This window comes from Helianthus annuus, chromosome 10, assembly GCF_002127325.2.
Source record: "Helianthus annuus cultivar XRQ/B chromosome 10, HanXRQr2.0-SUNRISE, whole genome shotgun sequence".
Classification (NCBI taxonomy): Eukaryota; Viridiplantae; Streptophyta; class Magnoliopsida; order Asterales; family Asteraceae; genus Helianthus; species Helianthus annuus.
In genome coordinates, this window is record NC_035442.2 from 170,665,639 (window position 1) to 170,737,727 (window position 72,089).

The 72,089-nt window shown below is 37.0% G+C and overlaps 3 protein-coding genes and 1 pseudogene across 10 annotated transcripts; 1 reads left to right on the plus strand and 3 right to left on the minus strand.

The window, feature by feature from the left end:
* Positions 1-7,834: 7,834 nt before the first annotated feature.
* LOC110883574 (homeobox-leucine zipper protein HDG1) lies at positions 7,835-10,508 on the minus strand. Its single transcript, XM_022131292.1, has 7 exons — positions 10,333-10,508; positions 10,117-10,234; positions 9,380-9,943; positions 9,195-9,296; positions 8,900-9,019; positions 8,271-8,804; positions 7,835-8,179 (listed from the first exon to the last, which is right to left on the minus strand). Exons 1-7 carry the CDS (start codon positions 10,506-10,508, stop codon positions 7,835-7,837), a joined length of 1,959 nt encoding a protein of 652 aa, XP_021986984.1.
* Positions 10,509-23,121: 12,613 nt separating this feature from the next.
* LOC110883573 lies at positions 23,122-25,006 on the minus strand (annotated as a pseudogene).
* A 4-nt stretch (positions 25,007-25,010) lies between these two features.
* On the minus strand, positions 25,011-29,904 carry LOC118482759 (homeobox protein DLX-3-like). The gene is made up of 4 exons (XM_035978413.1): positions 29,516-29,904; positions 25,541-25,729; positions 25,324-25,441; positions 25,011-25,151 (listed from the first exon to the last, which is right to left on the minus strand). The coding sequence occupies exons 1-4, from the start codon at positions 29,902-29,904 to the stop codon at positions 25,011-25,013; spliced, it is 837 nt and encodes a 278-aa protein (XP_035834306.1).
* Positions 29,905-38,883: 8,979 nt separating this feature from the next.
* On the plus strand, positions 38,884-43,039 carry LOC110886887 (LETM1 domain-containing protein mdm28, mitochondrial-like). 8 transcript variants are annotated; one of them, XM_035978792.1, is made up of 7 exons: positions 39,009-39,261; positions 39,353-39,439; positions 40,332-40,494; positions 41,173-41,261; positions 41,349-41,441; positions 41,508-41,558; positions 41,756-43,039. In XM_035978792.1, exons 3-7 carry the CDS (start codon positions 40,486-40,488, stop codon positions 41,814-41,816), a joined length of 303 nt encoding a protein of 100 aa, XP_035834685.1. In that variant the 5' UTR covers positions 39,009-39,261; positions 39,353-39,439; positions 40,332-40,485; the 3' UTR covers positions 41,817-43,039. The 8 variants fall into 8 exon arrangements, 1 of the variants encoding a protein (XP_035834685.1); XR_002563054.2 differs by adding an exon at positions 38,911-38,998 and having other exon boundaries at positions 39,151-39,261; positions 40,332-41,261; positions 41,349-42,536; positions 42,637-43,034; XR_002563056.2 differs by adding an exon at positions 38,911-38,998 and having other exon boundaries at positions 39,151-39,261; positions 40,332-41,261; positions 41,508-43,034.
* Positions 43,040-72,089: the final 29,050 nt, after the last annotated feature.

Sequence of the window (72,089 nt, forward strand, 5' to 3'; positions counted from 1 at the left end):
ATAAGACAATAATCAAATACTCGAATAATGCACTCCTTGACCCGATCGTAACACTAGACCCTAATACATGGTCCAACCACTTGTCTTGTCACACCCCCAAATTACCACCTAGGGCGTGTCCCTAATGGAGGTGTAACGATCCAACAAAGAGCCACCAATCATATCAAACACAAGTTATGATGTACTGAAATACTCAATTAAAAGAAATGTATTGTTTGAAAGTTAAACCAAAAACCAAAGTACTGAGCGGAAGCATAAAAGTATCAATGTGTAATATATCAAAAGCAAATTAAGATAACTGTTTATTATGACCACAACCACTCCAGCAGCATCAGACAGCAAGCTCCCAAGTTCCTTCAGTAATCACCTACAAGCATGTGAACAAGTGTGTCAGACTACGCTGGTGAGTTCAAGGTTTCGTTAACGTGTTGTGTTACCAGATATATGTTAATGCGATTCAATGTTGTGTTACGATGTTGCTCAAGTTAGTTACCCTAGGGACTACGCCCTTACGTAACCGAGGAGTGTGCCTCTTAGCAACCCACTATGTTGTCCAGTTAGTTACCCTAGGGGAACCGCCCTTACGTAACCGAGGAGTGTGCCTCTAAACAACCATAGTGAAACCCAGATAATTAGTACCTAATAGCGCTATCAACTAATCACCCCCATTGCCCTCCAGGCAATAACCAAAACCGATTAAGTTATTTACCCAATGTTTCCCTTCCAAATGTTTACCAGTTGTCCCAAACCACCGGGACGCATGCTTGAGAAAAGTGCAGTGAACTCACCTTTGGTTTGCTCGGTAAGATTAATTACTTTGTTTATCAGTTGAACAATCCAATCCTAGCATGATTTCAGTTCCAGTCAGTTACTTACTCACATAGATCACATATCTTTATTATGCAAGTATGGACAAGCTTGGCACATTTCATCACACGAGTTATAGCGAGTATTCCAGTTATATATACACCTTCACATCCCAAACCCATATACCATAATATCACATATTAACGGCTCATTTACCATTCATATACACATAGTTGGTTCACGTATACGTTCATATCACAAATTCATACTACACCCGACACATAGCAATTAACATCACGTTATCACTAACCAAGAATTATCATGCATATACAGCCCACCAAGGCTTCGACCCATATTCAGTTTATAAATCTATACATGTACACCTAAAACCAATTACCTAATTGAATTACATATGAAATATATATACCAAGCAATATAAAAAAAACATTCACATTGTCGGGGTAACTACCAAACCGTACACTATACCCAAACTAGTGTGCGGCCGAATCCCGAGTGTGCGACTAAGCAACGGATGGTGTGTAATCAGTTACAACCGGCCACAAAACAAGGAAATCAAATACACATGTTGGTTTGTTCGATTAATTGAATCAGTTGGCATCCAAGCATATCAATCATTCTATTTATTTGATTCATATGACCCTACAAATAATTAAATCATTTATAACAGTTTCTCATATGATTCTCATGTGAATTTAGGTCAGAGACTCAAGGATATCATTGCACACCAATTTCCTACATCATCAGATATATACATACATTACATAAACAACCTTTTCTACTACTATAACCCAACTCGATTCTGTGAAAAAGTTCTTATCATACAACCCTAAATAAATCATCATCACACATATCATACGGTTCATTTAACATTACGCATCATACACGGCATAAACCGTTATGACCACGCATCCTCGACAACCAATCACAGGTGACGGAACACCTGTTTTTCATCGGGATTATAGGTGGCGAAACACCTAGCTTTCGCCGGAATTACGGGTGGCGAAACATCTATGTTTCGTCGTGGATAACTCAGAACAGTTATGGTGACCTGCAACCCTAATCACTGTCACAATTATAACCACCTGTTGGATCAGGCAACACATATTGTTCACAAATTTGTAAGTTAAGTTCACTCACAAACAAGAACAAACAATTCAATAATAACATAAGTACGATCCACTAACCAAGATACAAGATCACTATCACCAAGTTATGCCTAACAAATAAACTAATCATGTCAAAGATCGGTTACATGAAACACGAGACCATAATAACACTTACATCACAATCAATATTCTGATTTGTCAATATTCATATAACAATTAAAGAAGGTGATAAACTAACCGACAGTTGATGTCTCGAAGATGATGGGGAGGGGAAATCTTCTGCTGCCGTGTGAGGATTTGAGAGAGAGAGATATATGGAGGAGTTTGTTATGGTTTTTAGACTAAACTGAATTTGAATCCTATTATAATACGAATGGGGGTTTGGGCCGGTTAGCTTGATTAACAAAGGTGTGGGCCGGTCACTTAATTAACCATGATGTGGTGTTGGGCCGGTTATGTGGCATTTAATCGGACATGGGTTTAAGCCCACATAAACCTTATAATTATGCATGTATATATATATATGTTATAATACGGGATTTAAGTGGGCCGGTTATGGTTTAGTTATTAGTGTATTGTTTTAACGTATTAACGGAAAACAACGAAGAGTAAGGATTAAAAGATGGGGCGTTACTTGCCTCGAAAGTTCGGGTTGTCACATCATCCCCAACTTGAAGGAAATTTCGTCCCGAAATTTAGCAAACAGTCACTGAGGAAGCTAGTTTTGTTAAGCGTTTTCGCGGGGTGTCACATCATCCCCAACTTGAAAGAATTTTCGTCCCGAAAATTGATCTAAAACAATGGTTTAAAGTAAGTTCCGACGAACTCGATCAATAGATACTTTACAACGCCCGGGGGCTAATCTTGTGATCAATGGAAATCACGGTATGGTGGTTAGCGTTTTGTTATATCAGTTGCCGATCAAAGAAACAGGGGATTAATGAGGTTCGTACAAAGATTCGAGCGAAATAGGGGTTCATTAAACATCCGAAGGATTTGGTCAGCAGATTTGTTGTCAAGAAGTAATTTCCAGTAGTGATGCATGGCGGCATGACACAACAGGGAGGTCCGTTACATTACAGTCGCGCGAGGGTATCATTTGTTCAAAACAGAGGTTGGGTGGGTGGTTTCAAAGCACACATACAACAAAATCACGCAAGGGTTATCGGAACATGATATGCATATAAAGCAAGATCAAGAAATCAGATTATTATCCACGACAACTAACCCTATTCACTCAATGCACAAAGATTCACATCTTATCACATGATTAATCCATCATATATGAAAATCACACCTTCAATATCACACATGAACAATACCATACAACGATGAATATTGCAGGCAAGAATCAAGAATTACTAACCAAAACCAGTCACACAATAACATTTAATAATTACTGGGCTCTATGCCCTAAAACGTTATGGTTCTCATTCATCAAGCGACATATTCACATGATATCAGAACACAAACCACGCATACACCATGTATAACACAATTAAGTATACATATCATGCGTCAATCAATAATAGTTAACTATGATGGAACACTAACCCGACAAACGACACACGGCGACCCGTTATCTCGCAAGAAAGGGTTACGACTAGGCTGGCTTATCTTGATGTTGTCGTCGACCTCAGGGGGGGGGGGGTTTTGAGAGAGATGAGGCTACCGTCCAAGATCGAGAAAACTGACAAGAGTATTGCATCAACCAATAGACACCGGATAGTTCAAAGGCCAGCGAGAGATTTACCAGAATTAAGGTAACTGTTTTAGAGTTAAAGGTGTGACTATTGTGGTGCGAGGGTAAAAAGAGGTAAGGTGACGACTTAGCACAAGAAATATCCCTTAAACGATAAAATAAGAAATCCATTCAAACCAAACCATATAAGTCACTACATTGAACATTTGTAAAAGTTTTTAATCACCACGATTGTTTTTACGAAAACAACTGAAAGAAAAGAAAGAAAAAAAAATAACTAGATAAACGATTGAAAGACGAGTCAGTCATCCACGTCACCATCCCCGAGGTCACTACCATCATCATCGTCTCCGTCATTATCCGAGACCTCCTCTGGCTCTTCTTCCTCCTCTTCCGGATCTTCTTCCTCCTCTTCGGGTTCTTCATCAGACCCTTCCGCCTCTGGTTCGGGAGGTGCCGGGACTGGGGCTGGTTCGGGTTCAGGTACGAAGCGGGCTTCCTCCAAGTGATGGACCCTCCAATCTATCGTACCTATCTGTTGGGCCTGCGAGTTAAGCCTTTCATGATCCAATCGAGCGTCTCTCAGTATCAGACCCTGCACCTCACGCCCTTTTAGGGCTTCTGCCTTCAAGTCATTAGTCCTCCTAATAAGTTCCTGTATCTGCTTCTCCTGAGCCTCCAGTCGCCCTCCTTGGGCATCAACCTTTCTTAGTAATTTCTGATTCTGCTCCATTAAGACTTGGTTTTGTTCTATTAGAATCTGGTTATAATCTCGGAGGGCCTTACTCACAGCCGCCTCAGCCTGAGTGCTGAGGGAGTTAACTGGTAGGGCATGCGTAGGTCGGGAGGACGACTCCCCGCCCTGCGCGAGTCTCTTCCTATAAGCAGCACGCGTCTCCATCTGACGCGGGGGTGAGTGAGGATCAGCGGGTGCCTTCCCTGGCGCCCGGGATTGGTCGAAAGATGCGGACGATGTAGACATGCCTGTCGAGTTGACGACGTAACGCAAGTTAAACGAGAGAATGCACACTCGCAACGTTTCAAAAAGAGGGTATTAAGGCAGAAAGGAAAAAAAAAAAGACAGAAAGAGTAAGCACACAAGGTTTCAATCAATAGTTGCTACGTCCGTTTCCTCGTTCACTCATGTTTCTATATATGGGAAGTGAACTAATTTAGGGGTCGAAAACGAGGAAAGTGTTCAGGTTTATCATGTTAAGAACAATTAGCTACCATGTTCATACACAAACAGGGAAGAACCCCTCTCACACTCGTTAAGCCTCATTGGGATTTGCATGCACCACGCGTTATTATTATGTGTGCACCCATGATAATAAGGCGGTTTGCATGCTCCTCTCGATGCTTCTTAACTTATGTTTGAAGTTTCTCCCACTCCAATCAATGCAATATAAGTACTACCAACAAGATTAAAATTTACTAGATACAAGGGTTATGTTGCACTAACAATGTATCATGATACCTACCATGTCGTTTCGTGCATGCTATATATGTAGTTACGTTTACTAGGCATATAAAGCATAAGCTAAGGAGGAACGAACCTTGCAGTCTGAAGCTGAGTGTCATGGTCATCGTTTGAATCAATTCGGTTATAGTCTGGTTTTATGAAAACATTGTTTTAAAACCGAGTTCTCTATAACCAGTGGCTCTGATACCAAACTGTCACACCCCCAAATTACCACCTAGGGCGTGTCCCTAATGGAGGTGTAACGATCCAACAAAGAGCCACCAATCATATCAAACACAAGTTATGATGTACTGAAATACTCAATTAAAAGAAATGTATTGTTTGAAAGTTAAACCAAAAACCAAAGTACTGAGCGGAAGCATAAAAGTATCAATGTGTAATATATCAAAAGCAAATTAAGATAACTGTTTATTATGACCACAACCACTCCAGCAGCATCAGACAGCAAGCTCCCAAGTTCCTTCAGTAATCACCTACAAGCATGTGAACAAGTGTGTCAGACTACGCTGGTGAGTTCAAGGTTTCGTTAACGTGTTGTGTTACCAGATATATGTTAATGCGATTCAATGTTGTGTTACGATGTTGCTCAAGTTAGTTACCCTAGGGACTACGCCCTTACGTAACCGAGGAGTGTGCCTCTTAGCAACCCACTATGTTGTCCAGTTAGTTACCCTAGGGGAACCGCCCTTACGTAACCGAGGAGTGTGCCTCTAAACAACCATAGTGAAACCCAGATAATTAGTACCTAATAGCGCTATCAACTAATCACCCCCATTGCCCTCCAGGCAATAACCAAAACCGATTAAGTTATTTACCCAATGTTTCCCTTCCAAATGTTTACCAGTTGTCCCAAACCACCGGGACGCATGCTTGAGAAAAGTGCAGTGAACTCACCTTTGGTTTGCTCGGTAAGATTAATTACTTTGTTTATCAGTTGAACAATCCAATCCTAGCATGATTTCAGTTCCAGTCAGTTACTTACTCACATAGATCACATATCTTTATTATGCAAGTATGGACAAGCTTGGCACATTTCATCACACGAGTTATAGCGAGTATTCCAGTTATATATACACCTTCACATCCCAAACCCATATACCATAATATCACATATTAACGGCTCATTTACCATTCATATACACATAGTTGGTTCACGTATACGTTCATATCACAAATTCATACTACACCCGACACATAGCAATTAACATCACGTTATCACTAACCAAGAATTATCATGCATATACAGCCCACCAAGGCTTCGACCCATATTCAGTTTATAAATCTATACATGTACACCTAAAACCAATTACCTAATTGAATTACATATGAAATATATATACCAAGCAATATAAAAAAAACATTCACATTGTCGGGGTAACTACCAAACCGTACACTATACCCAAACTAGTGTGCGGCCGAATCCCGAGTGTGCGACTAAGCAACGGATGGTGTGTAATCAGTTACAACCGGCCACAAAACAAGGAAATCAAATACACATGTTGGTTTGTTCGATTAATTGAATCAGTTGGCATCCAAGCATATCAATCATTCTATTTATTTGATTCATATGACCCTACAAATAATTAAATCATTTATAACAGTTTCTCATATGATTCTCATGTGAATTTAGGTCAGAGACTCAAGGATATCATTGCACACCAATTTCCTACATCATCAGATATATACATACAACCTTTTCTACTACTATAACCCAACTCGATTCTGTGAAAAAGTTCTTATCATACAACCCTAAATAAATCATCATCACACATATCATACGGTTCATTTAACATTACGCATCATACACGGCATAAACCGTTATGACCACGCATCCTCGACAACCAATCACAGGTGACGGAACACCTGTTTTTCATCGGGATTATAGGTGGCGAAACACCTAGCTTTCGCCGGAATTACGGGTGGCGAAACATCTATGTTTCGTCGTGGATAACTCAGAACAGTTATGGTGACCTGCAACCCTAATCACTGTCACAATTATAACCACCTGTTGGATCAGGCAACACATATTGTTCACAAATTTGTAAGTTAAGTTCACTCACAAACAAGAACAAACAATTCAATAATAACATAAGTACGATCCACTAACCAAGATACAAGATCACTATCACCAAGTTATGCCTAACAAATAAACTAATCATGTCAAAGATCGGTTACATGAAACACGAGACCATAATAACACTTACATCACAATCAATATTCTGATTTGTCAATATTCATATAACAATTAAAGAAGGTGATAAACTAACCGACAGTTGATGTCTCGAAGATGATGGGGAGGGGAAATCTTCTGCTGCCGTGTGAGGATTTGAGAGAGAGAGATATATGGAGGAGTTTGTTATGGTTTTTAGACTAAACTGAATTTGAATCCTATTATAATACGAATGGGGGTTTGGGCCGGTTAGCTTGATTAACAAAGGTGTGGGCCGGTCACTTAATTAACCATGATGTGGTGTTGGGCCGGTTATGTGGCATTTAATCGGACATGGGTTTAAGCCCACATAAACCTTATAATTATGCATGTATATATATATGTTATAATACGGGATTTAAGTGGGCCGGTTATGGTTTAGTTATTAGTGTATTGTTTTAACGTATTAACGGAAAACAACGAAGAGTAAGGATTAAAAGATGGGGCGTTACTTGCCTCGAAAGTTCGGGTTGTCACATGTCTACCCCTAATTATTGTTTAGTCGATCAAACAATTTCTATGATTCCCTGAACTGTTCGTGCCACCAGATCGTTTATCATGATGATGGTTTCCATTGTGATCATGTTTGAGGTAGTTATATCTGGGTGCAATAGTTGGAGCCCCACAGTCACCATTGATCCACGTTCACCACCTGCACCGTCTTCACCATATCCATATCCTGGGACTATACATAACCCTGATGGCAAGAGAGCCACCGAAGCAATGTCCTCGCCATTCATCACCACGGATATTGTTGGGAAATCTATAGTTGCATAGACAATGAGTGATCCCGTCATATCACAGATTGTCTCCTGCAGCACCATAACCTGGTCGTCTTCGGTTGTCCTTTCCTTTACACGTGTAAAAACAATAAATTTAGAAAATAAACATTTAATTATTAAGATTAGTACAAATAAATAAAAAGTGACTTTATAAACCTACCATATTGGAATATAAAATGGAGATGCAGTTAGGACTTGTTTCATCTTGGCCCAACGGTAAATGGATCATGTTTCTAGCGGCAATCCTATGGCATATCACATCCCATATACACCTGTCTTTTGTTTTCAACATATCAAACAGGTGTTGGTGATTTGTGGGTATCCAGACTAAATAGGTTGCACTAGTGACTATTCCCATTGGTTCACCAAAACCACTTATGTAATTGTGTGCCATGATCCTTGGTCTTTTCGGTGTGTGATCCGCAACCAAATCCCATTGTTGACCATCGGTTAAACAAACCCCACCACAAAAGATACGCATCATGCGTTGTGCTAGGCCTCTTAAGCTTCTTTTTGTATCTTGAAGCAGGTGGTGGTTGAGGGTGGGAGACATGATGGCTGTTATGCTTTCACAATGCCTCAAAAGTGCACTAATCCATCTTTGTGCACCGAAGCCCACACCCGAGTTGATTAACTGACGATACTGGTGGGAGACCGATTGCTCATCGTATTCAGTATGTTCGATCCACGTAACCTACACATATTCATTATCAAAATATATCATAGTTTATACATAACTATACAATACAAAAACATATACACAAATTATTTTATATACATATGCTATACCATGGTGAAACCATTTGGCATATCATGTAGGATACAACCAGAAGGACACCTTCTTGTCATGTGTCCTTCAATTCTTGAATCGATTGACAAATCAACCACAGTCCATTGCCCCTGTGCTTGCTGTTTGGCAAATCGAATAACTTAAGCCCTCGAACTGGCACTAAAGGCGAAATGAGTTGAATTTCGGCCTTCATCTACATCAAATATGATCTTTTAGCAAAAAAAAATTTTTTTCTTAAACATGAACAAAAATAGAGGAGAATAAAAAATAATAAAAAAGTCTAAGAAGACTTACAAGTTGGAGAGCACCATTTCTTGAGCCTCCTGTACCATTGGAAATCACTTCCATTGTAGTACAACTGCCTGTCATGCCTATAAACATTTCTCTCCATTGATCCTACAAATTCATGTTTAGTTATGTATAAGTTAATGTAATCATGGGTTCTCTATGAAAGTAACAAGAACAAAAAGATAAGTTACCGCGTTGAGTAATGCTTCTACAAGGGTTGAGCTAGTCATCGGTACCACGCTCCTAGCCCGTGTAGCCTCAGATACGAATCCAGGTGGTTTTGTGCCAAGGGAAGGAGGAAAAGCCCTTTCATATTCAACAAAACTAAGGGTTTCTCCTCCACCTTCTATGTTTCTATTCCATAGTGGAGCATTGACATTCCCAAGCTTTAAGAGCACTTCCATGGCTCTTGATGCTTGCACAAGATATTCATTCCTTTGAATGGGTATGTCGTAGTCCATAAGTGATCGACTCATGATTGGGTTTAAAGGGTCACCAGGAATTGTCACTTTGTTTGACAATGGTATACCAAACATTTGACTGACTTGATTGGCAAAATGGCTAAATTCCTCTTTCAACCGTGCGTTCTCTATCACGACTTTGTGTGCGTGAATGGACCCGTCTGGTATTGTTGCTTGTGCACCACATTTGTTGCAAAGCGGGTTCTTTAGGACTTCTGCCATTGCTAAATTCTCAAGCCTCAGTTGCTCGTTCTCTTGCTTCAAAATCACATTCTCACTGCGCTCCTTTTGACTCTGCACAAAAATGTAGTTACCCTTATGATTTTTAGCACCAATAATTATAATAATTAGGGGGGGGGGATTCAACTTATACATTTATTAAAGGTCTGGATTTTTATATATTTGTTAAACATATATGTTTTACCATGGAATTTTACTATGAAAATGAAAATATAATCAAACATTACCTTCAATTGAGTTCTTCTATTCTGGAACCAAAATTTGACCTTATTGATAGTGATATTGAGTTTATTTGCAATTTCAGTCCTTTCTTTCTCGGTAGGGTGAGGGTTCTTTTTGAAGAATCTATTACCACAAAACGAAACAAAACAAAATAAACTAAAAGAAGTATGCATGCATGCACTTAGAATTTGATCACTAGTTGAAAGGAAAGTGAGTATTACTTTTCAAGTTCTTCAACTTGCTCTCGTGTGTAACGGCTATATTGTCGTGAACTCGAAGATGAACCGCCATGATTGATTTCCTCTTCGTCACTAGACCTGACTTCACAATTCTCATTTTCATCGGATGTGGTTGCAGGTACTTCTTCCATGGCCCTTTGATTACCATTTCCTTCCATTTTTGGCTTATGTCTGCAAAATCGTATATGAAATCCAATAAAAATATGTATTTAAAATCCACATATAACAAGAATAAAGCTTCACAAAAGAATACGATAACAAACATCAACCCGTATTAATATTTATTCACAACACTACCCACCATTAATAAAGATTATTGAATTACTCAGAGAATCTCCATAAGAGCAAAATTAAAAAAAATATCATATTTTAAGTTTTTTCTAAATAACTATAACTAAATCTTATAATCTTTTAAAAGAATTTGTATTTTTGAAGATTTTAAATAACTCAGACTTGATAGTATTTCCTTTTCAGACTTTATATATATATATATATATATATATATATATATATATATATATATGTATATATATATATAAGTACTTTCAAGAGAATTTGTGTTTTTGAATATTTTATAATAAATAACTCAGATATGATAGTATTTCATTTTCATTTATGAAAGGAGAAAATTATATATATATATATATGGATTGTTCAAATGAAAACCACTTTCAATGCGAAAACTCAAAAACTAACTAAAAAAGCCTAAAAAAACACAATTTGTTTTTCAATTTTTTTATTAAAAATCGCTAGTTTTTTGTATATAAAAATAACTTCTTTTCAAAAAAAAAAAAAAAATTGTAGTGCATATGTGTAATAATTCACATGTGTAGTACACATACACATGTGTACTATATTATTTTACACATGTGCACTACAATTTTTTTTTTGAAAAAAAACTTTTTTTATATACCTAAAATAGCGAAAATTGGTATGCAAAAAAAATTGATATGTTTTTTAGGCTTTTTTTAGTTAGTTTTCGAGTTTTCGCGTTAACTAGTGGTTTTCATTTAAACCTTCCTCTCTCTATATATATATATAGGGAGAGGGTCATGAGAAAACTAGAAAACTAACTAAAAAAACCTAAAAAGAAGCTAAAAACATACCAATTTTTTTTTACAATTTTTTATAAAAAAATTGCTATTTTTTATATATAAAAAAAGTTTCAATTTTTTTTTGTTGTACTGCACATGTGCATTATATGTGTACTACACATCTGCACTATATCCGTAATAGTGCACATGTGCAATACAACAAATTTTTATTTATTTTTTATTTTTTTTGAAAATTTTTTCCATACATAAAATATAGTTATTTTTTATAAAAAATGTAAAAAAAAATTGGTATGTTTTTTAGGCTTTTTTAATTAGTTTTTTTATTTTCTCATTTAAATTAGTTTTCTCATGATCCATCCCCTATTCATATATATATATATATATATATATATATATTATATATATATATATATATATATATATAACTTCATTTCTATCTACAACCAACTCTAAACATACTCTAATTAAACCTCATTGTTAGAGCATTCACATCTTGCCCGTATCATATTATTCTCTAAAATTTAAAGAATAGTTTATAAAAACTATCTAAAATACCACTCCATCCCATCCTCTATAATAGAGAACACTTTTTGAGAAAACAAAAGCAAACATCTATATTCAGAGTTTCAAATCCAAGCCTCTATAATTTATTGTGAGTGTATAATAAAGAGAAAATTTTTTATAAAATATGTGCATGAGAGTAAGATAAAGATAGAGATGGAGAATGGAATGTGTGAAGTTGTTTAAAAATAGACCAATTTTATAGAAAAATATATTTTTAGTTAAATTATATAGATAGAGAAGGAGAATGGGATGTGAATGCTCTTATCATGGGGTATTGAATTTAACAACAAAAGGTAAAAAAAAAACCTAATAAGTCGGGTGTTTATCGAATAGGATATTAGGTTCCTTAGGTTAACCGAATATGTTTTTCCGATTCAAGATTTTGGAATGAATACAATTCAGATTTTACAAAACAAATTCGAATTCGTATTAATTTGAATGAACTAGATTAAGAGAAGAAAATGTAAAATGTTGACAACTAGACCAGAGAGGGTTAGAGCTTTCTATTGGGTATTTCGGATTGGGATTTTAGAACTCAACAATCCGTAACTTGATTCGGAAAACGAGTCTATTTTCCGAGATTCAATGCAAAAAAGCTTAACACCCCTAGTGACATAATAAATTATGTCATGAGTTTTATAACAAAAAAATGTAGTTAACTTATGCAATTTCAATACAGCAAAAAAAAAAAAAATGATTGAATGTAAATAATCATTGCATCAAATTTGAAATTAAAACATGAATAATGTTATACTCAAAACTCAAACTCAAAAATTTTAATTAACAAACAAATCTAAAAACAAGTATGGTAACAAATACAAAATAAAATACATACATAGAGGGTACTTTATCACTTGTTGGAATTAGTCGATCTAGGAAGGAGCTTTCTCCTAAAATCCTTTTAACCAACAAGTGAAACTCTAGGATGAATTGTGTGTTAGTGATGTTAATGGAAGACATATATATAAGCAAAGGAAGAGGAAAGAAAGGGACATTGTTGTATCTTTAGGGGTGTTTATAAAAATATGTAGAAAATCATATTTCAATCCCTTTTTCAACTTTAAATTTGAGACTTTAATGAATTTCCTGCTACAAAAATAAACTTCAAACAACTTCCTCACTATGTAAAAAGATCTTGTTTCATAAAATCAAAGGATGTGACCTAACCCAAGTAGTCAAACATGTAAGTGTAAAACAAATCTCATGTGATATGTGATAGTTACCATGAATCTACTAACAGAAACAAAATAAAGTCTATATTTCTAATTTATTTATAACTAGTATTAAGCACCCCTTGCGTTGCGGCGGGGTCATCAACGCTGAACTTACGACGGGTTAATGTGAATAACTTAGATTGAAACGTAAAACATAGATAAGAATAACTAAGTTGATCTAGTACCCGCGCATTGCGATGAACCTGTCCAACGAGAAAAAAATAGGCGACAGAAAAACGTTGAACCACACACGTTTCGCTGTGTTAACTCGTAAAATTTAGAATGAAACGTAAATCGAAAAATTTGCGGAAAAGTATATGTGACAAAAGTTGAAAGTACAAAAGTTGTGAGGTTAAATTTCAATGAAAGGTTATAATTAAAAAAACAAACAGTTTTCGGTTAAAAGTGAAAAATCAGATTTTTTTTTTTTGAAAACCTCCCAAAGCATTATGTACACAAGTGTTGTAAATTTAGAGTATAGAAATGTTAATGATACTATCTAATACCAATGTTATAAATACCGGTATGAACCGATCGGTTAAATTGTATATCGGACACGAGCCTGGTACGATAAAGGCTGTTAAAAGCCGAATACGGTATGTCTTACGTACCGGCGTTAATTCTGCTTCTACCGGTTTAAACCGTTGAACCGGTTTGCATTATCTTAAAATTTGATTTTTTATTTTTAATAAAATACGATGTAAATGCAATATTGACATTCCATATTTCTGCTAATTAACTAAATGCCTTCCCTTTTAATATTCCATCACTGTTGAAATTGTTACTTACCTCGTCTAATATAATGTTGTTTATAACTAATAAAAATCTACTAAAAATGCTTAATATTTTACAAAAAAAATAGTTTTTTTTTCAAATAAAATTATGACCAGTTACATAAATCCTAATGGAGATTAGATTATTTTTTTAGAAGAATTTGTATTTTTATGAAATTATATGGTTCAGGGATGAGCATATGCCACCGAATACCAATCCCACACCGATCCCGTACCGATCCCGTACCGATCCCGATCCCGATCGGTATCCCGATCGGTATCCACTTTTTGGCGTTTTGGGTATCGGTACGGTACGGTATCGGTATTATACCGATACCGACCCTCAAAATACGGTATAATACCGATACCGTACCGTACCGATACCTAACCGACATGTTTCGGTATCGGTATCGGTACCTAGTTTGGGTGAAATTCGGGATCGGTATTAGGCGGTATCGGTATCGGATACTGATATGCTCATCCCTAATATGGTTAACTAGTAACCCGGTTGAACCAACCGGTACAACCCGATTCAGCTGGTTAAACCATTTTAGAGTAAAACCCGGTATGATTTAAAAACCGGTCTTTAAAACATTGTTTAATACTATTAAATGAATTTAGAGTTAATTGGAGAGTTCAAATGAGAAGATTTTTTTTGTAAGAAGAAAAAAGAAGAACTTTCAATCAATAAGAATGTTTCATTTTACTATATTTGCATTTAATTTTAATATAATGGTATATTTGTAAACTTACATAGATCATTAATTTCTAGTATTCCTCTTTAATAGCTAACTACATTATATTTGTAACTTATTTTCAAAATATATATTTTTTCAAAAAATAAAATAAAAATTATTTAGAGTGTAGGACAACTTACTAGATGTGTAGGATAAATTATGAGTTGTGTAGGATGAATTTAAATATTTGTAGGATAAATTTCTAAAGGTGTAGGGTAACTTTTTATGTGTGTAGGCAAAAAAAAATTAATGCAAAGAATGATAGTTTTTATGAGTAATTAATTACTTAAAGATAGTAATAAATGAGAATAAAGAAAAACTACTTAACATTTTACAATTGTACCCTTTGTTCTTTTTCTTCTCAATTAAATTTTCTTCTCAAATGAACCTCTCCCTTAGAGTAATTGTGTACAAATTTACTTTTACATTTATATATATAATTAACCAAGTCAAATGTAGTAATTCTTAGGAGATTATATTTATATGAATACTATATGTGGTTGATACAAATAATAAAAACAAATCTCAAAAAGCATAATGTGATAAATTCAAAGTATATCTTGTTGCTTGTATTTTAATTGTATAATTTGTTTTGTTACTCACAATTGAATTCATGTATCCGGTCAAATCTTCTTTACTTTGGGGATTTTATTAATTTTTACTTTAGTGTATACAGAACTCAATCTTTTGTGTTCCTACATATAAATGAAAATCTGCAATAAAAATGGTAATATAATAAAGTGATTTGGAAAATCTATTATCACAAAGTTAATAGAAAAAAAAATACAAGGCATTAACTTTAATTGTTCTAATTTAGACTATTAATCATTGGTTTATTTCATGAAAATCGCATTATTACATTATCATTACAAATTTTTTTACAATTTATTGCATGCTGATTTTAATTTTTTGCCTTTATCATCTTATCAAAATTATTTATTTTCTTTAAAGTTATCATAAATAATCTTTTCATCAACTACTTTTATATGCAGTCAGATAATGATATTATCATAGCATAAACCAATGACAGTTGTTAAAAAAATCAATTATTATAATACAATTTTGAAACAATTATAATTAATAATTAACTGCATTATATTTAGTTAAATTATATTGTTATATTGTTAGTTAAATTATGTAAAGTATTGGCTTTTAATTACTTGTAAAGAAAAAAAACATAAAATTGATTTGTATTTGTATCATCTTACCAAAATGATTCATTTGCGTAAAAGTTGTTGCAACCAAATTTCTTCATTAATTACTTTTATTTACATAAAAATTGGCCTGTATCATTGGTTTTACATTTGTCATCTTAACATTAAATGTAAGATAAATATATATTAAATGTAATAATGACAACTAAATACTATGAATTACGTTAGCCTAAAGAATTTTCAATATTACAATGAACTTAAACTTAATTTTAAATATTTGGTAAAAGAATAAAATAATTTGAGATGTTATCACTTATCATAGAAATTGTCAATTTAGTTTTTTATTTAACGGCTAATTTCTTTAATCCTCTGTCTTCTGTATGACTTGAACTCAAGACCTCCCCCTTCTCAACCTAGGTGTTTTTAAAGGTTTTGCCTTTGCCAATGGACCACCACCCCATTGGTATTTATTGATTTCGTTTATTTTACAAATAATCAAGGCTTTGGATTCCTAAATTTTTATATGTGATTCAAGTTCTATATAGTTAAAAAATTCAGGAATCAACTTTATATTTATATGAAGATGGATATTTATTGGCTACCAACATAACAATACACTTTTGTGATATATAGCTGGTAAAACGTGTGTTCTAAAGATCTGCTATTATATAACTTTGATATATATGTTATCAACATGTAACCCAGGAAAGTAGTTATAACTTTTATTTGTTATTAACAATAAATGGGAGCAAAATGTAAATCTAGATTATGATAGCCGTCTAAATTTGTTTTGCATCAACATGCATATGTACAGTGGCGAAGCTTGACAATAAAGACGGGGTCGAAAACGTATATACCCAAAAGTTTCTATAAAAAAACTACATATGTAACACTACTGAGCGAAAAGGGTTCGGGGGGTCGGGCGCCCCCCTCCCCCTGCCCCCCCCCCTTAAGCTTCACCCCTACACATGTAAATGCTAAAGATAAAAGTACCGTAACGAATTTTTCTATCTAAGTAAACATAATGATACGTGAAGAAGAGATCAATAACCTGAAGAGATGAATCCAAGTATTCCATAGTGAAATACCATATCGATATAGAAAAGCCTTTGTTGAATTCTTCATTAGGATGTTAAAGGGCTTTGATCATGTTTGCGAGAAGAATGATAAAACCTAACGTGTTTGTGAGAAGAAAAGAGATTAATTTGATTGCATTACAAGCGATAGAGTATTATAAAATGAATAACTATGAAAGAAACTTTGTTCTTAGGGTAACGGAGACTCGCAATCAGATATGTTCTTCATTTGCCGACAGACATTAATATATAGAACGTTTTCATAGAGGTTATAATCTGCTGTGAGCGCAATATACCATAGCGTATTGAATCGTTAGAGGAAAAAATCGTAGTTTGATTTTAATGTGTTTTAATTGAAATATTCAGTAAACATTACACTATATAAATGTTTTGTTGTATTTTAGGTGTACATGTAATGCTCCATAAATCTAACGTAAATTGTATTAGTATTATATAATAAAAAATGTAACATCCCATATTTTGCTCATTTATATATTGTCATACGTTAACCCATGGCAGAAATATACCACTAAATTTGTGATAATAAATTAAAAATCAAAATTTCATTTCATTTCACTAAATCAAGTATTACATTGTTCATGAAAATGAAAAGTACGACAATTGGAATTTCAAAATTAACAATATTAAAATGCATAGATTAGAACTAAGTGAGTATTTAAATCCACCCTAAATCTTTTCTTGTGAAATCAACGTCAAATATTTCCTGTAACATGTATCAAATATCCATCAACACAAATTATATCGGTGAGCATACTAGTTTGTATACATAGCATAAGTATGAATAAAATCTCAAATCCACGTGTTAATTGTATACTAAGTTATATAATCATACTAGCATTCAAGACTAAATATCAACCCAAAGTTTCCACTAGCGTAACCTTATCGTTGAAGTGAATAAGACCGTAAAGATTGAATACTTAATAATGACCCAACAAACGGGGTGGTGTGCTAATCCTATAGCGCTATACATGTTAAGGGAGGCTTTTTAAAGTTGATGATAGATAGCATGCATAAGATTGTCCTAGTATGTATAAACAAGTAGCATAACAAGTAAGTATGTTTAAGGATTGAGTGTTTGCGTAAGATTAATTGTATTATGATTGTGATCATAATACGGATACATGTTGCAACCCAAATAGTGTTTAAAGCATAAAATGGGTCAAGTATGAACTCATGGTTTGCGAAGATATTCCACAAAAAGCGAGTAAGCAGTTTGAAGGATGGAATAACCAAAGTTACCCTATAAGCTAAACAAAGGTGTATGAGTTTATGGAGTTTTATGATGGAATGTTAGGAATTTATAAGTATGAAAATACATAAAACATATCTTCCCTGGATACTTTTTTACGGTTTTAAAACATTTTTTTATAGTTTTAAAACGTTTTTTACGACCCGGTTTGAAAACATTTTTTTACTGTTTTAAAACATTTTTTACGACCCGGTTTGAAAACATTTTTTTACTGTTTTAAAACATTTTTTACGACCCGGTTTGAAAACATTTTTTTACCGGTTTAAACTTTTTCATGACCCGGTTTTAAAACATTTTTTACGGGTTTAATTTTTTTTTTGCGCTAAATTTTTTTACGGTTTTAAACTTTTTTACAAAAAAAAAATTCTTTTAGATTTTTTTACAAAAAACAATTTTTTACGGGTTCAAACAAAAAAGTTTTTTACGCTAAGCAAATAAAATTTTTTTTACAAATTTTCTTTTTTACAAAAAATTTTTAACTGTTGTATTACTTTTATGTTGTATGTTAGTTAAGTTATTTGTGTAACTGTTGTTTAATACTATCGCATCGCTTACTCGCAACGCTCAACGCACGAAACGAAAAGTTGGAAACCAACTCACTCGAACCATTCGATCGACTGACCCTTCAATCGAATGGTCATCCATCCGATCGAAAGGCCCTCCGATCCGTCACACTTTGCACCACCTTTCTTCCTCTCCACCTATAAATAGCCCACCTGTCACATCACTGTTCATGATGTGACAGCTCCCCTCCGACCAGCACGTTCCCAGCCACTTTTCTCTCGATTCCTCGCGATTCTTGTAAGTTTTCATCTCAAATCTACACACACTTTCTCATCAATTTCACCCACAAATCTCAACTCTTCACCATGAAATCTATGGATTTGGGCTGTTCTAGGATGATGTCATCATGGGTTCTCATGAACACCAAAGTGTGACCTCATTCCACCAATAACAACTCAGATCTAAAGGATTTCTACAATGTTTATACACTGATTTCACCTAATCTAAGCTTAAACTAAGTGTTTCAAACTTTTCTTCAATATTCTTAACTTTTCATTCAAAAACCGATAGAATCTGAGCTCGTTCAGGCCTTCTACTCACCTTCTAGTAAAGTGCCGGTCTGAGAACGGATTACTATCGAGGAGATGACCGACTTAACGGGTTGAATATGAAGTTCCGTCAAGAACAGTTAACTGATCGGACGGGGTGATTCCCATCCGATCGGATGACTTGGACTGGATGGAGTTTCCGTTGCTTAAACACGTTGTACTGTCGTCTCGGTTCAACAGTAAATTTTAAACTTAACTAATTTTTACAAGTTCTCAAACGAACAGGCCACCGAACGAATTGCCGTCCGATCGGATCGCTATCCGATCGAACGACAATTCGGCCGGATGACTTGTGATTTCCTTTCAACACTTAAACAATTTATAAAAACTTCTAAAATTATCATCTTCCAACAAATAGTCGTCCGATCGGATGACCATCCGATCGAATGACTATTCTACCAAGGGGCTTGGATTTTTGAAACGTCTCACTTGACCGGATCGCCATCCGAGCGAACGACCATCTGTCCGGATGACCGTTCGACCGGAGGACCTGATAGGTAGAGATACTTTTCTCTTTGTAAAATGCTACAATGAAAACTTCAAAGTCACATCATACACAAACACATCCATCCCAAACGGACAACCCTCCGACCGAATGGTCATCCATCCGGATGACCATCCGGATGGTCATCCGATCGGATCACCCTTCGTCACTTAGCTCACTCGACACCGTTTAATGCACTGTTCGTCGCTTATACTATCGTTATCTGATCAGGCTAACTCTCCAGCGCTCCCTTCAATCCAAGACTGTGTTTTTTCATTAAACACGATCTGTGAGTATACTCGATCCCTTTTTTCTTTACACACTTTTGGGTGTTATATACGTTACCTATATCAAATCCCACCGATCACACAACGCAAACACTTTTTATACGCTAACCGCTATTGAATGTTATACGTGTTATTCGATGAATGCTTGTATGTTATGTTTACACAGTGATTGTTGCCTGACACCTTAGCAACGATAGTACTATAGTTTGGACTCAGCACCTGTCGTGGACAGGGGTTGTTAAGGGTATTTCTTCACGTGTCACAGTGATGATATGTGTTGCACATTCTACAACTCGCAGTCATGTCTGTGCATATTTCATTGTCGTTAACCTACTTGCTTCGCATTTCTACGTGTTACATGTTGGTTATGTGTAAACTCGCTTTCGCTAATATTACATGTTGGTTATCTGTAAACTCGCATTTCTACCTTTACACTATGTGTATTGACTTTTATTTTAATGTATGTGACAGGTGTTTAGGATGCTTGTGCTATGCTTTGCTTTTGTGGGAACAAGACTAGGGGAATCTAGAAACCAAATAAACAATTTATGAGTTGTCGGAACAATTTGTGTCTTTGAGAACACTATGTCTATAATACTTGTTTTTATTTGATATGTTATGGTGTGGGACGTAACACTAAATTCCTGGTAATTATAGTTGTTATGGATTCTCTTGGACAATCTGTTTCGCTCACTGACGCGCCCCGATGTTTCCGCCATCGGTTGGGGTGTGACACAAATGAATTTAAACGACGACCCAGTTGACGAACCCGACCAACCTGTTGACGACCCCATTGAAGAAGATACCCCTACAAGGCCGCGCCGCAAGAAAAGTGGTGATTCGTTCGATCTTCAGAATCGAAGAGGCGAAATTGGTGGAAATAAGCGACTCCAAACAAAGAAGAGAAAAACTTGTGTCCGCAAAACTTGAACGCGAGAACGCGTATATGGGACACTTGAAAACGATAGAAAGACAAAATGATTTAAAAATCTTGTGTGAGCCTCACGCCCATCTCGACGAACCGTTTAAGTCGGTCGTAATTCAACAAAAGCGCGAGATTTGTGAAAGATGGGGTTGGGAGATGCCATCCGTTTAATTTAAGTTTTTTTCCCAATGTTTAGTTGTTTTTTTTATTTTGCTATGTAATTTATGTTTTATTTAAATGAAATTTATAATTTATAATTTATAATTTTAGTGTTTTATTGTTAACTTCTAAAAAATGAAATTAAAAAAAAGCAGTAAGTGATTGAATTCCATCACTAGTGATGACCACCGCCACTAAAAGAAGGTTGTGAATGATGGAATAATGGTTGATGGCATGGCGGAACTTGATTGGATGTTATGAGTGATGGGTGATGACCACCCCCACTCTCCTTATAGGAAGTGAATTTTAAAAATCTAAACTTATCTTGTGTGTATAATATATTTGTGAAGAAAATTAGATTAAGAAGAAAAAGAACAAAGGGTACAAATGTAAAACATTAAATAGTTTTTCTCCCAACCCATTTATTATTATCTTTGACTAATTAATTAGTCATAAACACTATCATCCTCCACACTTAAATTTTTGCTTACACAGATCAAAATTTATCCTACACATTTTGAAATTTATCCTACACATATTAAAATTTATCCTACACAGCTCGTAATTCATCCTACACACCTCGTAATTTATGCTACACTTTAAATTATATATTTCTTCTTGTTTTTGAAAAAAATATGTTATTTTTGAAAATAAGTTACAAATTTAATGTAGTTAGCTATTAAAAAGGAAGTCTACCAATTAATGATCCATCTAAGTTTACCAATATACCCTTACATTAATATTAAATACAAAAATTAAATGAAGTAAAATAAAGCATTCTTATTAGTTGAAGTTTCTTTTTTTTTTTTTATTCTTATAAAAAATTATTCTCATTTGAACTCTCTACTATATATATATATATATATTAACGGTTTACAGTTTGATATAGTTTTAAATATATTACATTTTAAAATCTTGTTATATATATATATATATATATATATACACACGGTTTAGAGTTTAATATATTATTAAATATATTAAATTTTAAAAGGTTATTTACATCAAAATATAAGTTATAAAAGTCAACAATTTTTAAAATATAAACGTTAATAATTTTAAAAGGCAATTCTTAAAAATTTGTTTAGTAACAATATAAAGTATAAATTGCAATAAATATAACAATAATATATGTAATGTTTGATATAATTTCTCTCTTTTACACAAAACCAAGACAATTAATAAATGGGTATGTGATATTAGTGGAGAGTTCAAATGAGAAGAATTAAAAATTAAGAATAAAAAGAATAAAGGATATAAAGGTAATTTGAACAAATCACTTAATGAGTCTATTATTTATTTTTTCTATTCAAATTAATGAACTCTAATAATTTAATGAGTCTATCTTATAAAATAGTTGTTCACCTTACACAACAAAAACATTCCTGCATATGATCTTACATTTTCAACGTTGGTACACCATTAAAACAATATTTTGGTGTAGGATACAGAATGTGTAGAACTCAAACACTTTTAAATAATTTTGCGACACATAATATAATATGTGTAAGACACAAAATTTTTAAATAATTTTGTCACTTTTAATAAAATTTGTGTAGGAGCCAATACATTAACGATGGTGAAGGAGAAATTGATGGTTGCATTAATAAGATTTGAGTAACTCTTTAAAATATTTATTAATATTCTACATCAAAATGTCTATACTACCCTTAGTAATTAAAGCATTAATTAAAAGTGGACAAAAATGATATCTTGATTCACAATATAGGGTCTAGATTAATTCATTTTTCATTCTTTTAAGAAGATTCTTCTCAAATGAACCTCTCCCTGTGATATTATATCAAATTCAATCTATAGAATAACATAACAAAACCACCTGCAAAATAGCAAGCTAAGACAATAATCAAATACTCGAATAATGCACTCCTTGACCCGATCGTAACACTAGGCCCTAATACATGGTCCAACCACTTGTCTACCCCTAATTATTGTTGAGTCGATCAAACAATTTCTTTGATTCCCCGAACTGTTCGTGCCACCAGATCGTTTATCATGATGATGGTTTCCATTGTGATCATGTTTGAGGTAGTTATATCTGGGTGCAATAGTTGGAGCCCCACAGTCACCATTGATCCACGTTCACCACCTGCGCCGTCTTCACCATATCCTGGGACTATAGATAACCCTGATTGCAAGAGAGCCACCGAAGAAATGTCCTCGCCATTCATCACCACGGATACTGTTGGGAAATCTACAGTTGCATAGACAATGAGTGATCCCGTCATATCACTGATTGTCTCCTGCAGCACCATAACCTGATCGTCTTCAGTTGTCCTTTCCTTTACACGTGTAAAAACAATAAATTTAGAAAATAAACATTTAATTATTAAGATCAGTACAAATAAATAAAAAGTGACTTTATAAACCTACAATATTGGAATATAAAATGGAGATGCAGTTGGGACTTGTTTCATCTTGGCCCAACGGTAAATGGATCATGTTTCTAGCGGCAATCCTACGGCATATCACATCCCATATACACCTGTCTTTTGTTTTCAACATATCAAACAGGTGTTGGTGAGACTGAATAGGTTGCACTAGTGACTATTCCCATTGGTTCACCAAAACCACTTATGTAATTGTGTGACATGATCCTTGGTCTTCTTGGTGCATGATCCGCAACCAAATCCCATTGTTGACCATCCGTTAAACAAACCCCACCGCAAAAGATACTCATCATGCGTTGTGCTAGGCCTCTCAAGCTTCTTTTTGTATCTTGAAGTAGGTGGTGGTTGAGGGTGGGAGACATGATGGCTGTTATGCTTTCACAATGCCGCAAAAGTGCACTAATCCATCTTTGTGCACCGAAGCCCACACCCGAGTTGATTAACTGGCGATACTGGTGGGAGACCGATTGCACATCGTATTCAGTATGTTCGATCCACGTAACCTACACATATTCATTACAAAATATATCATAGTTTAGACATAATTATACAATACAAAAGCATATACACAAATTATTTTATATACATATGCTATACCATGGTGAAACCATTTGGCATAACCAGAAGGACACCTTCTTGTCATGTGTCCTTCAATTCCCGAATCGATTGACAAATCAACCACAATCCATTGCCCCTGTGCTTGCTGTTTGGCAAATCGAATAAACTTAAGCCCTCGAACTGGCACTAAAGGCGAAATGAGTTGAATTTCGGCCTTCATCTACATCAAATATTGATCTTTTAGCAAAAAAAATATTTTTTCTTACATGAACAAAAATAGAGGAGAATAAAAAATAATAAAAAAGTCTAAGAGGACTTACAAGTTGGAGAGCACCATTTCTTGAGCCTCCTGTACCATTGGAAATCACTTCCATTGTAGTACAACTGCCGATCATGCCTATAAACATTTCTCTCCATTGATCCTACAAATTCATGTTTAGTTATGTATAAGTTAATGTAATCATGGGTTTTCTATGAAAGTAACAAGAACAAAAAGATAAGTTACCGCGTTGAGTAATGCTTCTATAAGGGTAGAACTAGTCATCGGTACCACGCTCCTAGCCCGTGTAGCCTCAGATACGAATCCAGGTGGTTTTGTGCCAAGGATAGGAGGAAAAGCCCTTTCATATTCAACAAAATTAAGGGTTTCTCCTCCACCTTCTATGTTTCTATTCCATAGTGGAGCATTTACATTCCCAAGCTTTAAGAGCACTTCCATGGCTCTTGATGCTTGCACAAGATTTTCATTCCTTTGAATGGGTATGTCATAGTCCATAAGTGATCGACTCATGATTGGGTTTAAAGGGTCACCAGGAATTGTCACTTTGTTTGGCAATGGTATACCAAACATTTGACTAACATGACTGGCGAAATTAGCCATGTGGCTAAGTTCCTCTTTCAACCGTGTGTTCTCTGTCACGACTTTGTGTTTGTGAATGGACCCGTCTGGTATTGTTGCTTGTGCACCACATTTGTTGCTCGTTCTCTTGCTTCAAAATCACATTCTCACTGCGCTCCTTTTGACTCTGCACAAGTGTAGTTACCCTTATGATTTTTAGCACCAATAATTTTAATAATTGGGGGGGGGGGGTTCAACTTATACATTTATTATAAGGTCTGGATTTTTATATATTTCTTAAACATATATGTTTTACCATGGAATTTTACTATGAAAATGAAAATATAATCAAACATTACCTTCAATTGAGTTCTTCTATTCTGGAACCAAAATTTGACCTTATTGATAGTGATATTGAGTTTATTTGCAATTTCAGTCCTTTCTTTCTCGGTAGGGTGAGGGTTCTTTTTGAAGAATCTATTACCACAAAACGAAACAAAACAAAATAAACTAAAAGAAGTATGCATGCATGCACTTAGAATTTGATCACTAGTTGAAAGGAAAAGTGAGTATTACTTTTCAAGTTCTTCAACTTGCTCTCGTGTGTAATGGCTATATTGTCGTGAACTCGAAGATGAATCGCCACGATTGATTTCCTCTTCGTCACTAGACCTGACTTCACAATTCTCATTTTCATCGGATGTGGTTGCAGGTACTTCTTCCCTGGCCCTTTGATTACCATTTCCTTCCATTTTTGGCTTATGTCTGCAAAATCATATATGAAATCCAATAAAAATATGTACTTAAAATCCACATATAACAAGAATAAAGCTTCACAAAAGAATACGATAACAAACATCAACCCTTATTAATATTTATTCACAACACTACCCACCATTAATAAAGATTATTGAATTACTCAAAGAATCTCCATATATAAGAGCAAAATAAAAAAAATATATCATATTTTAAGTTTTTTCTAAATAACTATAACTAAATCTTATAATCTTTTAAAAGAATTTGTATTTAAAAAAAATATCATATTTCCTTTTCAGTTACGGAATGAAAACACAATATATATATATATATATATATATATATATATATATATATATATATATATATATATATATAGGATTAGGTTCAAACGTGAACAAAATCCCAAGAGTGAATTGCGTGAACTGATCTGGGCCCTTCATTTCATATATAGTTGACAAGGGTAGGATTGTAATTGTAACACCCCAACCCGGAAGGGCTGGCATGTCACAATAACGGTAACATAACAAAAGTCATAATTCCATTTATTTATTTGATAAGGACACAACCATACGATCATTAAAGTTAAGACTAATATACAAGTGGAGACATTCATCTTATTTAACTAATATCTTCAGATTTATTCCTAGGCTTTATTCTTCTCTCTTTTCCCCTCCCAAAGTAGCCTGTGGACCTGTATATACAAAAAGTTTACGGAATGAGCCGAATGCTCAGTACGGAATTTTAGGCTCAAATACCAAATAAATGCTTCATACGAAATCTTATCCGGATGGAACTTTTAGGCGAAAATGATACGATGCAAGAACAAAATTTCATAATTATATCTTACGGATGTACCCATGAGCAAACTTAAAACGTGACAATACACAGGTAGCTACTCCTGCATAATTATCACATGAGATGGCGAATTGGCATACCCGTTATCCACCTCCTTATACTTAAATCCTAGGATCGATCCATACGCCTCCTAATAGCCTTATGTACCACACTTGTACTTAAGAGACGCCGTGAACTGATCTCTCCGTCACGGATGGAGCACATGATGTTGATGCCACAACAACATGCTCGTGGGACACTCCACGAGAAGCGATACTCAGGGTATCAGAGTACAAATGGTCTTATTCACATAACTTATAAAACTTATTTTCATAACAAAACGGAACATATATCGGAACATGCGATAATGAGTGTAACAACATAATACTATCGCATGAAAACTAAATCAATTGATAGGAATCGAACGGACTGTCAAATGAATCGATAATCAAAGACGTGAGGAGTTTTTAACAGATATAGAAATTTAGTGGTTTTATAACAATTTGAATATGAAGCAATAAAGAGTGGGGTAAGGATCCGTACCTTAATAACTCCAAAGTGAAGCTACCTTATGCTAATATTTTAGATTTATATGGGCAGAGTTTAGACTACTGATTAATCTTTTAACCTAATTTCACAATAATGCACACAAAACAGAGTTAGTGATCAATACAACGATTACGATAATTCCCCGAGATCAATTTGGACAATGAATGTCCAAGTGCAATACTTCGGCTCATTTATCAAAATGACAAACGATAAAGTACAGTACTTCGGCTCGTATATCGAATCATCGACAACGATAAAGTACACTGCTTCGGCTCAGTCATCGGATTATCGATGATAGATGAAGCATAACCCAAATATGGGCAGCACTTAGATATTCTTTGGGATATATTGATTCCGGACAATGAATCGTAATAGCGATCGAGTAATTACCCTGATTGCGGCAGCACCTCGATAATAGTGTGTGTGTTAATTGAAGTAAAACGACGATAACTCTGTGTATATTGTGAGTTTTTCCGTCGATTTTGTGCCAGAAATCAAGTCCCAGACTCCTCTATTTATACCCGAATTTTGACACCGTCGCGTAGCGCGAGGGGTATCACTTGTAGGCGTCGCGCTACGCTATTGGTAATTTATGTTAGGCGAAATTTGTCCCTGTCGCGTAGCGCGAGGGGTAACCCCTATACGTGTCGCGCTACGCGAGTGGTCACCTATTTTCTATAGGTAGCTTCGTGTCTAAGTAGCTTAGCTGAGTTGATAAAATTGTAAAATTCAAAACGGCCAGCAAGTTATTTAGATAATCGTAACTAGGGTTTTGCCCCCCCTGAGTTTTAGGGGCCCTGATCCTGATTCCGATTGTTCTAAAAATTTTTAGGGTTCATGCTAATTTACTTGGGTGTCTCATTTAGGGTTTCCTTAATAAATAATTACTATTATTCTTTTTATTTCTATAAAAATGATTTTAAATTTATGGGCATTACAACTATTACCCCCTTAAAAGAAATTTCGTCCTCGAAATTTTGCAAATAAGAATATAACCTATCGTATAAGTAACAGAAACGAAACTTTCCTAGCAGAGTTACTAACTTATATAACCCGAATTTTCTAACTACACATGGGTATTTGAAATTCATAGCTAAGGTTATGACTATACTTGTCAATTACCTTATATATGTGCCTTAATGGTCCTTCTTACTAAGATATCTTACCGTATGAAAAGTTTAATAGAGATTTTCAGATACTTAGAGTGACTATTAGTACTGAAATTTCCTACATAGATATACTTAGTTATAGCTAAAATATCTTCTCATAAGGTAAAGCATAAATGACCGTAAACAGAAACAAATGAACATATATCAGATAGCAAGATTTACCGTTACTCGACTAAAATTCTATTGCGAGAATAGATTAGGGTATAGAGAACGAATTGATTCTTCGGATTCCCATGTTGCTTCGCGTTCAGAGTGATTTTTCCAAAGGATTTTAACGAACGGGATTACTTTCCTACGTAAAACCCTTTCTTGTCGATCTAAGATGGCTTCTGGTTCCTCTTCGTAGGACAAATCTTCGTGAATTGAAAGTAACGGATAACTAATGACATGGAGTGGATGATAATTATATCCTCTTAAAGAGGATATATGAAAAACGTTATGAACGTGAGAGAGTTGGGGCGGTAAAGCCAGTCGATATGATACTTCTCCAATTCTTTCAAGGATTTCAAACGGACCGATGAAACGGGGACTAAGTTTTCCTTTAATTCCAAATCTACGAATGCTACGCCAAGGTGATACCTTTAAGAATACGTGGTCACCAATTTTAAATTCGAGGGGTCGTCTATCTTGATCGGCATAGCTCTTTTGTCTACTCTGAGCTTCTTTCAATTTTTCTCGGGCTATAATGACTTTTTCATTTGTAATCTGAACTAATTCTGGCCCTTCAATAATCTTTTCTCCGACTTCATCCCAGCATATGGGTGCACGACATTTCCGACCGTACAAAAGCTCAAAGGGTGCCATGCCAATACTTGCTTGCCAACTGTTGTTGTAAGCGAACTCAACAAGACATAGATATTCATCCCAGTTTCCAGACCATTCAAGTGCACATGCTCGGAGCATGTCTTCCAAGGTCTGAATCGTACATTCTGACTGCCCATCTGTTTGTGGATGGAAAGCCGTACTAAACTTTAGTCGTGTCCCCCAAGCTGCCTGAAAGCCTTTCCAAAATCGTGAGGTAAAACGTGGGTCTCTATCGGAAACAATGGAAGATGGTGTGCCATGGAGTCGAATAATTTCTTGAAGAAATATTTCGGATAACTTATTAACCGAAAATCCTTGCTGAATTGGTAGAAAATGTGCTGACTTTGATAATCTATCGACAACAACCCATACAGCATCATTCTTCTTGAATGTCTTAGGTAAGCCAGTAACAAAATCCATTGTGATTTCATCCCACTTCCATATGGGAATATCCAATGGCTGCAACAGACCGCTTGCTCGTTTGTGTTCAATTTTCACTTGTTGGCAAGTGAGGCATTTACTTACGTATCGAGCAACGTCTTCCTTCATGCCATTCCACCAGAAGTTCTGTCTTAAATCTCTATACATCTTGGTAGATCCTGGGTGAATTGAAAATGGTGAGCTGTGAGCTTCGGCTAACAATGACTCACGAAGGGTGGAGTCATCGGGTACACAAAGTCTTTTGCCACACCAAATCACCCCCTGATGGTCTATACTAAATTCAGATTGCTTACCCACCTCGAGATTTTGCACAATTGCCCAAAGTTCTCCATCTTGCTTTTGTGCATCTTTGATCCGCGATATGAGGTCGGGTTCAATCTGCATTCTAGCTAGATATCCATCAGATTTACTAAACTGGAGCCAAATGTTCATCCTTTCAAGATCCCTCCTAATATGAGGTTGAATTTGTAGGCAAGATATAGTCCCGGAATTCTTTCGGCTTAATGCGTCAGCTACAACATTGGCTTTGCCTGGATGGTATTGAATATTTGCGTCATAATCTTTTAAAAGTTCTAACCACCTTCTTTGCCTCATATTTAGCTCTTTCTGCGTAAATATATACTTGAGGCTCTTGTGGTCGGTAAAGATATCACATCTTTCACCATACAGATAGTGTCGCCAAATCTTAAGTGCAAAGACGACTGCGGCCAGTTCTAAATCATGTGTAGGATAGTTAACTTCATAAGGCTTCAACTGACGGGAGGCATAAGCGATAACCTTCCCATGTTGCATTAGCACACAACCTAATCCTTTCTTTGAGGCATCACTGTAGACTTGGTAACCTCCTGATCCAGAAGGGAGAGCGAGTATCGGAGAGGATACGAGTCGTTTCTTTAATTCTTCAAAGCTTTTCTCTTGTTCCTCATTCCAGGAGTACTTCACCCCTTTTCTTAGGAGTTTTGTGAGTGGTAAAGCAATTACCGAAAATTTTTCAACAAATCTTCGGTAATAGCCAGCAAGACCCAAGAAACTTCGTATTTCGGTAACAGAAGTGGGTCTTGGCCATTTTGTAATAGCTTCAACCTTTGTTGGGTCTACCATAATTCCCTCCGCTGATATGACATGACCTAGAAATGACACTTGGCTAAGCCAAAAGTCACATTTGGAAAACTTCGCGTACAACTTCTCATGCCGCAAGGTTCCAAGTACTATATGTAGATGTGCTTCATGCTCTTCGCGACTCTTAGAATATACCAGAATGTCATCGATAAAGACAATAACGAATTTGTCTAGGAATTGGTGAAATACGCGATTCATCAAATCCATAAAGACAGCGGGTGCATTAGTTAGCCCAAAGGGCATAACCAAAAATTCGTAATGACCATATCGAGTACGAAAAGCGGTCTTGGGAACATCATCATTCTTGACCTTTAGTTGATGGTACCCAGACCTCAGGTCGATTTTTGAGAAGAACTGAGCCCCCTGAAGTTGATCAAAGAGATCATCAATGCGAGGCAGAGGATACTGATTACGAATAGTAATCTTGTTCAGCTCTCGGTAGTCAATACATAAACGCATACTACCGTCTTTCTTCTTCACAAATAAGACCGGAGCACCCCAAGGTGAAACACTGGGTCTTATAAATCCTAAATCTAACAATTCTTGCAATTGTTCCTTCAACTCCTTCAGTTCCATCGGGGCCATACGGTATGGAGCTTTAGAAATAGGTTCGGCACCAGGGATCAAGTCAATGGTGAATTCTAACTGACGGTCGGGTGGTAATCCCGGAAGTTCATCCGGAAATACATCAGGATATTCACGGACAACGGAGTGGCTATCGATACTCTTAATACTAGCAGAAATATCCTTAATCGATGCTAGGAATCCAGCACAGCCGTTTGATATGGATTTTCGAGCCTTAAGCGCAGAGATAATTTTAAGAGATTTATGAGCTTGAGTTCCCTGATATATAATATCAGGATGATGAAGATTACCGAAAATAACACGGCGAGAATGACAAGCTATAGTTACCTGATGTCTAGACAACCAATCTATTCCTAGAATAACATCAAAGTCACACATATGTATTGGAAATAGGTCTGCCTTACACACAATAGATTCAATACGGATCGGACAATCCTTATATACGTAAGTGATTACGGACGAAGTTCCTATGGGAGTGGAAATGGTTAAAGTATGATCTAAGAGAGTTGGTCTTATCGGAAGATACTTAGTAAACGAGTGGGATACTAAAGAATGAGTCGCTCCTGTATCGAATAACACATAGATACTATGTTCACCAATCTGAAGGGTTCCAGATACAGTACCTGGAACATTAGCAGCGTCAGTAGCAGAAAGTGCGAAAACTCTTCCTCCAACATTGGGTTGATGATTCTTCTTAGTATCTTTCTTAGGACATTCCTTGATCATGTGTCCAGTTTGGCCACATCTAAAGCAGGCTCCTGTACTTCGGTGACATACGCCTTGATGTCTCTTACCACAAGTATTACATAGAGGGTATGTAATCTGATTCGGGTTTACTTGTTGATTTAGTGGTTGAGCTCTAATAGGTTCTGCATACAACTGAATTTGGTTTTGAGCAGGCCTCGGGTTTTGAAGTCTAGGTTGCCATGGACGTGCTTGATTTCCAAAGTTTGGATTTCCTTGCACTTTGCGAGCTTGATGTGGTGGTGTAGTGGATGATTGGCCGATTTCCTGCTTAAATTGGCCTTCCCTATTTCTCTTCTTATTATCCCCAGTTCGAGATAGGAATTCTTTCCTTTCGAATTCAAAAGTTTTGATTGCATCAGCAACTTCGGTGATATCCTTAAATTTTATGTACATGATCGACTTCCGAATTCGATCATTAACTGCCCACTTGCATTTTTCAGCCTGGACTTCTGCTAATCCTGCAACATCTCCTACAATACTAGCCAATCTTGAAAATCGAGTAATGAACTCAGAGGCTGGTTCATCACTCCCCTGTCGAATCACTGCATACTCCCTGATATAAGCTTCTTTATCAGCGGTCGAAAAATACTTGTCGTAAAAGATATTACGAAAGTCGACCCATGAAAGATTAGCGTCAAAATCATCCCCTCCTTTGACTTGCTTATATCCTTCCCACCAAGTTTGTGCGTCATCTTCAAATTTGTAGGTAGCCAGTCTAACTTTGTATTGCTCCGGAACTCCAAGAACTCCGAAGATCTTTTCAATGTGAGCTATCCAGTTTCTTGCTTCGACTGGATTAGTAGCGTGACTAAAGGATTTCGGTTTTTGTTTTTGAAATTTACTAATCCATATGTCTATAGTATAAGTAATATTGTTCGTGGTATTCTCACGGGTTTGACCACCAGAGATTGGATTAGTGTTAGTGTGTTCTGGATGACGAGTTTGTTGAATAACGGCCTCAGCTGTTTGGGCAACAAGGTTTGGAAGCAACCCAGCAACAGCCTGGTTGATAGCATTAACTATGTTTGGATCAACTGGAGTCTTATTCGAAGAAGTGTTGTTACGTTCATGGTTAGTACGAGTATTCCTACGTGGCGGACGACGAGGAGGCATCTATAAGAATAGACATAGGAGTTAAATCAAATAAGAGATCAAGTTGAATCCTATCATAGATATCTACCCATTCCTCACAGGTCTTAATTACTATCTTCAAGTTTTCTACAGGAAAGAGCCTTTGCTCTGATACCATAGCTGTAACACCCCAACCCGGAAGGGCTGGCATGTCACAATAACGGTAACATAACAAAAGTCATAATTCCATTTATTTATTTGATAAGGACACAACCATACGATCATTAAAGTTAAGACTAATATACAAGTGGAGACATTCATCTTATTTAACTAATATCTTCAGATTTATTCCTAGGCTTTATTCTTCTCTCTTTTCCCCTCCCAAAGTAGCCTGTGGACCTGTATATACAAAAAGTTTACGGAATGAGCCGAATGCTCAGTACGGAATTTTAGGCTCAAATACCAAATAAATGCTTCATACGAAATCTTATCCGGATGGAACTTTTAGGCGAAAATGATACGATGCAAGAACAAAATTTCATAATTATATCTTACGGATGTACCCATGAGCAAACTTAAAACGTGACAATACACAGGTAGCTACTCCTGCATAATTATCACATGAGATGGCGAATTGGCATACCCGTTATCCACCTCCTTATACTTAAATCCTAGGATCGATCCATACGCCTCCTAATAGCCTTATGTACCACACTTGTACTTAAGAGACGCCGTGAACTGATCTCTCCGTCACGGATGGAGCACATGATGTTGATGCCACAACAACATGCTCGTGGGACACTCCACGAGAAGCGATACTCAGGGTATCAGAGTACAAATGGTCTTATTCACATAACTTATAAAACTTATTTTCATAACAAAACGGAACATATATCGGAACATGCGATAATGAGTGTAACAACATAATACTATCGCATGAAAACTAAATCAATTGATAGGAATCGAACGGACTGTCAAATGAATCGATAATCAAAGACGTGAGGAGTTTTTAACAGATATAGAAATTTAGTGGTTTTATAACAATTTGAATATGAAGCAATAAAGAGTGGGGTAAGGATCCGTACCTTAATAACTCCAAAGTGAAGCTACCTTATGCTAATATTTTAGATTTATATGGGCAGAGTTTAGACTACTGATTAATCTTTTAACCTAATTTCACAATAATGCACACAAAACAGAGTTAGTGATCAATACAACGATTACGATAATTCCCCGAGATCAATTTGGACAATGAATGTCCAAGTGCAATACTTCGGCTCATTTATCAAAATGACAAACGATAAAGTACAGTACTTCGGCTCGTATATCGAATCATCGACAACGATAAAGTACACTGCTTCGGCTCAGTCATCGGATTATCGATGATAGATGAAGCATAACCCAAATATGGGCAGCACTTAGATATTCTTTGGGATATATTGATTCCGGACAATGAATCGTAATAGCGATCGAGTAATTACCCTGATTGCGGCAGCACCTCGATAATAGTGTGTGTGTTAATTGAAGTAAAACGACGATAACTCTGTGTATATTGTGAGTTTTTCCGTCGATTTTGTGCCAGAAATCAAGTCCCAGACTCCTCTATTTATACCCGAATTTTGACACCGTCGCGTAGCGCGAGGGGTATCACTTGTAGGCGTCGCGCTACGCTATTGGTAATTTATGTTAGGCGAAATTTGTCCCTGTCGCGTAGCGCGAGGGGTAACCCCTATACGTGTCGCGCTACGCGAGTGGTCACCTATTTTCTATAGGTAGCTTCGTGTCTAAGTAGCTTAGCTGAGTTGATAAAATTGTAAAATTCAAAACGGCCAGCAAGTTATTTAGATAATCGTAACTAGGGTTTTGCCCCCCCTGAGTTTTAGGGGCCCTGATCCTGATTCCGATTGTTCTAAAAATTTTTAGGGTTCATGCTAATTTACTTGGGTGTCTCATTTAGGGTTTCCTTAATAAATAATTACTATTATTCTTTTTATTTCTATAAAAATGATTTTAAATTTATGGGCATTACAGTAATTTTATAAAAAGTGTTGAATTCAAATCATTTTATTATTAATCCTATATCAGTTACATAATAAGAATATTATTTCAAAATCTTTAACATATTTTTTTATTTTTTTAAGATTATCATCGATAATCTCTAACAAATATCCATATTTTCATGCGATTCATCCAATCTTCACGTCAGCCGTTCATCACGTTCATAAACCCAGAAAATTCAAGTTCATATTTGGTCGTTCATCACGTCATATTTCGCCTGAAGATCGATTATTTCTCGCCGTCAATTGTATCGTTGCCGGTATTTGATTGGGTGTTGTAGTTTTGTTCCGTCGGATATTAATCGGAGCCGGACTAAGATTCCAGCGAAGAATAGTCGGTGTACATTAATCGGATTCGGACTAAGATTTCGTCGGACAATTATTGTGTATTGATTTCTAATTGTCAAGATCTTTAGTGGTGAGTGACACTGTGAAACAGAGGAATTGTGATGTATTTAAGGTGTAGAATTGATGGGTATTTTGTTGTTGTGGGTTTGATGATGGTTTGTTGATTGGAATTTGTGTTAATGGAGATAGTAATGGAGATTCAGTTGGAGCTCTAATGGTGAAAACAGAGCAAGATGCTATATACTCTGCTATTCAAGGATTTGTGGGTAGTTGGTGGAATGGGTCAGATCTTTATCCTGATCCTTGTGGTTGGACACCTATTCAGGTTATTTTCTCATTCAAATATCAATCAATCTAGAAGCATATAGTTTGATATTATTGTATTATATTTTGGTAATTAAATGTGATTTGATTATGTTTCTTTTATAATTATCTTTTTGCTAAATTCATGTATACAAGAGTGTGTTCAGTTCTTTGTAAATAGCAGTCCACTGTAAAACCAGGTTTGTAAAACTTGAGTTTTTAGTCATTTTTTGTTTGTGTATAATATTTAGGTCCGAGGTACACATGTGTACTGCTTCTTCTATACATGCCAACACGATAGTACACATGTGTATGATACAATTGTCGTTGCATGTAAATAGCATAATTCTTAGTTAATGAGCCTTTGAAGACCCTCAGCATTGTTGTCCTTTTTTTAACCAACATTTTGTAATGTAATTGTGCAGAGTCGGTTGCGAGTAACGTCTATGAAACTCCCAATGGGACTAGGTGCCGGACATTCGAGATTTTATTGGTGATAGAGACGCGCAAATGATAACTGACAAATTCAAATCTCGCATCGAAAACAAAGTTAATCACACATTTGATACCCATACTGATGATACGGATATTTACATGTGCATTGTGTACACAGGTGTACTTGGATATTTACACATATGTACAATGCTAAAGAAGATAAAGAACGTATAGAATGTTCATCAAATGATGTAAAGCTTATATGAACAAAACAATCCTTGATTTTGATTACTAACAAGCCACTACGAAATATGAACAAAACACAAAAAGATTCACACCGAATAAACCCATAACGCATGTCATTAACCAGTTTTTCTATCGCCTTTGAGGTTAAGATTGAACCATTTTTGGGATCCGAAGTTCCTTCTTTGCTCGGACTGGGGCTGTTTTCACCATCACCACCAGGATTTTTTCTGTCATTTCCATCGTTATTACTACTAGCTTGCGTATTGCTGGGTGTATCTGTTACTAACTTCTTGAAATCGGGCCAAAGCCTGCATAAATATCAAACAAGAAACACTCGGAACAAAATATAACATTGTAGTTTAGTCATCTAATTTACTAGCTGAAATTTTTTATTAAGCTACATCCATATATAGACTATAGATCGATAACTAGGGGTGTCAATCATGTCGGGTTAGCAGGTACTTCGGTGTACACTGGTATGTTCATCTGTGTACAACAGTCTGTACACATGTGCACAACAGTGCATTACATAAGTGTACAGTAGCCTTTACACCTTATGTACTGTTGATTTCAGCAGCATTTATAAACTTGCCAAGAATCTCCACACTATACATTCAGACAATATTATATCATTATATATATTCAAACTTTAAACTTCAGATGCAAATCTACAATACGATAATTTCTTGGAAAAACGATTACCTCTTTAGCTTGTGGAAAATACGGGATCACACCAATTGCACGACGAGCAACAGATCTTACAGACGGGACCTCATCGTTAAAAGCCGCGTTGATATATAGAAGTTTTCAACAAAATGAAAATAGTAATATTAAAGATTTTTAAAATAAGATAACTATATTAATATCTTACAGAATAACTGATAAATCTGATCCTGTTTGTCTTCTGGAAGTGAAAAGAAAACGCTAGACGTTATTCCTGCAAAACACGTCACCGTTGCAGCCCTCACCTTCCAAAAAGAAAGTTAATGTAAGAATTAAGATTACAATATTTATATAATTATATCTATAAACATGAAATCTAATAATATAACTAACCATCGATGAACTATGAAACAACGTTAACGACAATTATTTTTCAATCGCTCCACACCATTGCTGGCTCCTGGATACTGAATTATCGTCACTAGCCACCGTTTCGCCGCACAGTATATGACTATGACGGAGCGGATGATATTGTTTTAACTTGACATAATCATACGTAAAAGGACTGATAGGTAATTTATCATAAGAAAGATCTTCAGTTCCTTTAAATCAAGAGATAGCGCGAAGACGTTCATCTAGCAGTTGTGACACATGATGTGTATACATATGAGTACACAGGTGTACTTATTTGAATTAAATGTATATACACATCTGTACACCGGACAAAACTAACATATGGTTAAAAAAAACAGTCTGCAGAACATATATAGTTCAGATCAGCTTAACATCAACATACACATGTGTACACACTTATACATTGGCATTCAGAAAAATACGCACAAAATACACATGTGTACATCGAATAAAAACAATGTATACTCCACTATCTTGTTAAATCAACCCTATCCTTCAAAAAATTAAGCATATACTCAAACAACAATTGATCAGAAACACACCATTGTAGCAAAACCTCGTGATTAAACAACTTTTAGAAACCCTAACTTCCGATTTGATGTTCTTAGAAGAATTATAAAACATGCAACGATTTACTGAATCATATAAACATTTATACTTTATCATTGTGTACTTTGTTGTTGAAAATCATATGAGTATTCCGGCGACTGGATATCTTCGACGGTCCTCCTCTGGTTTTCCTCCATGACGGCGGCGATGGTGAGACATAGCCTTCGACCGACCTCCTCTATGTATTCGAACAATGATTTTCGGCTGTGTATTCCGTCGATTAGATAGCTCCAATGATAGTTTTCTTTGTTGTCGACAGTAATGGTGAGAGAGAAAGCTCCTCTGTATATTTGAACAGGATCTGGTTAATATGGAAACTTTTAAGGGTTTTGGTTTTGAATTATTTAATAGTGTAATTACCCATATACCCTTATTTCTTTAATTAAATAGTATCAATTAACCAAATAATTACAATCATGCCACTCATCAAGAATCTCAAGATCATAAATATCAAGGGTCCAGATCTGTTCACGCAGTTCACTATTGGGAGGTTGTTCATGCTGGAACCCTACCCTATATATATAAGTTATTTCAAGAGAATTTGTGTTTTTGAATATTTTATAATAAATAACTCAGATTTGATTGTATTTCATTTTCAGTTATGAAATGAGAAAATCTATTTCTATTATATATAATAAATGAAAAAAATTTGGGACACGTGTCAGCTTGTGGTGCAATCTCACAACTATTTGGGTGGGAAAATAATGGGTCTTTGTATACGGGCGAGACGCGGTACCCATACTTGGTTTTCGACCCGAGTATATAAATGTTCTAAAAACCTAAATTCCCACATTCGTGTCTCTATTTTTCCATTTTTCTGCCGTCATCTACTAAAACCCTAATGGATCCTTCACTGCTACTTGAACCACTCCATACAAACTGTAGGTATCAATGTCCTATTGTTAATCTTGATTTCTTTTAAAGTTTGTTTGAGAATCCTTATTTGTTTCAAAGTTTATTTGAATAGAGAAACAGAAATTTACATCAAAATTCATCATAATCTTCGTCTTTTCATCTCCACCTTTTGTTTTAGAGAGTGAAAGTAACAATTTGTAGTGAGAGAAATTCCAGATATCGAACTCCGGCGAAAATCCGAATCTCCTGCGAACCGGATCTGAGTTATGGTGAAAATCCGAATCTCCAGGTATGTTTCATCGAAAATCAATATGAGTCATTACAAGTATGTTTCATCAAAAATCAATGTAAGGTTTAGGGTTTCTCTTGGTCTTATGAAGGTGGTGGTTTAACGCCACAACGAAAGGTCGACGGCTAGGGTTCCAGCAGCACATAAATCTGACCAGTTGTGGTTTCAGCCAGTATCGGTAAACTGTTGTTCCTTTTTGTCCAAATCAAATTAGGGTTCTTAAGTTGTTGATCCCATGTTATCTTTATCGGTAAACTGTTATCTTTGCAGTGACATATATCGATGATCTTTACATTATTACTATGTGTTCATATTTAAATGAAACGTTTTTTCGGATTCGTCACTGACTTGAAGAATAATCAGCTTCCGCTGCAAAATATGCTTTCAATACGTATATGATTTATAGTTTAAGTGTTTTTTTCTTGATTTGTAGGTGTTATTTTATGTATAATGGACATTATTTGCTGTAGAGATTAAGTAATTCCTTTTTTTTGGTGATTAAAATTCACTTTGTAGAAAGTTGTTTCTTATTTGATTTTCAAAATCGAGTCGGGTCACCAGATTAGTTGATTTATTTTTTTATTTTTTCAAAATCGAGTAGGCCCCACTTGCGGTATGCGCATATAATGTATATATGTGTGGGCGCTCGGGGGGCAAAAGTGAAAGTGCACCAATTCTAACGTTATTTTACTAATTTCGTGAAAATAACGTTAAAAGAGGCGGATGGTTAATCATGCATCATGTGGTGGCGTTGATAGCCGAAAGACAAGGGGGTACATGCACTAATCGGCATTTGTCTCAATTGCTGAGTGTTATGTGCCTTATGTCTAAGGCTTGATGCAAAACTACAATCGAGCCGGGGGTCTCACTGGAAGCAGCCTCTCTATTCCTACGGGGTAGAGGTAAGGTTGTCTACATCTTACCCTCCTCAGACCCTACCTTAACTTTGCTATTGGTGGGATTTACTGAGTATGATGATGATGATCATTGAGAGATCAGTTGTATATTGTTAAAGATACAATCTTTTAAATTTGTGAGGTCAAACGGGACTTACTATTGTTTTTTAACAGTTAAAAAGCTTAATACTGGAGCTCATGAGTTGGTCATGGAGGGATATAATTGTAGATGCAAGGATGGAGTACGCAAAATTTCTCCAAGAAATGGATAAAGAAGTTCAAAACTCACGAGATATAAAAGAGAACAACAAAAGATCTTGATGAATTTATGAACACGGTAGCCTAGGTCTTAGACTTTCAATGTTCTAAGTTTTAGTTATCATACACTTTTAGGTGCTGTTTGTTTTTGCAGACATAAATTGTCTGCAAGCTGATTTCATCTGTTTTTATGTCTGCAACTGAAGATGTGGTCTGAAGATCTGCAAGCTGAAAATATAAGACTGTTTGTTTTTATAAGTTGATACCGGTCTGAAGCGCATCAAACAAAGACGAAACATTCACATTCAGCTTCGATCCAGTGGAGGAGAAGAGGGAGGTCGAAGAAGGAGCTGGTCACCGGAGGAGGAAGGAGGTCGCCGGAGGAGGAGGGAGGTCGGAGAAGAGGTAGGTCGCCGGAGGAGGTAGGTCACCGGAGGAGAAGAGGGAGGTCGCCGGAGGAGGAGGTAGGTCGCCGGAGGAGAAGAGGGATGTCGGAGAAGGAAGAGGAACGGTGGTGAGAGGGGCGAGGGAGGAAAAGAGGGAGGTGTGAAGATGTTTTAAAAAAGGGGTCCATAGCTTATTTTTTAAGATGAAAAAAGCTGAGTTCAGATCTGTTTGGAAAAAAAATCAAACAGTCTTCAAGGGTAACGTCTGCGCGCCTGCAGACATCAGCCCCCTTGAAGATGTTTGAAGAAAAAACAAACACCCCCTTAGAGAAAGTAATAAGATTTATATATCTTATGTGACAAATATTCAGGTTAGGCGTTGTGCAAGTGTTTCCAATGATGAAATTCGGGGATCTATCAAGTTGTTCAATGATGAGCTCACCTTGGATAACATCAGTAGGTTGGTTGTTGCCAGTATTCAGATTTTCTACACTTAATGCATTTTGAATTTTTCTCTCATAAGCATTTACATTGATTTTTACCACAGACCTCAGTTGGTGAATATGTGCAAATATAATGCCATCGGCCTGTTTGGAACATATGCATACGTGCGTTATATGCTTCGTAAGAGGCTGCAAGAGTAAGTTACCATAATACCATATCCATATCCTAGATTTTTTGTTTAAAAATTGACTGGTGAAACTAGGACCCTTGGCTGTATTACAACGCATGGGAAAGCTTATATCTTCATTAAAGTGTAAGTTTCCAATGCATTTTGTGTTAATATCGTATGTTTTCGGTTTACTTTGAGTGCTTTCGTGATAATGGGACTCCCACTTTTCAATATTCTTATGTTTTTTTTTGACCGTTTTGTATTTGTTACATATGCTGGTGGTCTAAAATTTATATTTAAAATATGTTTTCTGACCGTTTTTTCTTTTGGTTTGGTGAAAGTTCTATCAAGATCAAAAACAATACGTTGAAGGAAAATGGAAGGATGGAGGTCAAGTTATAATGGGTTTGAGTAAACTATAATTAACAAATATGCAAGATGCTTAGAAATGGAATGAAAAGTAAAAAATCCAAATTAAACAGTAATCCAATACTTTTTAAGTTTTTTCCTCTCTTGTGCAACTATTAAAACACCTGCAATAGAGGTTTTTAAACTCCATGGATGCCCATGTGACATTCATGGGTGGAGAAGCCACAGATGCCTCATTGCATGGGTATGTCCATGGTTGTTTTTCGGATCAGATGTCCGTGTGTGGCTCTTTTGGTTTTTTCCATTGAATTTTTTCATTTAAAAAATAAAATGAAGCTATGGAAACAGGGTTGGCAAGCGAACCTGAACATAATGGCAAAACCGAAATCCGAAACATTCGGGACTGGTAATGGAATGGGTATTCAGGCATAGGATTGGTTTAAAAAAAAATTCACGGGCATAGGACAGGTATGAAATATGGCGATAGCCGAACTGGTACCTGAAAACATGTACCCGTTTACCCGAACCATATATTCGAAAATATAACTGAACATATCTACTCATTGGTTTTGTTACACTTTTATATTGGAAGGACAATACACCCGAGTTTTTTGTTCCAGAAAAAAAAAAATAATAGTCTTATCCTTCTGATGGTCGGGGGTTGGGTCGCTGAATATGCTTTTCACTATGCTAAAGCTAAGGGTAGAGATAGAGTATCTGCTATACACAAAGCTAACATTATGCAGAATACAGGTGATCTATTTTTGAAGGTTTTAATTTATTATATTTTGAGATGTTATAGATTGGCAAAGATCTTATTATGTTTGATTATGCTAAATTTCTATTTCAATAGTGTTGTTGGGAGGTTGCTGAGAAGTACCCTGATATAAAATATGAGAAAGTTATCATTGATAATTGTTGTATGATGGTACATCCTTTATCTAAATAAGAATATTACTAGAGTCATTATTATTTTTTTTTTGTATATGTAACTGGTAAAGAATCCATCACTATTTGATGTGTTAGTGATGCCTAACCTTTATTGTGACCTTTGTGCTAGATTGATTAAAGGATTAATGTACTTTGTTCGTCATGCATTATACATTTTGAATAATATATATATATATAACCTATGTCAGTAAAAATCATTGATGCAGCAAGCCTTTATCTCTTGCAAAGAATGAATGAGCTCCTCAGTCGGTTTGTTAATAAACGAAGGTGGGTTAGTAAGGATCTCTTATTGTGAACATTGAAAGCAAATTATGTAACATGTGAATATGTTTGTATTATTTTGTTTATATATTAATCATTAATAATTAAGATAAATGACTTGCGTAACATGTCAATATGTTTGTATTATTTTGTTTATATATTAATCATTAATAATTAAGATAAATAACTTGCTCGAGCCCGGGAAGCAATCCGGGGTTATATATATATATATAACTTCATTTCTATCTACAACCAACTCTAATTAAACCTCGTTGTTAGAGCATTCACATCCTGCCCTGTGTATCATCATATTCTCTAAAATTTAAAAAATAGTTTATAAAACCATATAAAATACCACTCTATCCCATCCTTTATAATAGAGAACACTTTTTGAGAAAACAAAAGCAAACATCTATATTCAGAGTTTCAAATCCAAACCTCTATAATTTATTGTGAGTGTATAATAAAGTGAAAAAAAATTATAAAATAACTGTATGTGAGTAAAATAAAGATAGAGATGGAGAATGGAATGTGTGAAGTTGTTTAAAAATAGACCAATTTTATAGAAAAATGTCTTTTTAGTTAATTATATAGATAGATAAGGAGAATGGGATGTGAATGCTCTTATCATGTGGTATTGAATTTAACAACAAAATAACAACAAAAGGTAAAATAATAATAATAATAATAATAATAATAATAATAATAATAATAATAATAATAATAATAATAATAATAATAATAATATGTCGGGTATTTATCGAATCGGATATTAGGTTCATTAGGTTAACCAAATATGTTTTTCTAATTAAGATTTTGGAATGAATACAATTCAGATTTTACAAAACAAATTCAAATTCGTATTAATTCGAACGAACCAGGTTAAGAGAAGAAAACGTAAAATGTGGCAACTAGACCAGAGAGGGTTAGAGCTTTCTATTTGGTATTTTGGATTGGGATTTTAGAACTCAACAATCCGTATCTTGATTCGGAAAACGAGTCTATTTTCAGAGGTTCAAATTCAATGCAAAAAAGCTTAACACCCCTATTGACATAATAAATTATGTCATGAGTTTTATAACAAAAAAATGTAGTTAACTTTCTAGTTAACTTATGCAATTTCAATACAGTAAAAAATGATTGAATGTAAATAATCATTGCATCGAATTTGAAACTAAAACATGAATAATGTTATACACAAAATTCAAACTCAAACTCAAAAATTTTAAATAACCAACAAATCTAAAAACAAGTATTGTTACACAATACAAAATAAAATACATACATAGAGGGTACTTTATCACTTGTTGGGATTAGTCGATTTAGGAAGGAGCTTTCTCCTAAAATCCTTTTAACCAACAAGTGAGACTCCAGGATGAATTGTGTGTTAGTGATGTGAATGGAAGACATATATATAAGCAAAGGAAGATGAAAGAAAGGGACATTGTTGTATCTTTAGGGGTGTTTATAAAAATATGTAGAAAATCATATTTCAATCCCTTTTTCAACTTTAAATTTGAGACTTTAATGAATTTCCTGCTACAAAAATAAACTTCTAACAACTTCCTTACTATGTAAAAACATCTTGTTTCATAAAATCATAGGATGTGACCGCCAAGTAGTCAAACATGTAAGTGTAAACCAAATCTCATATGATAGTTACCATGAATTTATTAAGAGAAACAAAATAAAGTATATATTTCTAATTTATTTGTAACTAGTATTAAGCACTCCTTGTATTGCGGCGGTGTCATCATCACTGAACTTGTGGCAGGTTAATGTGAATAATTTAGACCAAAGCATAAAACACAGTGTTGGACCGTGTTCCGACCCTGAAAAGTCAGTTGAGAAAGTTCATCTTCACGTACGAAGGCGGAATCAACGTAAATGAAGTTACAACAGCTATTCCTTTCTAATTTCTTCTCTTTTATTGCTTTCTGATTACAATTTGACAGAGTTCTGTTCCACAAGCAATGGTCTAGGTCCGCTCCAACAACTATCTACAAATGACAAACATCAGGTATATATAGGTTGTGTGGTTCGCTCCAAGGGACAGTCCATATGAGAGAACCTACCAACATGACTAATGAGCGAACCTACCTGAATGACACTATAAGCGAACCTGTTCAAGACCCTATGAGCGGACCTACATCTAACATGTTCACAAAAGCGAACCTAACAACATAAAACCTAATTTTGACATTCTAAACCCTATGTTGACCTATATTGACCTAAGACTTGATGTAGACGAAGTCAACAGACATTCCGTGCACTAACAGACTCCCCCTTGGATGTTGACGTAGTCTTCAGCAGTCTTCAGCCCCTGAGTCTTCGGTCTTGGTCTTTTCTTCAACTCTCTGTCTTTACATCATAAGCACTCTATCTTCACAGGCTTCAGAATCATTACCTGACTCTGACTTCCATCTTCCCTTCGACTGTTGATCCAGACTCCCCCTTTCATTGACTCCCCCTCTCAATATGCTAGAATCTGAGATATCTGGTTCAAACGTTGACAGATAGCTTCCGTTGGGAATGATGAAGTTCAAACCTGTTTATCCTGCACATTCTCTACTGCAACATAAGTTTTACACATTTATGACAACTGAATTTAATAAACTTACTGGTAGTCATCATTTTTAACAAACACATTAGTTACATCAAGTTCAAATAAATTACCTTGATTAACTAGTCACACAATCTTTCAAACCATTTATATATGACATTCAAAGAATTTTCAACAAAATTTCCCAATCCTGTTCATCATGTTTAGCACTCGAATTTTGAATATCAGCTCTTCAACATCAGTTGTCAAAAATCTTTTTGACTTTTAAAAAACTTTATGCTAAAACACTCCGAAAATCTTTTTGGATTTTTATTTTTGAATGAAATGCAGTAAACAACTATATACAAATAATATTTTTGTGAGTTTGTGTAAGAGGATCATATCAGTTCATGAGACAAATCACTAGCACCGTTAAGCTTTAATCATTTTAAGTTCTAAACGATTCACGTAGATTGATGATATAGTTATCCTCTTAAATTTTCACACAATTTTCAATCTATTCAGGATACGATTTAGATGTTTTAGGAACTTAGCTCAATTCATGTGTCCCACCTCTTGAATATACTCCCGTATCCAGAATCTCAATATTCAGTCTTACAGGTGAGTATACTACAATGATATCTGTACATAAATTAGGGGTTAAATGCGAGAACTGAAGGATCTCAGGTCGATACTTCCGTATGCGCAGAGAGATATCCGTTTCGACTTTGCAGTATGTCCCCTTTAGAGGATCTTTTCAGCTACAACAGATGATTATCAATTTTATTGTCTAATCAGCTGAGGGCTTTATGCTATGTTTCAAGCATTTCAGGCAAACCATTATTCAAGGACTAGGTCAGAACTTCCGTTCAGCAGAAGTCCCGGAATAATACCCCAGAGATCATTGAGTATAAAAACCTAGTATATCAGAATACGAGACCTTTCAAACGAGATTTCAGGGGTTACCTATATATCCAAGTAGTGTTTCCCACGAATTTCGCAAGTTTGAAATTTTAGGTTTATATCCTGAATAAATCTACTAAATGTGCGAAAACCTATCGACACATCATCAGTGAGACCGTTTATCACATTTGACAATTCATTTTCTTAGCATGCTGTGATAGTCCACTGATTTTCTATCATTTCCTCTTTTCTCAACAAAACTCATTTTTACTTTTTCAATGTTTTTGGTATTTTCAAATTTTCTAATTTTTTTTTTAAAATTTTTCTCCCCCTAAAATCAAAATATGTTTCAATTTTGATTTTCAAGGAAAATTTGAAAACAAACTGTACAAATAAAATGACAAACTGATATCGAATCACTTCAATTCGCCATTCATTTGGCATAAACAATCAGAACTCCCCCTGACAACAAACTATTTTCCCATTTAGATTACAAAACACTTAAGTTTGTTTTAATCAAAATGGTTTTTCCGGAAAATTAGTTTTGTGTGTCATTTCACAAATTCGGGGTTCTTTCATCACATTGTTTCCTTTAATCACTTGTCGGAAAGATAACTCAAGTACAACTTAATGTCCTTGATTAGTCTTTTGTAATTCAAAATATCACAGTTACCAACCTGTGAATTTCTCAAGAAAGATGCCGATACCTGTTCCACACTTACCAACCTGGGAACTCTGGCAAGTCAGGGTTTTTCATTTGAAAAGATCCACCCAAGCCTGACCAGCCTTGGGTTTGACAGTTTTTACCTCAACAAAAGGCTCTTCTGGTTTTGACACACCAGAATCATTGCCTAAGTGTGGCTTGTCTGACCTTGACCTGTCAGATTCATCGCCGACACCCTTCTTTTTCTCCTTTTTCTCTTTTTTCCTCAGATTTGTATCTGATGAATTCATCTTGCTTGATTTTGCAATCAAAGAAGTCGATTCATCAGAACTCTTATTCAACCTAACCGGTGAACCCGAAGACAAGATCTTCTCCAGATATTCTCTGGCCTTCTTCCTCTTCTTTCGCAGTCTGTCTTTTTGCCCTGAGAAAGTTTTACTTTTGTTTCCTGAACTTTAGGTTCTTGAACCTTTTGTTCTTTGGGCTTGACGTTGACTGGTTTCTTTGCCATTTTCTGAGATTCAACCCTCGATCTTCCCATCGATCTCCTTGGGCAATCTCTAGCAATGTGGCCTCTGATTTGACAATTAAAGCATCTTCTCGTCTCATAATTCCATCTTTGGCAGTTAACAGTGATGTGTCCTTGATAACCACAGTTGTAACACACCCTGTTATCATACCATGTACCACCATCACACCAAACGCTCAGATCATAGCATTGTCTGGCTTTGTGGTAGTCATCACTCCTTTTGTATCTTTGATTTGGCATTTGAGCACTGTGGTCAAACCTGCACCACTTATTACCAACATTTTGTGAGTTTTCATTTTTAGATTTTTGTGATTTTTGAAAATGATTGGATGACTTATCTGATGAACTTTTATTTTCTTTTTTAGAACTTTTCAAATTTTTATCTTTTTGTTTCCGTTCTGCATTCTTCTTAACAGGTTTTTGCTTTAAGCATTCACCTATTTCAGTAGATTGCAAAACAGTATTTTGAAAATTTTCTTGTAAATCTAAAAATATTTTTCTTTTCTTTTCTTGTTCATCATCAGATATTTCATCACAATCTTCAATTTTGACTTTGTCAAAATTTGTGACCTTGTCACTTATTGAAACAGAATTGATCGGTTTTGGACAGGGAAAATTCAAACTATCTGATGAAGTCACAAAACCTTTCAATTTCTTTTCAAGTTCATCAATCTTGTTTCTTGAATTCTCAGCTTCTTTTTCAAGCTGAGATATTCTTTCAATATGAGACTTGATAGATTTTTCATTTTCAATTTTAAGATTTTCAAGCATAGATTTTTCATTTTCCAAAACTTTTAACTGTTCTTGAAATCTTGCTTCATTTTCTTTCAGATTTTTGTTTTCCAGTTTTATCCAGAAATCTTCATCTTCTGAAGATTTTCTTTTACTTTCAAAATCTTTTTCATTTTCTTTCAAAATTTTGTTTTCTGATGATAAACTCTCAACAATCTTTAAAAGTTTGTCATTATCAGATCTCAATTTTTCGCAGTTCAGGCGCAAACTCAAAATCTGTTCATCATCAGCTTTCTTCTCGATCTTCAAAGTTTTGTTTTCCAATGTCAAACTCTCTACATCCTTCAGAAGTTTGACATTGTCTGTTTCTGATTTTTCATAATTCGAACATTTTCCATTCATCTTTTTCTCTTCCATTTCTTTTCTCTCCTTTTCTTCTTTCTCCTTTCTCTCTTTCTCTTCTTCTATCATTTTCTCAGTTGGAGTTCCCCACCATTTGTGCTGCCAATACTCATCATCTTCTTTGTATTCCTTGATGTGGCTTCCATATCAAGCGTGCTGTCATCAATCGCAATATTTCCATACTCATCCAGATAACACTCCCTTTTCGGATCCCATCTTCCCGCTCTCCTAGCGTCCAGATAGATACGAGAAATTCTAAGGATTTTGTATTCGGCAAGCATTTTCCGATAACAATACTTCTGCTCTTCAGTTCGATCATCTTTCCACGGAATAGGTTCATCGTTATTCGCCATGAACTTATGTTCGTGAATTACCTGCAAGATTCAGCCAATCACTTAGAAAAATTTTCGAAGATTTTGAAAAACAGAGATAGAAAAGCGGATCTATCAGTTTGAGTGACAGATAAGCAAATCTGTAAGGTCCATATAAGCGAACCAAATATGTTCGAAAGAGCGAACCAGATGAGCGAACCAAATTATGTCCAAATGAGCGGACCATAAAATGTTCGTTTAAGCGAACCTGAGTTTGTCCGTTCAAGCGGACCTCTCAAATGTCAATATAAGCGAAAGTATCACTTTGTCCGTTTGAGCGAACCTAACAAATGTCAGTTCGAGCGGACCTACTGAGCGAATCTAATGAGCGAACCAGAAGTGTAAGTTCGAGCGGACCTGAATATGTCCGTTCGAGCGAATCTACCAATGAAAGTGTCTGAAAAAGCGAACCAAAATGGTTATTTCAAGCGAACCTGTTTTGAATTACGAGCGAACCTATCGATTATGTTCGAAAAAGCGAGCCTATGTTTTTACCCAGTTTTAACCATTTTTACTCCGAGTTTTAACCTGAAACTTTCTAGGGTTTCTTATTTGTATGTTTTACACGTTATACTCAATTTTCAGACAATTTCAACCATAGGAACCTGTTGGATCTGAGTTTCTTTTTGATTGTATTTTGTGTTTGAAGTTAAGATGGAAATGGATGAGTTGTGCAGTGGAATTAAAATGAAAACAAACTTTGCATACAATCAAACGAGAGTAATACTTTAATCAAACATCTTTTACACAATGAACCGAATGATTGAATTTAATTTCAACAACGATAGATAGATGTATGAATGCAAACTCCCCCTCAGCCCGAGCTCAGTAGTTTGTTCGTGCAAAGAAGACGAATGATGTAAAAGAGCTAATAGAACAGTACAAAGTACTGAACTATTTATAGGCACTTGCAAACTACTGAGCATCTTTGCTGACGTCACCATGAAAGTGACATCTAACCTCCTAACAAACTCTAACCTCTGATCTATATAGACGCTGCTTGTGTTAACTACTGCTAATACATTCTATTACAAAACAGACTTTAGAACAGCTGCTGCAACCTTCTACTGCTGTGAACCCAGCAGCACTTATCCGGATCAGCAGTGCTTGACTCAAGGCAGTAGATTGAATCAGCAGGACTTTAGTCTTCCATCAGATCTTTAGTTGAGCAGCAGTTATGAGTCAGCAGTTTGGTAAGATCAGCAGATAGGAGGTCATCAGTAGTTGTAATCACTTTCAAGGGGAGAGATTTGTGTATCAGCATCTGCTTATTCATAATCCACTGTTCTGATCCAGTTTTGGCTTTAATTATCTGTTCCTTTGATAGGGTTCAATCCCAACAATCTCCCCTGGAACAGATAATGCCAAAACCCTTCATTATTTGTGGATATTTTATTGCCTCATTAACAGCTCCCTTATCTGACCTTTAAATTGTAATTCAACGTCAAGGGCATCTATATCTTCATCATCCCTGCTAAGTGGAAGATCAAGGAGATCCTGCAAATCTTCAAGACTCAGGCCAAGAGCTTGTTCCCTTGATATTTTCTCCACTTCTCCACCAGACCTGAGCAAAGTCAATACGCAGGTCTGTTTTTCAGTTGCCCACTTTTGTATTTTTGAGCCTGGTGGGTTTCTTGGGAGATGTTTATTTGCAGAAGTATTTGGTGAGGCTGGCTTGTTCATCACTGGCTGAGCAGTGGTTTGTGATAGACTAATAGTTGTTGAAACAACTGGTGTTCCAACTACTGTTGTCTTTACAGCAGAAGTTATAACAACTGCTGTCTTCTGCCTTTTGACAGGAGGTGATTGTGATTTTGGTGGTGATGGAGGTAAAGCATTGGATGTAGTGTGTGTTGAAGTGGTGTGTGTTGAAGTGGGGACAGATGTTGAAACTACTGGAGTACCAACAGCAGCTGATACAACAGGAGTTACAACAGCTGTTTTAGGTGGTGGTTTTTGAGCAGACTTTGAACGTCTGACCGGAATGGATTTGGGTAGCCTTTCTTTTCTAGTAGGCTTCTTCTTTTCATCAATAAGATTTTCATCATCTCTTGACCCTGAAGTACCCTGATCCGGATAATCTACCCTGGCTTTCTTTTTGGCCTCTCTATCCCTTTTTACACATGCAAGTGCTTCTGCAAGTGCATTTGTGGTTACATCAATTTTCTTACTCCCATCTGGCAAAGGAATCTGTTTGGTCATATTGGAATTTTCTGGTGCGAGGTAGAGACCATATGTTATTCCTTTCCTTCTCCATTCCTGAATTTTCTCCCCCTTTTTGGCATTATCTTCGGGGAGTTGATCAATGAAGAATACTGGTGGAGGAGCAGTGCCAGTGGAGTGCAAGATCTGAGTTTTGAGAGCCTTTAGATCAGCCTGAGTGTCTTTGTACCTAGACTCCATAGCATTTCTTAATTGTTGAACATGTTTTTCATGTTGCTGATCTGCTATTTGTGCTTGATGATGGAGAAAAGGTTGAAATAGATTCCAGAGCTCATTTGTAGCAGGTGCCTGTTGGAGAGCAGGTACTTGAGGTGGAACAACAGTGGATTGTACCTTTTGTACTTGTAACAACTGTTGTAGCATATCTTTGAGTTCTGCAACAGAGTTATCAAGTTTTTCAACACGAGCCGTCAATTTCTGGTACTTTAAACCATCACCCAATTTAATGGGATCATCTGATTTCCCACTAACAGTGGTTTTATCAGTGGTAGAAGTAGGAAGTTTACTCCAAACCTGAACCACTGATGCCCCTTTTTCTTGGTACTGGGGTCTTCTTCCCTCAACACTTGACAACCTTTTGATGTTGCCAGTAGGATAAATAAATCCACTGGTGGTTGGCAGAGGTGCTATAAAAGGAATTGCCTCTAAGGAAGTCTTATGGATGTAACCACTGTCCAACTGTAAACCTGTAGGTTCAACAGTTGTAGTGGCTGCTTCACTTGGATTACCACAAAGAGTTACTTGTAACTCAATGGGTGTAACCTCCTCAGGTTGTGTTGGTGGGTTAGCAAAGAATGATACAGCAGGCTCAGTCATTTGTTGAGGCATATTCTCATTGATAGGTGATTGAGAAGGACTGTGTAATGCCTGGTTCAAATCAATTGCATCCAACAGTAGTTGTGTTTTTGGTGGAATTGAGGATGTGATGGTGGGTGTAGAAAGCGGATTTGCTCCGGGCATTGAGCTGTGGATGATGGAAACGAGTGTATCCAGAGCATCATAATGTGGTGGCCCTTTGTGTACAACCTGTTCTTGTTGTGAAGAAGCAGGAGGAGTTATGGTTATGGGTTGAGATATTTGTACCATCTGCTGTGAGGAAGAAGCAACAGTGGTTTCTTGTGACATTTGTGTTGTCACAGGCATTAACTCTGGTATCTCATCCTCCAGAGTTGCCATTTTGATTGGTTTGGGGGGTTTTTGATTTTTCTTTTTGTAAAGCTTTTTGGGTTTTGTAGGTGTGGGTTTCAAAACAGTTGGTCTGCTGCTTTGATCACCTAGAGCAGTAGGCTCAGCAGCAGATACCTGAGGAGCAGTGGTTGCTGCTAAATTCTGCTCAGGTACCCCTGCTTGTGTTTTGCAAGGTGCTAACATTCGTGAAAAAGTTTCAGATGTTAGGCAGTTTATTGCAGTTATTTCACCTTGGTTTATTAAAGCTAAATCATCCTTACTGAATTTCTTTTGAAAATAATAGCTTAAAAACCTTGGGAATAGTAAGAATGATTTGCTTTCAACATTATTAACCAAATCTTTAAAGATTTCCCGAGAATAATTATAACTTTCTTCTTGAAGAATTGCATATCCCAGATTTTGAATCTTTATAGGGATCTCATTAAAAGAAGTGGTTTTGTTTGAAACACATAGGAGGAGGGTATGAAATAGAAATCGTGGTGCAGGAGGAAAATAACCTTTTTCTAAGGTTAGTTTCTTCATCATTGAGGCTTCATACCCTCTTTCAATGAAGTCAATGTGCAACTCGTTTTTAGTGAAGGAAGTTTTACCTGCCTGGTCATCGAGTTGAAAGACTTCGGAGATGGATTGTGGTGTAATGTGGACAACTTTACCTTTTATGGAAGATTGGATTGCAGTTGCAATGTCTCCTTGTTTTTCAAGGGTTGCATTCTTCCAAAATTCCCTTTGGTTCGCCAAGTAGATGGGTGCGTCGGCGGTGAGCAAAGTTTTGTACTTTGATTTTGCCATGATGGTGATAATGGAATCGAAAACATCTGTGGTTCCTGGTTTTGTGAGAAGACCCAGGAGATTGTGAGATTTTTTGAATGGAATTTCAATGGTAGTTGCCTTTTGAGAGGCTGTTTTCGATGAGTTTGATGTGGGTTTTGCAGAAAGCTTCGATTTTGTCATTTTTGAAACGAAACGATCGAAGAAATTTGTGAGAAATGAGAAGAAAAACTGCTTTGAGAAGAGAATTTTTAAGAATTCAATTCGACAGTAAAACCCTGTTTTGATGGTGAGTGGGGATGTTATAGGAAAGAGAATGAATGCTGACGTGGCAGCCGTTACAAAAGGTCTGACTGCTATGTACTGCCCACGTGACAACCACTGGTGAAAATGAAGGACAGTACTTTTGGTGAAAGCAACTGATGAAAGCAGTGGAAAGGGGGCAGTGGATGATTTTCACTATCAGTGGATAGCATATTAGTGGATAAGACACTGCTTTTGAGCAACAGTGGTTATCAGGGAATGAGAGAACAGAGGTTGCCTTTCAGCAGTGGGCAGACTTTTTGAAGTAGAGCAGACTTTTGAACAATCAGTGGTTATGGCAGACTTTTAAGGATTTCAATGAAATTTTCATTTTTAAGCTATTTTTAAGGATGGATTTTTGATTTTCTGAAAACATTTTGTTGCTTTTATTCATAGAAAAACAAGATGTTTCTTGTTATTCCATGTTTAGCATCCCAATCGTAGAGACCAAGCTTTCAAAAGTGGCTGTATCAAGTGCTTTTGTGAGCACATCTGCCAGCTGGTCTTTAGTTGGGACATGATGCAGAGAAATCAAACCTTTTTCATAGCAATCCCTCACAAAGTGATGTCTGATGTCGATGTGCTTTGTGGTAGAATGGGAAACTGGATTTTTGATGATATTTTCTGCTGCCTGGCTGTCCAACATGAGTGGTGTCTTTAAGGCAGTGATACCAAAATCCAGTAACTGATTTTGAAGCCACAGGAGTTGGGCTGTACACCTTGCAGCAGCAATGTATTCAGCCTCAGCAGTGGATGTTGAAACTGCTGCTTGCTTTTTGCTTTGCCAAGATACTAAGCAATCACCTAGAAACTGGCACCCTCCTGAAGTGGACTTCCTTGTGGTGTGACATCCAGCAAAGTCACTGTCTGAAAAACCTGAAAGCTTGATATTCCCATTAGCTGGATACCAGATACCAAGTGTGGGAGCACCTTTTATGTATCCGAGAATCCTTTTTACAGCAATGAGATTTGATTTTCTGGGAGCTGATTGACTTCTTGCACAGACACATGTTGCAAACATGATGTCTGGTCTAGATGCAGTTAGGTACAATAAAGACCCAATCATGCTTCTATAGAGTGTTTGGTCAATCAGCTCATCCTTTTCATCAGACATGACCAGCTTATTTGTGGCCATGGGTGTGCTGCATGGTTTACAATCATTCATATCAAATTTGGTTAAAAGTTCTTTAGCATATTTGCTTTGATGAATGAAAGTTCCATTTTGCAATTGCTGTACTTGGAGACCAAGAAAGCATTGCAGCTCACCCATTGCACTCATTTCAAACTCAGCTGTCATGAGTTCTCTAAACTCTTCACACATTTTGGTACATGTGCTTCCAAAAATAATGTCATCCACATAAATTTGGACAATCATTAAATCTTTCCCTCTCCATTTAAGAAACAGTGTTTTATCAATGGTACCTCTTTTGAAACCATTTGAGAGTAGAAAGTTGGAAAGAGTTTCATACCAGGCTCTAGGTGCTTGTTTCAGGCCATACAAGGCTTTGTTTAGCCTGTAGACATGATCAGGATAAAATGGATCCTCAAAGCCTGGAGGTTGGCATACATATACCTCTTCTTGCAATGTACCATAGAGGAAAGCACTTTTGATATCCATCTGAAACACCTTCATGTTGTGGTTGACAGCAAAGGCCAGGAACAGTCTGATAGCTTCCAATCTTGCAACAGGGGTGAATGTTTCATCATAATCAATCCCCTCTTCCTGTCTGTAACCTTGAACCACGAGCCTGGCTTTGTTCTTGACAACAATGCCCCTTTCATCTGTTTTGTTCTTGAAGACCCACTTTGTGCCAATGGGACTAACCTCTTTTGGCAGTGGTACAAGCTCCCATACTTGTTGTCTCTTAAACTGTTGGAGCTCCTCTTGCATGGCTTCTACCCAGCTGTTGTCTTTTAGCGCCTCTTGGTACTTGACTGGCTGATGAAGTGATAGAAAACCAGCAAAAAGACAAATGTTTTGGGTTTGGCTTCTTGTGAGCACCCCTTCATTGATGTTGCCAATGATTTGATTAGGTGGATGAGATCTCAAGAAGATTAAATCTCCTTGGTATGGTATGATGGCATTTGTTGGTGAAGGCTGCAAATGTGTATCATCTGAGCTAACCACTGCTGATGACTTTGATGACTCAGCAGTGGCTTCAAAAGGTGGTGGAATGGGTGGTAATGGAGTGGACCACTGCTGACTTTTATCCACTGTCTGAGGACTTTTGTCAGCAGTGTTTGAGGATGTGGAAGCAGTGGTGAATGGGCTACTTTGGTCAACAACTGTTGATGTAGCAGTGGTTGAGCTTTGACAGATGTTTTGAACAACTGATGCTTTTCCCTTTGTGGCAGACCTTTGAGGGATGATGACTTCATACCCATAGTCTGGTGTTGTATCCTCTGATGGACCAGCACTGTTAGTCTTGACAGCAGTATTTTCAAAAGTGAATTTTCAAGATCAAACAGTTCAGCAGGATTTGCTGGGATTTTCATTGATGAAAGTTCATTGAACTTTACATCCAAAGTCTCCTCCACTACCTTGGTCCGTGCATTGAACACTTTGTAGGCCTTGGCAGTGGTTGAGTATCCCAGAAAATAACCACAATCAATTTTGGCTGCAAATTTTGAAATGGAATCTTTTAAGTTCAAAATAAAGCATGGGCAGCCAAACACCTTGAAGTATGATATCAGTGGTTTGATTTTATACAGAATTTCATAGGCAGTCTTTTTGTGCCTGGGGTTTATTAAAACTCTGTTCTGGACATAGCAAGCAGTGTTTACTGCCTCTGCCCAGAAAGTTAATGGCAAACCTGAATCTGCAAGCATGGTTCTGGCAGCCTCAATCAAAGTTCTATTCTTTCTTTCAACAACCCCATTTTGCTCTGGTGTTCTAGGGATTCTGTACTGCCTTACAATCCCTTTCTTCACACAGAAGGCATCCAACTCCCTATTTTTAAATTCTGTGCCATTGTCACTCCTAAAGCTTTTCACTGGAAGGTCAAATTGCTTTTCAACCTGTGTCACAAAGTCTTGCAAAATGCCTGCAGTTTCATCTTTAGAGTGCAAAAAGAAAGTCCATGTAAACCTAGAAAAGTCATCAACTATAACCAAACAATATCTTTTCTTTTTAAGGCTCATGACTTGAACTGGGCCAAACAAATCCATGTGTAGCATTTGCAAACATTGGGTTGTTTTGGACTCTTCAATGGACTTGTGGGAACTTTTATGCTGTTTTCCTTTTAAACAGGAAATGCAATGTTCAGGACATGAAAACAATTTTTGTGGTAGGCCTCTCACCAAACCATTTTTTGAAATTTCGGTTATTGTCTTAAGATTTGTATGCCCCAGTCTTTTGTGCCAAAGTTCTGTCTCTTTGTTAGAGGCAGCTGAGAACAGACAGGCATCAGCTCTGGGACATTCTTTTGACATGTCAACAACATAAACATTGCCACTTCTTTGAGCAACAAGTTTAGTTTGACCATTTTTGATTATTGCTTCAATCTTTTTGACCATTTCTGGTCCAACAATCCTACAACAATCTTTTGTGAAGAATGACCCAAACCCTTTGTCACTCATTTGGGATACACTCAGGAGGTTGAATTTTAGATTGTCTATTAGATTGACATTTTCAAATTTTACATTGCCAGATTGCACTGTTCCAGACCCCAAAACCTTTCCTTTACTATTATTTCCAAAGGATATATCACCCCCACCATGGATTTTAAAGTCTTTGAGGAGGGCTTTACATCCTGTCATGTGCCTGGAGCCTCCACTATCTACATACCAAAGACTATCAAAGCATGCAGAAGCTCCCTGCACATGAAGTAAAAGGATTAGTTCATTAAAGACTCCAAAGCCAACAGGGCTTTGGATGGAGTCTCAACAGTGTCTGGTATGGATGCAGTGTGATGGACATTGGTTAAGTCAGGGGTTTGGACAGTTTTAGTACTGTTCCTTGCTAACCACTGTTGAGGGTCTTGCCCAATCACCTGCTGGTAACCGAAAGGATGCCTGTTCACTCTAGGTTTAGAGGGCTTTTTGTAGACCTCATAAACGTGTGGAATCCTTTGGTAGGACTGTTTTTCCTTGCCTTTTCTGAACTGATTGGCAGGAGGTGCATCAGTAACCTGAACATCTCTTTTAACAGATGTTTGGTTCAGCTGTTTTGTGACAGCTGTTTGAACTGGCACAAACAGTGGTTGTTTCTTTGTGAATTTGACAGATGGTGATGCTGATGGACTCAAGGATGTTTTAGCAAGGTACTCATTCTTTTTGATGTCAAAGTTTTTGAGATACACACAGGCTTGAGTTTTGTGGTTTGTTTATCCACAAACAATGCAGCTTTCAGCTGAAACTATGACACTTGTTTTGTTTATATCATAAGCTTTTAAGTGGAAACAATCTTTTGTTAGATGGTTCCTTTTCTCACAAAATTCACAAAACAAGTTATCAATTTTTTCTTTCTTCTTCCTTTTTTCAGACTCCTTTGCAGCAGAGGTTTTAACCACTGCTGGGATGTCCTTAAGAGGAATGACTTTAGCTTTTGGAGCTTTAACACCATCAGTTGATGTAAAGTCCATTGGCTTGAAATTTTCAAGAATATCACACTCATCAGACCATTTTGGTTTAAATTGATGATTCTCAATCTCCTCAAAAGCAGAGGGGCCCATTGGTCTGTTAAGTGTGATTTTGTTACCAAGTTTGTCAGTGATTTTCACTTCTTGGCCATTCTTGTTTGTGGGGATGTACTCAGCAGTTACATCAGTGGTTGAAACAGATTTTTCAAAAGCAGTGTTTTCATCATCATGTTTTCTATAACCAACCCCAAATTTCACATTGCTTTTTATCTGTTTCTCAAGCATAACCTCATACCCTTTGCATGATTCCACCCATTTCTCACATGTGATCTGGGTGGATTCTAACTCCTTTTTGCAAACTTGGTATTTTTCTACCATAGTTTGGAGTTGGGTTTTGGTTATGCTTTGCTCTTCTTTCATGCTGCTAATCTCTTTCTCTTTTTCAGCCAATTTGTTTTTAAGTTCTTTTAAAGATCTTTCAAATTTGACTTCATCAGTTAAGATTTTGTTCCTAAGGTTTTCATTCACCTCTTTGATGTTAGCAAAAGCAATAATGCAATTGTCAGAACATAGTTTTTCTAGAACTTGAGGTGATACCTTGGCAGCAGCCATCATTGCACAATCACACTGAGTATTCTCTTCATCACCAGCTCTCTCTTCTTTTTCACCTGCCTTTTCTTCTTTCTTATCTTCTTCAGACCATAGATCTGTCAGTGGTTCAATCAGGGTACCTGAACTTTCTTCCAACAGTACTTCATTAGCCACAACGGTAGCCACTGCTTCAATCACCTCATCCACTATTTCAGAGACCAGCTGTTTCTCTTCAGATTCAACACCCTCCTGTATTGACTCTAATGCCATCAAACAAAATTCATCATGAGAAGAAACATTAGAAGCATAGAGTGCAAAGTTTTCATCACTGAGGTCTTCAGGCATACTGCTCCAGTAAACAAACTCTTGAGTAAAGAAACTTTGTTGATCTGGTTATGTTGCTACTAGAGCAGTGGTTTGTGGTGCAGGTTGCACTTGTTCCTGGGGAGCAGGGGTTTGAACATATTGAATCTGTGGAGTAGCTGTTTGGACATAATGCACTGGCACAGGAGCAACAACATAGTGAGCAGTGTTCACATGTGCTGCAGGGGCATATTGGGCATAGTGCACAGTGTTTTGATTTTGAGGTCTAGGATTTGAACTAGGGTGAGTAATTATGGGACCAGTTGTTTGACTCCTACATTCTCTAGCAAAATGTCCTAGCCTGTTACACTTATAGCACTTGATTTTCGATTTATCCAACCCAACCCTTAGATTCCCATGCAACCCTGGGAATTTTCGCCCTGTTCTTTTATAAAACTTGCTAGGTCTAACACTTAGCAAGGCCAGTTGATGCAAGATGTCCATTTCCTCTAGATCAGTGGGGTCAAAATGCTGTAAATCATTTAGTTCAAAGCTTAAATTGTCTGACATCTGGTTTTCATTTGCAGTGAATGCATAACCTGTAGAGTGAGGATCAGGGTTGTTAAAATTTGCACCAGCAGTTATGTCAATGAAGTGATCATAACCCTGATCCTTACCACTAACATGTCACGGCCCCCGTACCCGGTTTGACCCGGTCCAGGAGCCGCGGGACAGAAAACCCGTGGTATTCATGTTTACAGCGGAAGTCTTAACAGGATCGTTTTAAACTTGAAAAATGCCCGAGTATTATTTATTTACATTTCGGGATAAACCCCGTAAATATCATAATTTCATTATTTTACAAACATGTTTATTTATTTATTTAAGCCACTACTTCAAGCTTGATAGTGCTCCGTAGCACGTGTACTTAATTCACAGTAGGTCACCTGAAACATGTTGTAAAAAGGTTTTGTCAGCGGGGAAATACTGAGTGAATCATTCATTTTGATAAAGTGACACATAGTTATAAATTACAGCATAAGAGCGATTACTATGGCAGTATCTTAATTAATATCTGGCCTTGCCACCCGTGTGACGATGGTCATACCACTATTGGGTCTAGTCACCCAATTAGTGAAGTTTTGTCACTGTTAGGTCTTATTAGCCTAACCCATGTTAGGGCTTATTGCCTAACCGTGAGAAATTAGTAATGTGCACAATACCCCATTAGCCAGCGGTTAAGATAACCACGACTTAATCCCTGTAATTATAACATTTTGAAAATAACTTGAGGTATTGTAAAACAGTTGAGAAAAAGAGAATGACTCACATTGCAGATTTAACGGGCAAGGTATAAGCCTACTGATTAGCCTTGAGTAAACCTAATTTAATAATAATGCACACACAACGGGTTAGTAACTTAATACAACAGTTACGTCAATTCGCGAGATCAAACCCTCACAATGATTGACAAGTGCAATACTTAATAACTCAATCGGATTCAAAACGAATAACAGAGCATAGTCTGAATTCGAACAGCACTCAAATATTCAAGTCGAAATCACGACGAATAATCAAAGTTGAAGCTCAATTTGAGCAGCACTCGGACAATCGTTGGATAGTTATAATCGATCGGACGTTGAATCGTAATAGCGATCGAGTTATTACCCTGATTGCGGCAGCACTTCGTGACCCGTGTGTGTTAATTTGAACGAGTACTGACATAACTCGACGTAAAATCAGAATTTTAGCGTCGTTTTAACTTCCCAGATCAAGTCTCAAGGCCTGCTATTTATACACAAAATTGGCCATGCTTACGGACCGTAAGCCATACCCCTTACGGTCCGTAAGGGACACGTAAATTTTATAGGGTAGCTAGGCTCGGAACTAGCTTTGCTGAGTTATAAGTTTGGTCCAATTAAAATTACACAACGATTTAAGTAGATAATCGTTCAATAGGGTTTAACCCCCCTTGAGTTTTAGGGGCCCTGATCCTGATTCCGATTGTTCCGGAAATTTTAGGGTTAATGCAGAATTACTTGGGTGTCTCAATTAGGGTTTCCTTATTGAGTAATTATCATCCTAATTACTAATTTTAGTGAGAGTTGTCACATTCTCCCCATCTTAATAAAAATCTCGTCCTCGAGATTTACTGGAATAGATGAGGATATTCTTGCTTTATTTCTGATTCCAGTTCCCAAGCGTATTCTGGTCCTTTCTCTGCATCCTACTTGACTTTGACTAATACTAGTCGTTTGTGTTTGAGAAACTTGATTGTTCTATTTTTGATTTGTAGTGGTTTTTCTATGAACTTCAGCTTTTCGTTTACCTCTACATCTTGAAGAGGTACTACCAGGGATTTGTCTGCTAAACCTTTCTTGAGATTGGATACATGGAACACATCATGTACTCCAGCTAGTTCTTCTGGTAGTTGTAGACGATAAGCAACTGGTCCTATCCGTTGGACTACTGGAAATGGTCCTACGTATCTTGGACTCAGCTTTCCTTTCTTGCCGAATCATACTACTCCTTTCCAAGGAGAAACTTTTTTTTTTTAAAAGTACTTTATCTCCGACTTGAAATTCTAACGGCTTGCGACGATTGTCTGCATAGCTTTTCTGGTTTTGGGTAACTTGGTAACAAAATCCATTATTATGAGTTCCCCTTTCCATACAGGCATTTCTCATTGTTGTAGTAGTCCTGAAGGCTTTTGGTGTTCTACCTTAACTTGTGAACAAGTAAGACACTTAGATACATAACTAGCTATGTCTCTTTTTTTTTTCATTCTTATTCACCAGAAATTGTTTCTTAAATCTTATTGTTTCCGGGGTGCATGGTATACTTAGATTTATGGGCTTCCTTTAAAATTTTATTCCTGGTACCTAACTTCTTTTTCTTGTGGAATTTCCAAATTCTATCATTTCCTTGTTCCAATTCTTTTGTTCGTCCTTTCATTCCTTCAGCATCATCCTTGATTGCTGTTGTTTGAACACTTTTTAATTGTTCTATTAAATCTAACTGTAGATTTAATCTAAGGGCACGAATTCGCCTTTACTTTTCGTGATATTTACGACTTAAGGCATCTGCATTACATTTGCCTTTCCCTTGTGATATTGAATATCACAGTCGTAATCACTTAGAGTTTTCATCTATCTTCTTTGTCTCATGTTCAATTCTTTTTGCCCAATATGTACTTTAAGCTTTTATGATCTGTATAGACTGTAAATTTACTTCCCTACAGATAATATCTCCAAATCTTAAGGGCAAAAATTACTGCTCCTAATTCTAAGTCATGAGTCGTATAGTTTTTCCTTATGCTTTTTCAATTGCCTAGAAGCATACGCAATTACCTTCTTGCGTTGCATTAGCACACATCCAAATCCTAATTTTGAAGCATCACAATATACTTCAAAATCTTCGGTTCCTTCAGGTAAGGCTAAAATTGGAGCATTCGTCAATCGGTGTTTTAAATCTTAAAAGCTTCTTCTTGTCTAGATCCCCATTCAAACTTAACGGTTTTACAGGTTAACTTAGTCAAAGGTACAACTATCTTAGAAAAATCCTTAATAAAATGCCTATAATATTCTAATCTTAGAAAACTCCTAACTTCTGCTGCTGATTGCGGGGCCTTCCATTTGGTGATTGCTTCAATTTTGTAAATGTCTTCATGATTCATCATGTGTCCTAAGAATTGCACTTCTGGAAGCCAAAGTTCACATTTTTAGAATTTGGCATGCAGCTTTTCTTTTCTTAACAAGGTTAAGAGTGCATGCAAATGTTTACAATAGTCCTCTTGCTTTTTGGAGTAAATAAGTATATCGTCGATGAAACAATTACGAATTTATCCAAATACGGTTTATACATTCTATTCATCATGTCCATAAATGCAATGGGGGTCTTTAAAACTCGTAATGTCCATACCTAGTTCTGAAAATAGTTTTAGATATGTCTTCTTCCGGTACCTTCAATTGATGATATCCGGAGCGCAAATCTGTCTTAGAAAAATACCTAGCTTCCTGAAGTTGATCAAATAGATCATCAATCCTACGTAATGGGTATCGATTCCTAATTGTAACTTTCTATAATCGATACACATTCTTATTGATCCGTCCTTCTTCTTTTTTTTTTTTTTTTTTTTTTTACAAACAACACTGGAGCTCCCCACGGGGAGGAACTTGGTCGTATAAATCCTTTACTTATCTAATTGTTTCTTGAATTCTAATATTTTAGTAGGTGCTAATCGATAGGGTGCCTTGGCTATCGGTGCAGTTCCTGGAATTAGAGGAATTCTAAATTCTATTTCTCTATTGGGTGGTAATCCTGGTAGGTCTTGGGGGAAAATATCAGGATATTCCGATACAATCGGAATGTCTTCTATTTTCTTTTCTTTGGTATCAACAACTATCGATACCATATATGTTATTCCTTGTTTCCTTGAATAATTGGCCAATTTCATTACTGAAATAAATTTCAGTGACTTTTGTGGTTTATCTCCGGTTATTATTACTAATTCTCTTGCGGATGTATGGATTTCTATGGAACTTTTTATCATAGAGAATTCAAGCATGGTTGGCTATTAACCAATCTATTCCTAATACAACATTGAATCCGTCTAAATTTATTAGTAACAAGTTTTGCAGAAAATTTATGTCCTAATTTTATCTTTGCTTCTCTCAAAATCTTATTTATTCTAACGGGATTCCCATCTGCCGTTTCAACTGTAAAAGTCTGCCTAAGGTTGGTTAAGGGAAATTTAAGGGCTTGGCAGAATGAAGTATTTATAGAACTTTGGTTTGCACCAGAGTCAAATAATACTTGCATAAACGTTTGTGAACTAAAACGTACCAACTATGATGTCAGGAATTAGTTCAGCTTCCTGAGTAGTTAATTGAAAAGCTCTTGCGTTTTTCTTGGTAGTCCCTTCTGCAGGTTTCGTCTTTTCATTTGCTGGGTTGCCTAATTTCGGGCAGTTTGTTCTGAAATGTCCGGTTTCTCCACAATTGTAGCAGGTTATTGCCTTCTTTTTCCTGCAATCCTCTTCTCGATGTCCTGGAATTTTGCAGTAATTGCAGCATCCTTTGCATTTTCCAAAATGCTTTCCCTTGCAGGTATTGCAAAATGGGATAGTGGAAAATCGCCCGGTTCCTCTTTTTCTGAAATTGCTACTATTACCCATATGAAATTCTTGGGAAATTTTCTGGGCCAAATCCTTCTTTCTATTTTCCTCTCGAGTGCGCACCAGTCCGTCAGTTAGAGTGTTGGCTAATTCCACCGCATCGTCAATCGTGCGAGGTCTTGCAGCTTTGACAATGTCACGAATCTCGCTAATCAAACCCCAGATATAGCGAGAGATAAGTACCGGTTCCGGCGAAGCCAAAGTAGGTACAATTCTAGCATACTCAAAGAATTTTGAAGTATACCCTCGACAATCTACATCCACCATTCGGTGACTTAAAAACTTATTCGCCATCTGCTCTTTTTCATATTCAGGACAGAATTTTCTTTCTATTAATTGCTTAAATTCTTCCCAACTCATGGTATAGGCCACGTCACTTCCTTTAGCTTGTAACACTGTATTCCACCATTCTAATGCTTCTTCCTTGAAAAGGTGCGAACCGTACATAACCTTATCTTCCTCAACACATTTACTTATTCTGATCACTGCCTCGGTTTTCTCTAACCAACGCAGTGCCTCAGTTGCCCCTTCATTGCCTGCGAACTCTACAGGTTTACAGGCAAGGAACTCCTTGTAAGTGCAACCAGGCGTTGAAGCTTTCCTTTTCTTAGGGAACGGAGCTTGTCGTGGTTCCTCATCATGATTAACATGATCATTGCCTCCGTTTACGCTATTACTGAAGTTATCTTCAGAAATACGTTTGCTAGGAACGATTTGCTGTGGTTCTATTGGATTTTTAACAGCAGCAATGATTGCTGGAATAGCGTTGGCTATCCCTTGAGCAATTATTGTTGGAATAGTGTTGGCTATCCATTGAGCAACGATATTTTCTATATCCTGCCTAGTCATATATTGATCCCCAGGTTGTTGCTCAGATTGATTAACCTCATTAACTGGTTCATTATTCGCGTTCTCCATCTGATAATTAATTGTATGCATATATATATATATATGTATATAATTGCATTAGTATCAAATAAATAACAAATATACACAAAATTATTATATAGTTTCATATAGCCAAAACTATTGATTTCTCGATTCCTTTTTATATTTAATAATATGCCTTAATATACACCCTTACCTTACAAAATTTTATTTGTAGTTATTTTACAGACTGATTTTGACTATTATTATTACACAATCCCTGTTCCATAAATCCCCTATTCTTTGTTAGATGATATTCTAGTAACGGTGTTCCCTCTCATCGTAATTCCAGGAGATCTGTTCCCCAATTTCTTGGATCCTATTCCCAACCTTCATTAGTTCTTGGTTAAAGTGGCGGAGTTCAGTCTTATTCTTGTTACTCATTGGTGGATTTGGTAAAGGTTATAGATTGTACTGAGGAAAAAGCTTATAGGGATTGTTTTGGAACTGTATTTCATTAGTCAACCATTCGTCTATTTGTGATTGGTTTGAAGGGTTTGGAATTGCTGGTTCTAAATTTATAGGTAGTTGTGTTTCAAGAGAGTGAATAAAAACATTTTCATTAACAGGCTTAATAGTACTATAGCTTGTCAATATAAAATCTAGCTCTTCCTGAGATGGTAACTTTTCAATTTAACTAGAATTTTCCTCAATTTCCATTTTCTTAGGTTTGGGTTTATCGAGAGGTAAAGCGTTGAATTCTATAGGTTCCTCTATGTCGGGTATATACCTATTAAAATCTCTGGAGACCTCTATTCTTACTGGATAGAGATTTAAATTCTGAAGGGCGTCAGACAGGTCACTCATTGCTGTTTAGCAAAATACACACAATGTTAAAATTTAAAATTTTTGCAGAAAAACTTTTTAATTATTATTCCATACTGGTTAACTACCAAAACAACGGAAATTTAAAATACCCTAGGTTTTACTGAATAAGGTTTCTAGACTGTAGATAATAAAGGTACTAAAACTTGGGTTAAATTATTTAAGGATTTCCATTAATGGTTATATTGGCTAGCATATAAAGATCTGCCCTATACTGTATACAATTTGTCAGATAATAAAACACATAATCACCAAATAATAATTAGAAATTCCTAAGTATTTCTCAATTACTTTAGTAGGCTAAAATCAATAGTAAGCTTAAATCAGTGGCTCTGATACCACCTTTTTTCTGTCACGGCCCCCGTACCCGGTTTGACCCGGTCCAGGAGCCACGGGACAGAAAACCCGTGGTATTCATGTTTACAGCGGAAGTCTTAACAGGATCGTTTTAAACTTGAAAAATGCCCGAGTATTATTTATTTACATTTCGGGATAAACCCCGTAAATATCATAATTTCATTATTTTACAAACATGTTTATTTATTTATTTGAGCCACTACTTCAAGCTTGATAGTGCTCCGTAGCACGTGTACTTAATTCACAGTAGGTCACCTGAAACATGTTGTATAAAGGTTTTGTCAGCGGGGAAATACTGAGTGAATCATTCATTTTGATAAAGTGACACATAGTTATAAATTACAGCATAAGAGCGATTACTATTGTCACACCCCCAAAATCCACCCGCGGAGTACCACCGCTTGGGAGCGTGACTGACCAGGATCAAGCCATCAATCATATCAAACATAGCATTTAATAATAAAAGCAATCAAAGTAAATCATCATGACATGATTGACGTTTCAAAACCAAACATCGTTTTAATAGCGGAAGCATAGTACTGTATCTCAAAATAATTATAAGTTCAGATAAAGTTCATGATCCATATCCCACAACGACCTGCTCCTCCCTGTGCAAGCTCCATAATGTACCTAAGGTCCTGCAAGGCATGCAGCAAATAATCAACAAACTAGTTGAGCGAGTTCACAGAAAGTAAGATCATAACATAGTGCGTAAGTATAGTTAGTGGGGGCTTCCCAGACTAGTGTGTACTAAAGGTGGGGGCTTCCCATGTTTATCCTGGCTAATGAGGGCTTCTCATTAACGGTACTTACTAGACTAACATCCGACCATGTGTTCTTCTTTACCGAGAACAGGAAAACGTACAGGGTCACGTAGGCTTTACGTGACGTGCCCTTCCCCGAGGACAGTGGTACGCGTGGGGCTACGTAGGCTTTACGCAGCGTGGCCTTCCGACCTGGAAGCCAGTGAATGGTATTGGGTTACGTAGGCTTTACGTAACGTGTCCTCCCGACCCGGGAGACATATGGCAATTGTACTGGGTTACGTAGGCTTTACGTAACGTGTCCTGACTAACCTGAGGACGATGGTCTATAGTCTGGTATATGCGTAAGTACGAGTAACTCCTTTTACAATAACATATCCAACCCAATTCCCAACCCAATTCCCAACCCGGGAATCCCATGCCTTGGCTGTGTGAACTCACCTTGGTTTGCTCGGCAGATACACAAAAAGTACAGGTAGCAAGTAAATGGTCAACCACGTCCTATCATGGTTATTATGCAAGTCAGGTTCGTATATAACACGTATATTCATGTATGCTATCAAGTATGATCATGGCAAAACACATAAACGTATCAGCAGTTCATGTCATGTAACGAGTCCAAGTAGTCGGCCCAAACAGATAAGCAGTCCAATTATCAAACAGCCCACAAATCCAAATCGTTGGGCCCAAATGATTGGACCCGTGACAGTGAAGGCCCAACAGTGTACGTGCATTAACTCGTCTCGAGTCGCAACCGGCGATCTCGAGTCGCAACCGGAGATTACGAGTCGCAACTGCTGGTTACGAGTCGCAATGGTGATCTCGGTTCGTCATGGTCTGGTTACGAGTCGCAACGGGACTCGCAACCGTAGTCTCGGCTGGTGCTGTTTGTGGTCTCGAGTCGAGACGGGGAGGTTTCGACTCGCAATCTGAGTCGCAACCGTGTGTGTAACTGGTTTCCATAATTCCTGCATTGACTTATCCGTGATTCTAGCAAACATCTAAGGCAGTTTCACAATTCAGATCAATTCAGTTTCAATTCCAAAATCAACAGATTCAAACAACATATTATCGATCAAACAAGTGCATATCGGTCACTTATTCAAGAACCCTAATATGATCAACATGAACAGCATCCATATGAACAATAATCTACTCATATGAACATGTAACCGTGACTATATACCTAGCCCAAAACTTAGCACATCTACAAGTTACCATCCGAATCACGTAGCATAACAACAGATTACATCGAGTTTCATCCGATCCATATGAACACGTTAACCATCCGAACCACATATCCTCCTAACAGATTTATTCATCCATTCGGTTCTTAAGGGTAACATTTGATTTATAACAAAGCACACATGTGAGCCGGTTTTATCAATCAATCATACTATCTTCATCCGAATTACATCATGCAATACACAAGAATCATATAAACATCATGTAAACGCATAGATCATAACATCATCACATAAAATCAAATAACAATGTACACTAACCGGTTGGAATCAAAGAGAGGGAGAGTGATCCTCTTGTGCCTTGCCGTCAAGTTCGAGCAAAAGAGAGAGATAGCTAGGGTTTGTGGGTGTTGTGAGAGTTGAAAACAAATGAGGGAATAACCCCCCTCTAAGGTGTTTGTTTGCGTGAAAAGGGAAGTGGGCCGAGCCCACTCGGCTACTCATTGATCCGAAAGCAAGGTATAGCCCAAATGGGCTTGTGTACTCGGTTCGTGTACAATCACCACATACATACATACCACGTAATACATACACATATGCACATAATAATAAAACATTCATTAAATCATGGTATCACGTAGGCACGTAACGTTACACAAAGTAAGTCAAAGGTTCGAGTTATCACATTATCCCCAACTAATTGGAAATTTCGTCCCGAAATTTGGTATGCACTCACTGAGGAAGCTAGATAAGTTATAGCGTTCACTGGTTTTCCTGGGGTGTCACATCCTCCCCCCGTTGATCTGGAATTTCGTCCCGAAATTCCGAAGTAGTAGCTTCAGCCTCAGTAGTGGTAGCATTGGTTTCGAATAACTGGGGGTACTTTTCTGTCATCCTGTCTTCGCGTTCCCAGGTGTACTCTGGGGCACGTTTGGAGTTCCAACGAACTCGGACAAGAGGGATTCTCTTGTGTTTGAGGACCTTCACATCCCGGTCCGTGATTTCAACTGGTTCCTCGACGAACTGCAACCGCTCGTCGATAGTAAGTTCCTTAAAAGGAATGATGAGGTTTTCATCTGATAGGCACTTCTTTAAGTTCGATACATGAAAGACATTGTGAACTGCCCCGAGTTCAGCTGGTAAGTTCAACTTGTATGCTACCTTGCCAATCTTTTCTATGATTTCGAATGGTCCGACGTATCGCGGATTCAGTTTGCCCCGTTTGCCAAAACGAACCACACCCTTCCAGGGTGAAACTTTCAATAAAACCCGGTCCCCGACCTCAAATTCCAATGGCTTTCTACGCTTGTCCGCGTAGGCTTTCTGACGGTCGCGTGCTGCCGCCATGCGTTGTCGTATCTGTGCAATCTTTTCTGTGGCGTCCACTACAATCTCTGGACCCGTAATCTGACTATCCCCCACCTCTGCCCAACAGAGAGGTGACCGGCATTTACGCCCGTACAATGCCTCGAATGGAGCGGCTTGAATGCTGGTGTGATAACTATTATTGTAAGAAAACTCCACCAAAGGGAGGTGCTTTTCCCAGCCGTTGCCGAAATCGATGACGCATGCCCGAAGCATGTCTTCTAGTGTTTGGATCGTACGCTCAGACTGCCCATCCGTCTGAGGGTGATATGCTGTGCTCATGTCTAATCGTGAGCCGAAAGATTTATGCATCGCTTGCCAAAGTTCTGACGTGAATCGTGCGTCACGATCCGAAATGATGGACGTGGGCACCCCGTGCCTCGAAACAACTTCTTTAAGATAGACGTCTGCGAGTGTGGAGAACTTGTCCGTTTCCTTAATCGGCAGGAAGTGTGCAGACTTGGTGAGTCGATCAACTATGACCCATATTGTATCGTTCCCACGCTGGGATCTAGGTAAGCCTGTAACGAAATCCATGGAAATTTCTTCCCATTTCCATTGCGGTATCTTAGGCTGCTAAAGTAGACCAGCTGGCTTCTGATATTCTACCTTGACTCTCGCACAGGTCAAGCATTTTCCAACGTACGTAGCAATGTGGGCCTTCATGCTAGGCCACCAATAAGTAGCGCTGATGTCGTGGTACATTTTATCCGACCCTGGATGTACCGAATAGCGAGACTTGTGTGCTTCGTCCATCACAAGTTCGCGTAGGCCGCCATAAAGTGGGACCCAAATACGCCCCGTTACATAGTAGGCGCCGTCTGCCTTCTGTTCCATTTGCTGTCGCGAGCCGCGTAAGGCTTCAGCCTTGACGTTTTCGGGCTTCAATGCTTCTATCTGGGCATCTCGTATCTGTGCAGGAAGGCTAGACTGAATCGTAAGCTGTAGCGCTCGCACGCGCTTCGGTAAGGTGTCCTTTCGACTAAGGGCGTCAGCCACAACATTGGCTTTGCCTGGATGGTACTTGATAGCGCATTCGTAGTCGTTCAGTAATTCAACCCATCGTCGTTGACGCATATTCAAATCCTTCTGCTTAAGAATATGCTCGAGACTCCTGTGATCGGTGTAAATCGTGCACCTGGTACCGTACAGGTAGTGTTGCCATATCTTAAGCGCGAAAACAACAGCTCCCAGCTCTAAATCGTGCGTCGTGTAGTTACGTTCATGAACCTTGAGTTGACGAGAGGCGTAAGCGATAACCTTGTCGCGCTGCATTAACACACATCCCAGTCCCCGAATGGATGCATCACAATAAACCACGAAGTCATCCGTGCCCTCTGGCAAAGAGAGGATAGGTGCACTGCAAAGTCTATCCTTTAAGTGCTGAAAAGCAGTCTCCTGGGGCTCTCCCCAGCGATAGGTAACACCCTTCTCTGTCAGTAGCGTAAGCGGCTGAGCAATTTTCGAAAAGTCTCTAATAAACCGTCTGTAATAACCTGCCAGACCCAAGAATTGGCGTATTTCTGTCGGCGTACGCGGTGCAGGCCAGTTTCTGATCGAATCTACCTTGGATGGATCGACATGGATCCCATCCCTGTTCACCACATGGCCTAAGAAGTGGACTTCACGAAGCCAGAAGTCGCATTTAGAAAGTTTGGCGTACAGCTGTTCCTTCCGAAGGAGTTCCAAAATAAGGCGAAGATGCTGTTCGTGTTCCTCCTGACTCTTGGAGTAAATCAGAATGTCGTCGATGAAAACAATGACGAACTTGTCGAGATAGGGTTTGCACACCCTGTTCATAAGATCCATAAATACAGCAGGCGCGTTCGTTAACCCAAACGGCATGACAAGAAACTCGTAGTGACCGTAACGAGTTCTGAAGGCTGTCTTGGAGACGTCCTCATCCCGGACTCTCAGCTGATGGTACCCCGACCTCAAATCTATCTTCGAATAGTAGCACGACCCTTGCAACTGGTCGAATAAGTCGTCTATGCGCGGAAGAGGATAACGGTTCTTCACCGTCACCTTGTTGAGTTCACGGTAGTCGATGCACATCCTGAACGTACCGTCCTTCTTTTTCACGAAAAGTACTGGAGCTCCCCAAGGCGAAGAGCTTGGACGAATGAAGCCCTTTTCCAAGAGCTCTTGTAGCTGCTTTGACAGTTCCTCCAATTCTGATGGAGCTAGACGATATGGTGCGCGAGCTATGGGTGCTGCTCCTGGAGCGAGCTCGATCTGAAATTCGACCTGACGATGAGGCGGTAATCCAGGTAAGTCTTCAGGGAACACCTGAGGATAGTCACGTACAACTGGTATATCTTCCAGTTTCCTTTCCTTTGCTGAAGCGTCTGTAACGAGTGCCAGAATGGCAGTGTGCCCCTTTCGTAAACATTTCTA

Bases quoted from the DNA above. Each gene is read 5' to 3' on its own strand.
- LOC110883574 (XM_022131292.1), bottom strand. From the start codon at position 10,508: ATGGAAGGAAATGGTAATCAAAGGGCCATGGAAGAAGTACCTGCAACC. The intron at 9,944-10,116 runs GTAATGTTTGAT...ATTTTTGTGCAG, and splicing joins ATAGAAGAACTCAATTGAAG to AGTCAAAAGGAGCGCAGTGA. The intron at 8,180-8,270 runs GTAGGTTTATAA...ACACGTGTAAAG, and splicing joins CCATTTTATATTCCAATATG to GAAAGGACAACCGAAGACGA.
- LOC118482759 (XM_035978413.1), bottom strand. From the start codon at position 29,904: ATGCAGATTGAACCCGACCTCATATCGCGGATCAAAGATGCACAAAAG. The intron at 25,730-29,515 runs GTGGGATGAAAT...ATGATTTTGCAG, and splicing joins TTGGATATTCCCATATGGAA to ACATAAGCCAAAAATGGAAG. The intron at 25,442-25,540 runs GTAATACTCACT...TTGTGGTAATAG, and splicing joins CAAGTTGAAGAACTTGAAAA to ATTCTTCAAAAAGAACCCTC.
- LOC110886887 (XM_035978792.1), top strand. The intron at 41,442-41,507 runs GTAAGTTACCAT...TGGTGAAACTAG, and splicing joins CTTCGTAAGAGGCTGCAAGA to GACCCTTGGCTGTATTACAA. The intron at 41,559-41,755 runs GTAAGTTTCCAA...GTTTGGTGAAAG, and splicing joins GCTTATATCTTCATTAAAGT to TTCTATCAAGATCAAAAACA.